Here is a 62,741-nt window from a genome sequence, read left to right on the forward strand (position 1 = left end):
GAGGAAAGAAGTGAGCCAAGGTGGGGCTGCTGTCAGCTTCCTGGAGAGTCAGAGAAAAGCGGGTCTTAGGGGCAGGGGCAGGGGGTGAGCCTTGCTCCGCTGGTTGCAAGTGGGGACCCTTAGAGTTTGGGAGATGCCCGCCTGTGAGGGCAGAAGAGGGGAAGGGAGAGTGTAGGCATGCTCTGGGAGGGAGAGCACGCCTCCATCCGATCCTGATAGTCTCTCACATTCTTGTGTTTCCTGCCACTGCAGTGTCTTTCTCAGCTGGAGAGGCACGGGCAGTAGCCCCAATAAAACTTGGGCAGGCCTTTGGCCACATCGTTCCACCTAATCATCATTGCTTTCAAGTTTTATTTTTTTATTTTATTTTTTTAATTTTTTATATATATTTTATTGATTTTTTACAGAGAGGAAGGGAGAGAGACAGAGAGTCAGAAACATCGATGAGAGAGAAACATCGATCAGCCGCCTCCCGCACATCTCCCACTGGGGATGTGCCCGCAACCCAGGCACATGCCCCCGACTGGAATCGAACCTGGGACCCCTCAGTCCTCAGGCCGACGCTCTAACCACTGAGCCAGACCAGTCTCGGCTCAAGTTTTTAAAAAAAATTTGAAATAATTTCAGACTTTCCCTCGCGCCCTTCTCTCAGCTTCCCCTCCGGTTAACACCTTTCATAACAATGGAATTCCTGAAACCAGAAGCGAATACTGGCTGAGTGCTGTTGGCAAACCTGTGGATTATGTGCACATTGCCCTGGTTTCTCAGCGAATCCTCTCTTTCTGTCCCAGGATCACACGGGGGATCCCATTTTGCGTTTAGTGTGCCTTGTCTTCCTCGTCTTCTTCCACTGGTGACAGTCTTTTCTTGTCCCCATGACCTTGACAATTTTTAACAGTCACAGTCAGGTATGTTATGGAATGTCCCTCAATGTGAGCATGTCTGTGTTATCATTTTGGGGAGGATGACACAGAAATGATTTGCTTTCTCAGCCCATCATCTGGGGCACCTGTTAGTAACACTGGCCATTTGGTTAATATGGCGTTTGCCTGATGTCTGCAGGTAAAGTTACTATTTTCCCTCCTTTTAATTGACAAGTGTTTAGGGAGATGCTTTAAGGCTGTGCAAGTACCCTGCTTTTCCTTAAACATTCACCTGCTTGCAGCCAGGACTAGCTGCATAATTTGTGGGGCTCATAGCAAAACGGAAATGCAGGGCCCCTTTTCCAAAAATTGAGAATGACAAGGTAGTGAAGCAGAGTGTTAAGCTAAGCACTGGACTTCAATTAAATCCTATTTCCCTCATTACTCCTACATTTATTAATTGGAACTCTTCCGTAAGGAAGAGCTATCCCTCCCCCCCCCCCCCCATGTATTTATGAAGTCATCTGTTCAATAGGAATTCGTGGATATTTACTTCGCTCTTTGGATTGTAAGTCAATACTGTTGTTTGTTTTGCTGCTCACACGGTTTCAGCTGTGACCACCCTCACCCCCGCCACTCTCTCGGGTACATTCTAGACTCAGCAGCTTTGCTTGTGTAGCCCAGTGATGACCGCGCTCCAGGCTTGTGCAGACACAGGCTTGGCCAGCGCTCCAGGCTCCGTGGCGTCTAGAAATCCGAAGAGCTCCCCAGGACCCCCGCCCCCCACCCCTTTCCTGGTGACGGTGCCCTTGTGGCGTCTTTGACTTTAGCTCCTGTCCCCACGGGTGCGTCCCTGTGCCATTCATCCAGACGGTGGAGCTAGTCCTTCAGGTTTCTATAAGGAACCTGCTCACACAAGCCTGGGGGGCGGCGGGGGGACAGGGAACTTTTCTGAAGACCAGGAGCACACGTGGGGATGTGAGGATGCAGAGCAGGGGCCCGGAAGCTGGGGGCACAGAGGCCGCCCACTGTCTGAGGGCCCTGTGTCGGGGCACCACCAGTGCCCTTGGCTCGCGTGGCGCTTTCACGGTGTCGCCTCCGTTCCTCCCTGGTTCCCCACCTCCCTCTCAGGAGCGGACTCCTGGCTCACGCAAGAGAATCCAGCCCTGTCTTCGGGTCCCACCTCACGCAAAGGCGCTTATTTGGGAGGCTGCGAAAGCATGGCTGGAGGATGAACTTTTCTTTTCTTTTTTCTGTTTTTTTTTTTTTTTTTTTTTTTTTTTTTTTTTTTTTTTGCTTTGTAACTGCTGCTATTTGTTCTTCTGGGTTTTCCCGTGCTTTCCGGAAAGTCTGCTTTCTAAGGCTCTCTGTGTGGGAATCAGGGCACGTCCCATGTGGGAGCAGTGGAGGAATAGGCTGAGACACTGTGACCTGAGTGAGAAAGGACTGCGAAAGGGTCGTTCTTAAAAATTTTAATTAAACAGGGGGATGGGAGCATGAGTGTGCGGGGCGGGGTGGGGGGGGGGGGAAGGGAGGTTGGGGGTCAACGGGGGGGATGAGGACACATTTGTAATACCTTAACTAATAATAATAATAAAAAAATTTGCAACCAAAAAAAATTTTTTTTAATTAAAATAATTTTTTTTTTCTGGAAAAGGCAATATAAACAAAAGGGGGAAAAACAATCTGTGAAAAGGAGACTATAGTGACAAACAAGCCTCTCCCCACCAAAAGTCCCATAGTTCACTTTCCTAAAAGCCACTGTCGCCAGCTGCTCACCAATTCTTTTAAACCACTTTATACACATGTAAGCTTACGTTATACGTGTTATGTGTGTGTATATGTGTTCTCTGCCTTTTCCAGACAAATGGTAGCATATTCTACACGCGGCTTTTCTTTGGCTTTTTCTGAACAGCCAGGTGAGTTCTGCTCTGTTTCTTTGCCCATGACCGTGAGGATGGAGATGGCAGCTGTGCCTTCAGCCTGGGTTCCAGAACAGAAGATGTTCGGAATAAAGGCACAGGTGATCCACATCTTCTGAGTAACCGGGTGAGAGATAAAACTTGCTTGTTGTAAGCCCTAAAATTCCAGGCTGTTTGTTACAGCAGCCTCCCCTGATAGAAGCTGACTTGCTCAGGCACAAAGTCCCAGATGGCTCTGAGGCATCAGTGCCTATGAACCGTGGCCTCTGGCTCCACCACTAACTGATAAAAAAAGTTCTGATTATTATTTCAGGAATCAAGACATGCCCCAGGCACTACGACATCCCATACTTGAGAGTGGCAGTGCCAATTGCTCTGAATATTTGGGAAGCCATTTGGCCATGCGTAACAAGAGAACGAATCATTTTTACTTCTGAAAACCGAGCCCAAGGGAATGACCAGAGAAGCACAGGAAGGTTGTTGTGGAGTTATTTGAAAAATTGGAAACCATGTCAATGCCCCCTCACTGGGAACAGTGTATGCACATAATTCTAGAGCAGCGGTTCTCAACCTGTGGGTCGCGACCCCTTTGGGAGTCGAACGACCCTTTCACAGGGGTCGCCTAAGACCATCCTGCATATCAGATATTTACATTACGATTCATAACAGTAGCAACATTACAGTTATGAAGTAGAAATGAAAATAATTTTATGGTTGGGTCACAACATGAGGAACTGTATTTAAAGGGCCAGAAGGTTGAGAACCACTGTTCATACCTATGTAGCGGAAGAGTCAAGTAGCTGAATATCTAATGCGACGGGGAAAATGTCAGTGTTTTAGAAGTGAGTGAAATGAACAGGATCCCGAACTATATCTGTATGACAATCCTAATTGAAATAAGAAAATTGGGGTGTCTGTTGATCCTTTGCATCTTTCACTTACATTACGTGACTAAGCATTTCCTCCCGGTGTCAAACCTGAAAATATGTATAAAGCAGGACTGAGAAGAAAGAAGCAAAAATAGCGGTTATCTCTGGGTAGCACTTTTTTTCCTGCATTTCCACACGTTCTATGGTGAATATGTGCTACTTTTATAACCAGAAGTAAATAACTGCTGCTTCAAAATAAGAATTATTTCGGTCACTTCTAGGGCTGTGCCTTTGCGCGGTGGCTGTCCAGGGACCTTAACTGGGCTCCTTGTCTAAGAATAAGCCTGTGTGTTTAATTAGGTCACTCCCCTGCCGGCCTAGAATCTCTGCACAGGGCTTAGCTTGTGCTGCCAGGGAGGTGAGGCCAGGCGAGGCGAGGCCTGGGAGGGGCCCCAGCCTGCAGGTGCTGTGCCCCTGCCTGCATTTAGCTGAGGAATGTGCGCTGTGCCCCTGAGGGCGCCACCACCCTCATGCCTCACAGCTTCCATGACCAGGCCTAGCTGCCCCCCCACCTGCCCTGAGGGGCACTGCGTGTGTGTGTGTGTGTGTGTGTGTGTGTGTGTGTGTGTGTGGTGGGGATGGAGAGGAGGGCCAGGGAGAGGAAAGGCCCAGGGAGTGAGCGAGGTTTCTAGAGCAAGTCTTTCCTCTCCTTGTCCGGGAGAGACCAGGGTGATAGAATAGTAATAACATCTACAGCCCAGGGCTGAGGTGAAGCTCCAGCGAGAAAGAGAACGGAGGGCACCGTCTGCGCTCAAAAATCGCCGATGTTTCCATGAGGGACGAGATTCCCAGGCCTGAGAGGGGGCCCGGCCTGGCGTGCGCCCACCCGATCCAGCATCGTCATGATCTGTCAAATGTCTTTTTAAAACGGGGGTCCTGAAACGTGGTCCTACGTGAGAATCCCCCGGGGAGCAGATGATGCCCGTTCCCGGGGGCCCCTCGGGACAGCTGCTCATGAATCTCGGGAGGGAGGGCCCGGCCCACCCGCCCACCCGCCGGGCTGTCGCTCGCAGGTCATGGCCCTCCTGGGCTTGAATGGCCCTCCCTCCCGGTCCTTGCCTGGCTGGTGCTCACCTGTCCAAGGTCGTATCCCTCCCCAGCTGATTCAAACATGCCAACTGGCGCTCCACCCTGCCCTCAGAGGGCCCCACACGGGCGATTCGGGCACGTCAGGAATGCGGAATCCTGGCCCCACCCGCACCTGCTGAATCAGAAGCTACGTTTTAACCAGCCAGGGAGCGGGGCGGCGGGGTGTGTGTGTGTGTGTGTGTGTGTGTGTGTGTGTGTGTGTGTCACGTGCACACTGAGGTCAGAGCAGGGACGGGGCGCTTGCGAGCTCCTTGGTGGGTCTAGGAGGTGCGGATCACGAGCAGGTGAAAGGTCCTGCCCCTGGAACTCAGGCTCCTGAAGGGGGTTTGGAGGCCGCACAGCTGTGGCCTCTGAGCAGCGTCTCCCTGGGCTCAGGCCCGATGTGACGTTCGTCCACCCATGTGTCCCCGGAGCGCGCCCTGGGGAGGCCACACTCCTCTGGGTGAGGAGCCGCTGGCTGCCGTCCTGCGGGGTGTCATGGCTCCTGCGTTTGACCGGGGTTTTCTCTGAGTGGGACGGAGGCTAGCACAGCCCTGTCCCTACAAAGGCCTGTTTTTGGTGAAACACGACTCTCCTGTTGTCCTACTTCTAAATTCTGCTCCCAAAGTCCCAGGTCTGTGATGGAACGTTCTAGTAGGAGCTGGACTTCCTATGGGGCTCCTCACTCAAGCGCGGGGAGTGACCTCTTCCTGCCCTGCACACCTTCCCTGCACCCCCACAGCTGCCGGGGCTCTGGGTTAAGTCAGATGTGTCCGCATGGCTGTTACATTCACTCCCAGTCAGGGCACATGCCTGGGTCGCAGGATCCATCCCCAGTAGGGGGGTGCAGGAGGCAGCCCATCCATGTTCTGTTCTCACATCGAAGTTTCTCTCCTCCCTCTCCTTCTCTAAAAAATCAATACGAATATATATTAAAAAACCCCGAACAATTAAAAAATTGAACTTGAGTCTGGTACAGAGTCTCAAGCTCTGTCTCACCTTCTCATTCAAACTCATGCCAACAACTCAGGACTCCCCTCTGCCCTGGCCTGAGGCCCGTTTTTCTCCGACGTCTCTCCGCCTCTTCTGTCTCACTGTCTGTCCTGAGTCACACCTGTCTTCCTGCTCTGCTCCTGGTGGTCCAGGCCTCCCTGCGGACAGCCGGCCTCCGTCCCCCATGCTCCCGCCGTCCCCCTATCACTGGTCAGTCAGTAAACGATGTGCTTTATGTCCTGCATGTTCTTGCAAGCTCATCCTTTGCCAGAGTCACTACACCAGCCTCCGGACTGGCCTCGGCGGCCCAGCCACCCCTCCAGCGTGTCCTCCTTCCCCCGGGGCCCAGGAGACTGGCCTCCTGTATGCACGGGACAGGCCATTCTCACAGCCTTCACCTGTGACTATCACCTCCCCTCACCGCCAGCCACATGCCCGAGACTCCCTCACGCTCACAGGCTGCCCCTCAGCCTGCCTGCTTCTGACTCACCCATAAGACTTCCTCCTCCAGGAAGTCCCCCCTGATTCCCTGGGTTCTCGAGGGCTTGGGTTTCTCTTCTCACCGTCTCCTCGGGCTGCGACTGACTTGACTTAAGGGCAGGTAATATGTCTCCCTCATTGAGCCCAGCATAGGCGTGGCATGAGGTGATGCCCACCGAATGCATGGTGTCTGACGAGGCTGATTTATGTATGTGCGGGAGGCGCCTGCAATCGGCGCCGTTTCTGACGCCCCTGCGGCCTCCTGCTGCTCAGGACTGTGCTCTGGCCTGTCCTCAGCGGCCCAGACCCCGGTGAGCAGCAGCCCGTTCCTTGCTCAGGGTTGCAGCAAGGGAATCTGTGGTCTCTGTTGGGAGAGGTACCTGCTCCCCGCGACCAGGCCTGGGACTGGCCCCATGGCTTCCTTTCTGCCAAGACCTGCCTCGGGGCTCCTCAGCTCCTGCCGGTGTCCACCTGGATGTCCTGTCCATGTGCCTGGACACAGCCCTCAAGGGCAGGCAGGCTGCTCCAGGCTGCTTGCCCCGCCCCCCCCCCCCCCCCCCCCCCCCCGCATCCTCAGAGTCTTTCCAGACCTGTGCCCGCTGGGGCTACACAGCTGCGGATTGGGGAGTCCTGGCTTTCCAGTTTAGGGATAAATGACGTCTCACCCTCAGGGGCCAAATTACCTGAAAGAGGATCCCCCCAAAGCCTGTGTGTTGCTCAGTGGGGGGAGCCTTGGCCCCTGGCGCCCCTGCCCCCAGCCTGGTTCCTGCGGGATGGTCAGGCCAAGCTGTGTGGGCGGCAGGAGCTCCCCGGTGCTCCAGTCTGGGCTCAGGGGTCAGGCCCGGTCCCAGCACTCCCACTCCCACTCCCACTCCCACCCACCTGCACACACACACACACACACACATACAAACACAAACACACACACACACGCATGCACACACCTCTAACTGCACTCACAGCCTCTCACACTCACACACACACCACAAGCTCCAGGAACTTGCATTCTTTTGATGGGAGGAGTGACACGTTCTTGGAAAGTTCCTGCCTCTCACCCCTAACCTATCCCTTCTCTGCCCCGACCATGGAGGGGCTGGCCGCTGCCCCGGGTCTCAGGCCAGGCCCTCCCAGTGAGTGGAGTCCAGCCTCTGGCCTCGGTCCCTGCCCATCCACACCCAGGACATGCCGTTGGCCATGTGGCCACATGAGAGGCAGGTGACCTCTGGGCCAGGACCAGGCTGGGCTCTGAGGGCCACTGCCCTGAGCCGGCTCCCAGCCTCTGCTGCCCCCTGTGGCCATTTCCTTCTTGTCCTTAGCACTGAGCTCATTGCTGCTGCACGGAATACCTTCACCTCTAAAATCCTACATCCAGACTCCGCTCTGTTAAAAGCCTTCGTGGTGCATTGCTCCCCCCTCCCCCCCAACCCCCTGTGCCAGCTGCCCGTGCGTGTGAGGAAGCCCGGTTTCTGGTGGCCTCAGAGGGTCTCTCCAAGCCCAGGGGCTGCACTGCCCCTCCGGCCCTGGCCCCATGGCTGGAGTTGTAAGGCCGCTGTGGACCAGCTGTGGGCACCTGGAACAGTGCCTCCTGCGGGTGGAGGGAGCATGAGGAGTGACGGGAACAAAACCTCACGTGCTCTCTGAACTGACACAGTCGAGGTGTAGAGTCAGGAGGAGACCTGCTCCTTTGCCACCGCAGCCCCGGGGACGACGCCAGGGGGAGCTGAGCGGGGCTTAGGAGCAGGTGGGAGGAGAGGCAGCTCCAGGCCCGGCCCCTGGGGCCTGGGGACACACACCCTCTATGGGAAACTTATAAATAACTTCAAGTTTATGAGAACTTGTGAAAATAAGACATCGTACAAAGGACATGTGTTCTTACACCCTTGGCCAGATTTACGTCTTGTTAATTAACACTTCGCTCCATGTGTTTACCATGTATCCCGGCCAGTGACACACGCGGCTCACCTCGCACAGGCATAGGCCTTGCCTGGAGGTAAGTTGCACACAGCATGACCTTTACCCTAAATACTTGAGTCTTTCCAAGAACAGGGCTGTTCTGACATCACCGCAGCACCAGTCAACTGCATCGGTTTACACGGAGACAGCACTCGAACCCACCACCCCCAGTCCAGTCTTATGACCTACTAACGTCCTTGGCATCACATCCTCCTCCCTGAGATAGTGCCCAAATGCAGATCTGGGTTCTGCTGGCCGCCTCTTCAGCCTCCCCTTTAATCTGAACACATCCTCAGTCTTAAAAAAATATATAGATATAGATAGATATAGATATATAGATATATAGATATATAGATATATAGATATATAGGTATATAGATATATAGATATATAGATATATAGATATATAGATATATAGATATATAGATATATAGATATATAGATATATAGATATATAGATATATAGATATATAGATATATAGATATATAGATATATATCAGAGAAGAAGGGAGAAAGAGAGAGAGATAGAAACATCAATAATGAGACAGAATCATTGATTAGCTGCCACCTGCATACCTCTACTGGGGATCGAGCCCGCCACCGGGGCATGTGCCCTTGATTGGAATCAAACCTGGGACCCTTCAGTCTGCAGGCCAACGCTCTATCCACTGAGCCAAACTGGCTAGGGAAGGTCCTCAGTCTTTCTCTGTCTTTTATGACACTGAGGAGTCCAGGGACCTTGAGCAGAGGCAGTTTCACCCAGTGGTTGAGAGTACAGATTTGGCGCCAGGCCTCTGGGCTCAGACCCCTCTGCCACCTACTGGCTTTGTAACAGTGGGTGGCATGCTTAATTCTCTGGTGCCTCAGCTTTGTATCTGGAAATTCAGAATAACAGCAGGCCCACCTCTTGGGGTTGTGAGGAGGCACACAGGGTAAGCAGTGCAAGGATGCACCTACTGTTACTATGACAGCACACCTCTTCCTGAAGGGGCTCCGGAATGCAGCACACCCCCAAGTGTGCCAGTGGCACAGGGTGAAGGGCTGAGAGGGCCTGTGACAGCCTGAGGACCTCCTGGCTAGACCTGCAGGCAGCCAAGGGGCTCGTGCCTGGACAAGCGGCCACGTCCTCGGGTGGCAGCAGAGACCGCCAGCACACAGCAACGTGAGGAGGGGCCGCCTTCCCGCCTTCCTAGCGGTGCCAGTGCAGGTCACACCAGGACCCGCCGAGGAGTGATGGGCAGCTACCAGCCACCCAGTGCCAGTTTGACTGGGCATACACCCTGCACTGTTCAGTCAGCTTTAGGAGACGGTAGGAGCGTACCTGGAGAAGTCACCTGAGAAACACTGAAGTGACTGGGTGACTTCCCAGACCCCCAATTCAGCTACAGGGACAGTAAGTTACATTTCTGCACACCTGCCGTGCCAACTCCCAGGGGGAGGGGTAAGGAACTTCCCATAACCAGGTAGTCCTCCTCCTTCTGTTTCTGATTCAGAGGAAACATACAACATGGGAAAGGGTACTTTTAAAAGGTGTCCCTGAGATGAGCAGAAAGCACAGGATCGCGGACGAAAGGGACTGTGGGAATCTTCCTGACTGCTGAAGTTTGATTCTCCTCCTACACCCTCAATAAAGGTTGCCATTTAATCCATCTCTCTGTTCATCCAATTATCCATCCCACCATCCACCCCACCATCCATCCCACCATCCATCCCACCATCCATCCATCCATCCATCCATCCATCCATCCATCCAATCATCCATCCATCCATCCATCCATCCATCCATCCATCCATCCATCCATCCAATCATCCATCCATCCATCCATCCATCCATCCATCCATCCATCCATCCATCCAATCATCCATCCATCCATCCATCCATCCATCCATCCATCCATCCATCCCACCTTCCATCCATCCATCCATCCATCCATCCATCCATCCATCCATCCATCCATCCCACCTTCCATCCATCCATCCATCCATCCATCCATCCATCCATCCATCCATCCAATCATCCATCCATCCATCCAATCATCCATCCATCCATCCATCCATCCAATCATCCATCCATCCATCCATCCATCCATCCATCCATCCATCCATCCATCCCACCTTCCATCCATCCATCCATCCATCCATCCATCCATCCATCCATCCATCCATCCATCCAATCATCCATCCATCCATCCATCCATCCATCCATCCATCCATCCATCCAATCATCCATTCATCCATCCATCCATCCATCCATCCATCCATCCATCCATCCATCCATCCCACCATCCATCCATCCATCCATCCATCCATCCATCCATCCATCCATCCAATCATCCATTCATCCATCCATCCATCCATCCATCCACCCACCCACCTACCCACGCATCCACCCATCCATGGATCCCTCTGCCCATTGATCCATCCGGTGAGGGAACACAGCTCCTGCAGCCTCAAACTCTTGCTTCGCCATCCTAATAGTTGCTCATGCGGCATTGTCAAGGAAAGAACTATTTCATTGAGTCACCCTTTTCTCAGATAATTCTTATTCCTTTAAGAATGCCTAACTTCATTGAGTTTAGCCATGTGGGAAAACGAGTTTTGTAAAGTGCATTGTAAACTTGTCTTTCTTTCCTAAGGGGATACGCCAAGTCACAGAAGTCTTCCTGGATGATTCAGGTCAAAGCCCAGAATGGAAGCCATAAAGCCTAGTTGCAAAGTCAGCATTGTGAGCCCTCAGGGCTGTACTTTTGTGCTTTTTTTCCGTTCCTGTGGTTCTAGGCACCTGTTGCATTTTATAGCTCTTCACACCCTCCCATGACTCTAGGGTTGCTGATCAGCCTTCCTCCCCTCAGCTTGCCCCAGCTGTGACACTGGCTATCTGGCATGGGAGCCTCTTCAGTCCTTCCAAAGCCTCTTGCAGGGTGTGACTGACACAGTGGACAACGTCTGCCCGTTGGTGAGGCGCCCGGGACTCCAGGACTCCTGTGCATCGCCCTCACTCTCCGGGGCCAGCCCCCCGGGCTACAGCCCCTCAGTTTCCACTGCTTCCCGCCAGCACTGTGGTCTGGGCTCCCCCATCTTGGACACGTGCACACATGCACACATACGCACACACGTGCACATGCACAGCTGTGTCCCTCCTGCCGGCTGTCTCAAGGAGAAGACCCTGGAGGACCTGGAAAAATACGTGGAGGAGGATGAGTGGCCAAAGACCCAGGGTCACGACCAGGCCTGTCCCTGGGTCCCCTCCTCCTTTCCCTGGCCTCTTCCCTCAGGGTTTGGACAGAGCCTGCACCTGGCCTTGCTCTCCACTTCCTGCCTGTCCTGGGGCCCCGCTGGAGGCTGAGACCTGAGGGGCTCCCGGGCAGCTCTGGGAGGCACCGACCCTGGAAGTTGCTCTGTGTCTCCTCCAGGAACAGATCCCTGTCCTGTTGGGCAGGAAGGCGGCTGGGAGTGCTCCTGGCCACCAGCGGCAGCTACAACCACACCGACGTGAGTGCATGAGCGGCGGGGCCCTGGGGAAACTGAGACCCTGTAGGAAACAGTGAGCGGGAGGGGAGGAGCCAAGACCTGCTGCCCCCACCGTCTGGTTGGCATTTTGGGGTCCAATTCTTGGCCTCTTCAGGTCTCAGTGGAATGGGTGATTTTCTCATTGTTTTGCCCCTGTGGTCTCCAGTGGCTCAGGGCAGAGGCTGGCGGTGGCCCCGGCCAGCCCAGCCAGGTGCTCTGGCCTTCGCTCTGTCCCTGCCAGGGCCCCAGGGCTGACCTGTTTGGCGCTGGCGAGGTGAGTGCCTTGTGCCTGGCTGAGGTGGCTGCGCCTCCTCAGGTCTGGGAGGGCCAGGATGCTGAGGGCCTCTCTCAGGCCCAGCCTCCCGCCCCTATCCCCTCAAAGAAGATCCAAGTATGGAGAGGGGTTGCGTCAGGATGGGCGGTAGCAGCGCTCGGCTGAGGACCTGTGGGGCGGCGCAGGTCTTCCTGACTGGGTGTCTGCATGTGCCCCCTGCCCGCCCGGCAGGCCGAGGCCCCAGCCAGGCCCTGAGGCCCTACTTTGACCTGCTTGTGGTGGACACACAGAAGCACTGCTTCCTCGTGGAAGGAGCGGTGCAGAGACGGGTCCACATGGGAACGACAGGAGCTGAGGCCCCTTCCACGTGATCCGTGGGCCAGGCTGCGGGGAGGAGCCCACCCTCAGGCTTGGCCTGGGGCAGGAAAGCAGGGGGCTCTCTCAGGGCCCCCTGCCGCCCTTCCTCCCACGCCATGGTCACCCTTGCTGTCCCAGCCCAGCCCTCCCAGACCAGGGCGCCCTCTGTCCCCTCTGGGGGCACATCCACTGGGAGCCCATGTCCCCAGCTGCTACCGGGACAGGGAAGGGCTGTGAGGAAGCCTGTCCTCCATGATGGGCAGGCTCGTCTAATGCCATGTGTGCAAGCTGCTTGGGTGCGGAGGAAGGACAGCTGTACATCAGGGACCACATCTTTGAGAACATCCTCAAGTTTAAGAAGCGGCTGGGCTGGTGGACTTGCCTGGTGGTTCCTGAGCTGTCCCAGGAGCTGGGCATCTGGGCTGGAGAGAAGGGTGGGCCTTGGGGTTGGGAACAGGCAGGGGCGCTGGCCACCAGCCCAGACGTTGCCGCATTGTCATCTTCCCCTTTCCTGTGCAGCCTTAGCTGTGACCGTGATAACACTGTCCTCTGGTTTACGAGAGCAAATCTACTTTATACAGGAGGGAATAGAGACCCAGAGAGGTTAAGCATCCTGCCCAAAGCCACACAGCCAGAAGGGGCAGAACTGAGACTCAGAAATGACTTCAGAGCCGGTGATGTTTCTGTGGCCTGGGGCTTCCTTCCTCACCTGACCCCACCTCCCTAGCTGGTCTGAAGATGGGTAGCGAGTGGAAGGCACACTCCCCACTGGGAATGACCTGAAGTGGCCTGGGGGTCAGGAGCTGCTGTGAGCCCAGACAGCTGGGCTTTGAGTCACTGTGTGTGACCTGACCGCCCTTGTCCACAGGACTTATGCTGTCCCGGGCAGTGTCACTGATGTGAGAACATGATGCACACAGTAGGTGCCTGGACCCCTGGTGACCTCTCCACTCTTACCACATGGCTCAGCTGGGCCCCGGGCAGACGAAGAGCGCCAGGGCTGTCACTCATTCCTCTGTCCCACATCCATTTTCAGAGCGGATGGAGGAGCTGAAGAGGCTGGACCTGGCAGAGCTGTACCAGGGGGAGCCTGTGGGCCCCCAGGGAGCAGAGAGGATGAGGGTGGTGGTCCAGTGCAGGCCTGGCAGCAAGGTCCTGCCAAGATTGTCAAGGGGCCGAGATCTGTTTCATGCACAGCTTCCCTAGTGAACTGGACCTTGGAACCCCTCTGATCCCCTTAGGGCCACCCACACTGTGCCCTCTGAGCCCTTCCTCCAAGCCACCTAGCACAGGCTCAGGGCACCTACATCTCACACACGTGCACAGGTCCAGCCCAGTGTCCCCACTGGGTGCCCCTCACCCCCTGCGGGGCCAGGGAAGTTTGCCGGGAGCCTGGAGGTCTGCCTCCTCCCCTCCTCCTGGGTCACATGGCCACTTGTGCACCAGCCACAAGGATGGGTGCATCATGGGCTGCAAGTCATCACCTCCACCAAGAGGGAGATTCGGGTGCCCAGGGAGGAGGGGACAGCCCAGTGGGCGGAGGTGGGGGCATGGGCCTCACAGATTCCTGTCCCAGGTCCCTGAGCCCAGTCACCTGACACTCCCAGCCTCTGGGCGTTTCCTTGTCCTTGTCAGGCAGCGTCCTCTGCTGGCCCAGCTTCCCAGCGACAGCGGTGTGCTCTGCTGTGGGGTGATTCGTGGAGCGCAGCCCTGTCCTCCAGTTCCACCACTGCGGCTCCTCGGGAACCACCTGTCTGCTGGGTGGATCCTTCTGTGAGCGACAGGCAGCTCTGACCAGTCTGGTCAGGCAGTCAAGGGGCCTGAGGTGATGGGTCCTGGGAAAAGGAGGCAGGAAACCACCCCTGGTGGCTTCCTGACCAGCCACCAAGGGATCCAGGGCACAGGCAGTTCTCCCAGCCGAGTCTCACTGTTCCCATCTTCAAGGTGCGGAGTCTGAGGTCGGGGCCTGGGCATGAAGCCCGATCCCCGGGGGCTCCCGCCTGCTTTCCCTGCTTCTCTCAGCTGCCCACACGGCTGAGGAAGGTGTGTCTGAGTCTCTCCTGCTTCCTGCACTGGGCTCGGTGCTTTATTCTGCTTGGTGCTCAGCACGACCCTGCAAAGTGGTCCCCCGGCCCTCCCTCACCACTGGCGCAGAGGGAGCGCAGAGGGCCTGCGGCACTCACTGTGACTGCTGGAGACTAGTGCCAGGAGTGGGCCCGTGCCCTGTGCCCCATCACACTGCCACATGCTGGGGACGGAGTGGTCACTGAGCAGCTTCGTCCGTCTCTGGGCTTTCAGATGAGCAGGGCCGGAGAACTCCCGAGGGCAAAGCCCAGGGTCAGCATAGTTATCTGTTCTGCCGGACACGGCTGCTGCAGTAAAGACCAGGCAGTGAAGAAAGGCACCGATGCCTGGCCGGTGTGGCTCAGTGGTTGAGCATCGACCTATGAACCAGGAGGTCATGCACAGTTCGATTCCCAGCCAGGGCACAAGCCTGGGTGCAGGAGACAGCCGATCAATGATTCTCTCTCATCATTGATGTTTCTATCTCTCTCTCTCCCTCTCCCTTTCTCTCTGAAATCAATAAAAATATTTTAGAAAAAAGAAAGGCACCCGAGGGAGTGGGTGAAACATGTAAAGAAACTGGCTCTTATGACACTCTGCCTCCATCTGCCTCCTTCCCTGGACCACCCCCTCCCCGCTGGTTCCGTCTGCTGCCTGCTGGGCTGGGAGCTGCAGCTGTGGGAAGGGCTGGGGTGGGACCTCAGAAGGCCTGACTGATGGACCTTCTCCATCTTCATCTGTCCCTGCAGATGTCCCACGAGGTGGTCACAGAGCAAGAACTGGCCCATGTGGACCCCACCTCCTGCCTCCTTTCCTGCCCCCAGAGGGTGAGTGGCTGGGAGCAGCAGGTGGCTTCTTGCAGAGCAGAGCTGGGAGGAGCCACCTGGCTGTGGCTGAGCTCTCCCACTTGGGGCTACAGTGGGCTAGAATGGGCGTTCCCAGGGGAGGACTGTCAGCCCTAGGGAGCATTTTGGAGAATTGTGGGAGCTTTTTTATCTTCAAGTGGAGTCATTCCTAGGTAGGTATTTACATAGAAACATATTATTTTATTATAAACTAGAGGCCCGGTGCATGAAATTCGTGCACCGGGGGGGGGGGGTTGTCCCTCAGCCCAGCCTGCACCCTCTCCAATCTGGGACCCCTCGGGGTATGCCTGACTGCCAGTTTAGGGTTCTGGCCTAAATCGGCAGTTGGATATCCCTTTCAAATTCGGACTGCTGGCTCCCAACTGCTCACCTGCCTGACTGCCTGATTGCCCCTAACCACTTCTGCCTGCCAGCCTGATCACCCCTAACCACTCCCTTGCCAGCCTGATTGACGCCTAACTGCTTCCCTGCAGGCCCGATTGCCCCCAACTGCCCTGGTTGCCCCTAACTGCCCTCCCCTACAGGCTTGGTCTCCCCAACAGGCTTGGTCCCCCCAACTTCCCTCCCCTACAGGCTTGGTCCCCCCCCACAACTGCCCTCCTCTGCAGGCCTGGTCCCCCCCCAACTGCCCTCCCCTGCAAGCCTGGTCCCCCCCAACTGTCCTCCCCTGCAAGCCTGGTCCCCCCCAACTGTCCTCCCCTGCAAGCCTGGTCCCCCCCAACTGTCCTCCCCTGCAAGCCTGGTCCCCCCCAACTGTCCTCCCCTGCAGGCCTGGCCCCCCCCCCCAACTGCTCTCCCCTGCAGGCTTGGTCCCCCCCAACTGCCCTCCCCTACAGGCCTGGTCTCTCCAACTTCCCTCCTCTTCAGGCCTGGTCCCCCCAACTGCCCTCCCTTGTAGGGCCATCTTGTGTGAGGGCCTGATGGTCAATTTGCATATTACCTCTTTATTATATAGGATTGCTTTTCTTTTTATTTCTTCTATGTTAAAGTGAGGCTATTATATTTATTTTTTAAATTATAGAGACAATAATTATATTATCTATGACTTTCAATTTAGTATAGAAATTCATAGATTCATGCATCCACCTCCTCCACAATTTCAATGTAGGAAATTAAAATACTCTTAATTGGGCATTGGGCCCGATAGGGCCCAGAACCAAGGCTCTAATCCCAGAGCAGAACCCAGTTCTGCTCAGCTGGGCCCAGCTGACTGTTGGTGCCTGGCCCCCCTCCAGCCTCCTTTTGGCTGATCATCTGACAAACCCACCCCTGCTCTGGGAGAGGTGGCAGAACCACGAGAGAGGGGCTCCTGCTTTCACCCCCTCATCCCTTGTGCTGCCTGAGCCCCTAAGCTGAGATCCCCGCTGTCATGACTGCAGGCTGGCTCAGTGGCTACCCTGGCATTCCTGGGGCTGCTTAAAGTGTCCCCCTCATAGGTTCCCTTTAGCTGGTGGTTCCAGATGGCTTGTGGAGCTACTTCCCCATCCCAACCAGCAGAGGGCCACACACACTAGAGTGGCAGCTGTGGCTTCTCTGGGGATGTGTGGCTTGGCCTCTCTGCCCTCATCTCCATCCCAGCCCAGAGAAGGGCATTGGGCACCTTTCCTGGCCCTGGCTGGAGTCACTGGGTGAGCTTGGGAGGAAAGGTTCCAGGACCACTTTTCTTGGCTCCTGAGGACCAGCAGAGCTGCACCAAGGTGCCCGAATGCTGGACCTGGGCCGGCACCGGGGCTGTCTTCCACTTGAGGTATTTTTCAGGTAACAGGACAAGTGTGGACAGGAGAAGCACCGTGTTGACCTCTCCTAAATGGGATATCACAAGAAGCCAGGTTTTTGAGTCCTGGGTTGGCACAATCTTTGCATCCTGGTATTTCGGCAGGAGATATAGCAAGGGGGTGCCAGGGCCTCATCACAGTGGAAAGGGTGCTGTGTGTTTGGGTTCCAGGGATGCCATGAGGTGCTTCGGGTCACTTGGAGGGCAGATAGACGGGTCTTGGAGGGGTGGCAATGGCAACAGTAGAGGAAAGAGATCGCACAAGAAGTGGTGGCCCAATGCAGCAGGGGACAATTTCTTTTAAAAAACAGTATTTCTAAATTTAAGTCATGAAACCATAAATATCCTAGAAGAAACCATAGGCAGCAAAAATCTCAGACATCTCTCGTAGCAGTATGTTTAAGGATACATCTCCTAGGGCCATGGTTGGCAAACTGAGGCTCGCGAGCCACATGCGGCTCTTTGGCCCCTTGAGTGTGGCTCTTCCACAAAATACCACGTGCAGGTGCGCACGTACAGTGCAATTGAAACTTTGTGGCCCATGCGCAGAAGTCGGTATTTTGTGGAAGAGCCACACTCAAGGGGCCAAAGAGCCGCCTGTGGCTCACGAGCCATGGTTTGCCGAGCTGCAGTTTGCCGAGCTGCAGTTTGCCGACCACTGTGGACCTAGGGCAAAGGAAACTAAGGAGAAAAAAAACAAATGAGTCTATATAAAAATAAAAAGCTTCTGCACAGCAAAAGGAACCATCAACAAAACGAAAAGGGAGCCCACTGTATGGGAGAACATACTTGGCAATGATACATCTGATAAAGGGTTAACATCCAAATATATAAAGAACTCATTCAACTTAACAGAAGGAAGATAAATAATCCAATTAAAATATGGGCAAAGGACCTAAATAGACACTTCTCCAAAGTGGACATACAGATGGCCAAGAGACATGTGAAAAAATGCTCAAAGTCACTGATCATCAGAGATGCAAATTAAAATGACAATGAGGTACCACCTCACACCTGTTAGAATGGCTATCATCAATAAATCAACAAATGACATGTGCTGGTGAGGTTGCTGGTGGGAATGCAGACTGGTGCAGCCATTATGGAAAACAGTATGGAATTTCCTCAAAAAATTAAATATGGAACTGCCACTTGACCCAGTGATCCCACTTCTAGGAATATATCCTAAGAAACCTGCAACACCAATCAGAAAGAATATATGTTTATATAAGTACAATTTACAATAGCTAAGATCTGGAAACAGCCCAAGTGCCCATCAAGAGATGAGTGAATAAAAAAGCTGTAGCACATGGAATACTATGCAGCAGTAAAAAATAATCTCTTACCCTTTAAGACAACATGGAGGGACCTGGAGAGTATCATGGTAAGTGAAATAAGTGAGGCAGAAAAAGACAAGTATCACATGATCTCACTCATATGTGGAATCTAAAGAACAAAATAAACTGATGAACGGAGTGGATCCAGAGACAAGGAAGCACGGAACAGATGCACAATCTCAGAGGGAAGGCGGGGGAAGGTGAGTGGGTGGGAGGTTATCAATCAAGAACCTTGTGCATATATGCATGACCCATGGACAGAGACGAGGCCATGCATATATGAGGCAGTGAGGGCCTGGGGCCGGGGGAGAGGGGCAGGCTAGAGGGGGTCAACGGGGGAGTAAAGGGGGGCATATGTAATACTTTCAACAGTAAAGAATTATTAAAAAAACAAAACAAAAAAAGTATTTTTGTGCACATAATAATACATGATTGGCTGTAGAGGACCTCATTCCAGGTCATTAGGAAGACAGTAAATGTGATAGCCCAGATGTCCTTGAACTTGATGCATTAATACATATGAGAAGTTATACTTGTGCTTTAAAAATGTGATCGTGCCCTAGTTGGTTTGGCTCAGTAGATAGAACATTGGCCTTCGGACTGAAGGGTCCTGGGTTTGATTCCGGTCAAGAGCACATGCCTGGGTTGGGGGCTCAATCCTCAGTAGGAGGCAACTGATCAATGATTCTCTCATCATTGATGTTGCTATCTGTCCCTCTCCCTATCTCTCTGAAATTAAAAAAAAAAGTGATTGTACTCTAGCTGGTTTCTCAGTGGTTAGAGCATTGGCCCTCTGACTGAATGATTGCAGGTTTGTTTCCAGTCAAGGGCACACACCTTGGTTGCAGGCTCCATCCCTGGCCTGGTCTGGGCGAATGCAGGAGGCAACCAATTGATGTGTCTCTCTCACATCGATGTTTCTCTTTCTCTCTCCTCCTCTCTCCACTCACTCTAAAAAATCAATGGGAAAAATATCCTCAGGTGAGGATTAACAACCAAAAAGAACATTAAAACACACACACAAAAACCCATGATCATTACTTTGGTAGGAACTGCTCTGTGTGGTACTCAGCCCTGGCCTGTCCTTGTTCTGATGTCACTGTCCCCTGTTGGTGGTGCCAGCCGGGATATATGGAGACTTAGAATGAGAGTCTCTGCATTGGAAACGGCAGATGAACTTTTGGCACAGCTCACTGGTGGCATTTTCTGTGGATAAACAAGGGACACACCTGGAACATCTGAAGACAAATAAGGGGCAACAGGCCATGTGCTCCGAGCGCTCAGTCATTTTTCACATCTGCATTTCAGGTTTGGAGCCCAAGGCCTTTCCTTCATCCTGGGTTGACTTTGGGCCAGCCCAGGCAAGGACCAGGTATTCCTGGTCCTTTAAACACTAGATTCTTATCATGGGTAGAGGGTAGCATTTCGTCAGGAAAGACCCTACGTCCCGCTTTTTGGAAAGGTGCTGTAATATGTTCAGTATCTGAATCTACAAAAATCAACTCTTAGAATTTCCTCCTGGGGTAGGGAATGCACAAAGGGCCCGAGGACAAAGAACCTGGAAAAATAACTCCCATTTTCAGATTTTGTGATCCCTAGGAACCCCCGTGGGCATTTGGTGGTGTCACAGGTAAAAGTGAGTGTGTCTAAAGGGAGGAAAGGGCTGGCTGTACACATTCCTGATTGTGGTTGTGGTAACAATCTACTTCTTAATCTATCCGCATTGCAGTCATTATAGCTGTTTCATGAACCTTGTTATTATACATCTGACCTAGAGATGGATCTGCTTCTCTCACAATGAATAAGCCTGGTTCCTGGGTGTGGCTGATGGTCAGACCCTGATCAAGGTCAGCTCTCCAGGGTAATCAATGTCCCCTAGGCCTCTGGAGTAGCTTATTGGTGGTTCCCCAGACAAACCACTAATTCTCACGCCATCATCACTGTTTCTTTTGTAATAAATAAGATAAAATGAAGCAGGAATAAACAAAATTTAATGTTCTTTTTTGGTTAATACTTAAATATTAAGAAAGCTGTTGAACCGGGTTCTCTACATTATATTTACAGTGATTCAGATTTTACCTTCCCAAGAGCAGTTGCTCAGAAGGAAGAAAAGGCAGCCCGTAGAGTCTCTGAGGCTCACTCCGCCTTTTCAGGCGGGGGTTCCCTGGCAGAGCAAAGAACTGAAGTGCAAAAGCAAGCATCCTTCCCCACCTGCTCCCATTTTTGCCTTTACTTAAAGCATTTTGAATAACAAATGCAAAAATTAGGTCTGGATATAAAAAACTCGACGACCATCCCAATCCAGGATTGTTTCACTAGGAGATTTGGCAGAGAAAGGACGTACCCCTCGTCACAAGGACACGGTGACAGAGGCAAAGGTCATATGTAAACCATTTATGATTGCTGAGCAAAGGCATGGTGAGTATAAATTCATCTGTAAAATGAGGGGAACTGACCAGGTGGCCTGTCATGTCCCACATGACCTGAGCTCAGACCGTCCACTCTGGGAGGACTAAGGTGGACGCAGGAAGGAAGGCCTGTCTTACTGTGGCACCAGCCTTCCATGTCCTTACCATACTTGTGGGATAAATTCATGTTCAATAGTGTGAAATTTCTGGATGCTGTGAAATTGGCAAACGACAACCTTAAACAAACAAGCCAAGGTTATCCTGTGTGAGATAGACAATTTGAGAGCGAGTCTTGCAAGCTACTTTCCAAGTCCTGGTTTGCGTCCACGACAGTTTCTCCCAGGTCAGCTGGACGAGGGCATTTCTTGTCTCATGGAGGCTCAAGAAGTTATGATTCAAGGGTTTGAAACCCTAATGTTACAGGCAAAGCCTCATTTTTACGGAATACAAAACACTCTGTTTCTTCCACTTCTAAGAGCTCGCTGAGAGAAGCCACCACTAAATCATGGTCCTGCAGCATCTCCGGGTAGCGGGACACGGCTCGCTCGATCCTCGCTGAGCGCCGTACGGGAGTGACCAGCTTCATGTCCTGCACTTCCGGCATCCCACTTATTCTGAGAGACAAGAGAGGTATTCACAACTTTATCGCTTCTTTTAAAATTCCACTTTGTCTTTATTTTTTTCTTATTCTATTAATAAGACACAATAGATATTTCAATGTAGGTTGATAGTTCTGTCTAGAGCAGCTCTCGTCCTAACATGGCCCTTTTCTGATTGTCAGAATGAACTGGGTGGACTCCATCTGCTCTCAGATCATGAACAGAGACTGATGTTACATTAATGTTTCAAAAAATGACACTGATAACCTGACACAATTCCTTAAATTACTATGGATTCTGCCTTAAACTTACACTTGTTAAAAAGCCAACTGGTACTCTGAGCAGTCTGTAACCAGTACACACCCAGCCACCCTCCCTGCTTTTATGGGGCTGCTCGCTGCCCGTCCCCGCACAGCTGCAGAGGCTGCCCCTGTTGGCACTTTGTGCCCCCCACCCCCACCCCCCGAATCCGTGCCAGGCTGGCAGGAAAGGAAGGTGGGGTCTACAAGTGCAAGGCCAGTGAGGGTGAAGAGGAAGGAGAAATCCACCCCAAACCCTCGTGACTCCAGCAGCACCTCCCTCGCTGTAGGCCAGTTCTCTCGGTCCATTCCAACCCTCCCCTCACCCTCAGCTCCTTCCCTCAATGCCAAGAATGAATTACACCACCTCATCTATCTATGAGGCAGAAGATGTGCAAACACTGACAGTACTTGGATCTGTGGAGTAGAACTGGGCCTGTGAGCACGAAGCCTGCTTCAGAGAGTGCTTACCTGGGGATGGGGGCGACCTGTAATTTGATACCAGGGTGCCTATCCTGTTCTGCCACGGTTATTTGGGGTGTTGCTGGAACCTGTTCTCTCTCTTTTGGAGAAAGACAAGACTTTCTTCCAGATTCCATGTCCCTGGCCAGCTCTTCTATGGGTGGTATAGTAGTTTCAGCAACCAAAGATTCAGAGGTAATTCCTGTGTACACAAGGTCAAGAAGGAAAGCAAGATTTAGCAATTTAGTACTTAGCTAAAATCAATACAATGAAATCATTGTAACCTATATGATGACTTCCTTATGGACCCAGATACGAAAAAAGAGAAACTGCTCTGAAGTGGGACTTACAGCCAGTTTTGCTGCTAAACTCTGCATCAGTGCCCAGCTACCTCAGGCTGTCTCTTGATCCCTCTTCTGCCCCCGACTCGAGGATGGGTAACTCTGAACAGAGCCCCACCCCAGTCTCTTATTCACTCTCCAGAGAGCTCTCCCAGGGACTAATCACTGGCCTTTTACCCTACCCTATACCACGCCTTGGGTCAGTTTTCTTGACTCACTAGGGTTAACTCGCCTCCTTACTCAGGATGACCATATGGCTCTTGCCTTGGGAAGTGGGTGAAACATGTCTGTGTTAACTCAATTTGCACGATAGCCCAACCTTAACAACCAAAATGAAAAGAAGGGAATTAGACTGAGATAGGCAGAAATTGTGACTGGAGGCTGAGACCCTAAGAAAGGTCAATAAGGGTGAACAAGTAATAAGACATGAAGTCCTGTCTCCTCTTTTCATCTCTTGGAAGAATACTGTCATATATTATAAACAAACATTTGAATTTTAGCCTCATTTCCAGTAAGAGTGCCACTGAATATATCTACTCTGTAGCCTCATTCTCCAAAGTGATGCGTTAGTAGCTGTAATTTCACGTGACTTGTTCCCCAAAGTTAAATCTATTCTTAAGGAAAAAGATTTGTCACCTTCTAATTTCATAAAAATAATCCATTTTATCTCCTGAAGGATACTGGTTGAGAGGGCCAGACCACAGAAACCAAGGGCGAGAGGCATTTCAGAGGACTTCTTTTTCTCCTAGGTGACCCTCAATGACTTGTACTTGTAGGGCTAAAGGGAGTGAATTTAAATACAAAACACAGTACCGTCTCTGGCTCTGTTTTGGTCTTGTAAAATATTAAGAACAACTTCCCGCAACTCTTGTATTGGCTGGAAGGAAGGATGAAAAGACATGAGCAATATTAAAACATTCATGAAAAAATGATCTAAGAAACTCTGTGTAACATCAAATAAACTTCTTTTTATAATAAAAATATTTCTTTTATTTCTTGTCTAAATATAAATAACATTTAAAAAATTTCAGACTTATAGCTTCATGGGAAAAATAAACAAAGAAAATGTTGGTTAAATAGTGGCATGCTTGACTTTAATGGAGAGATGGGTTGATGGAAAGTTGTCTATAAGAAAATTTATCTAAAACAAATTAATTTTTTTATTGACTTATATGATCCCATTGAAGATGTGTTCCCATACACAGATTCTGGCCCAAAGATATAAAGATAGCCATACAAAAAATGTGGCATACATTCTTAGAATTGTCTTAGTTAATTTTGGTTTTTATTATAAAAGTCATATACCTCATTACAAAAAAATGTTAACAATAGGTCAAACCTGAAAAAGGAAATCACCCACAGTCTCATCACCCAATTACAACCTTTAGTTATCAGCACTTTGGACAATTTTCTCTCAGCCTTTCTATTCTTTCATCTTTTACTTGGCAATATAACCTAAAAGCACTACAAAAAGGTAGTTTTTTAAAAAATTAGCTGAGAGAGCCTTCCTTTTCCAAAGTAGGCAAGCCACACCCTAAGGCAGAACATCACAAATGAACTGCACATTCTCACAGGAGGCTGGTCTTCTGACCTGGACTCTGTATCAAATAAATAACAGGTATGACCTGATACTGAGCATAAAAGCAAAGCTATCCATACATTTTTATAAAATCTAAAATGTTTTAGGCTTAAAAATATGTAAATAAATGTACAGATTACATTGCAAAGAGCCTGAATTACACAAAACATTCATCAGGTGTCTTTCATGTTTTTACAGGCTTCTAGTTAAAGATGATGAATTGGCAATGTATTTATTTTTAAACCCCCTTGAAACTGATAAGAGGAAAGGGATTAAAAGGAGGCAATAACCATAAAAAATAGGAAAGGAGAAACAGCAACAAGATTTTGGAAGCTGGAATGTAGAAGGAAGAAATGACCAACTGGATCAACTTGAAAGAGCCGACTTTGAAGCTGGCCGTTTGGCCAAGAAACAAACTGACCCAGCCCCAGGGCCTCGGAAAGGCACAGGAACGGGTGGGCAGGATCAGGAAGGCTATTGAACATCTGTCTCCCAGTCTACTCTGCACTCTGAGTTCCATGCAGCCTGTGACTGTGCCCCACTCCTCACAGAACACAGCGGGGGCCTTCTCCAGGTCCACGGGGAACATCCTACAAGACTGAAAGTGGGGTGCCTACTGAGAGGAAGGGATAAAGGAAAGTTTCCTGCTGAAGCTTGAGACTCCCACTCTTCTCCCCACTGTTCCTGGCTCCCAGAAGGAAACTGGAAAAGTCTTCTCTAGAGAAGATGATTTGTCTAAGAGGAAGGACCCAAAACTACTGATAATGAGGGTCTTCAGCCAACTGATTGAGCTAGATCACCTATGGTAAAAACCCACCCCTGTGCCCAGGCCTTTCAATAAGCCTTTTCAAACCCACCTCTTATATGCCAACAGCCCAGTTTCACTAGCATCTGAGTAGAGCTTTTAATGAGCAATAGAAAACAAAACAAAATGAATGAGAGAGAGAGAGAGAGAGAGAGAGAGAGAGAGAGAGAGAGGAGAGGAGAGAAAGCACTGGAGAAGAAACAGACAATGCAGGAAGAAGTAAACTTGACATGGTTTCTAGGAACGGAGGTGTAAGGACATAAAGGGAATCTGACGGTGAAGGTGAGAGGAGCTGCCACTGTAGTCCATGAGGACTGGGGTGAAGCTACCTGCCGAGACTGGGACAGATCAGAAGAGTCTGGGAGAAAGGGCTCAAAGAAAAAGAAATAAATAGTGTCTGATGTTTTGAAAGTATAAAGAAATTTAGACAATTAGAGAGAAGTGTGGGAATTAATTAAACAATAAACACTCAGAAAACCAAACAATTTTAGGAAAAGTAGAAAGTAGTGCTTGAAAGGCAAAGTAATCATAGTATATAGTACATGGCTCAATGTACTCATATAATTCTAACATGTTCATAACATGTGAATATGGAATAGTGACCACAATTTCCATAACTCTAATGGAAGGAAGCATGAAGGATAACACAGGTATGCCAGGGTCATAGAAATATGTGTGTGTTGGGGGTCTGCGCAGGTGTGTATGAAAGAGGTTAAATCCTATTCCTCTGTATTTGGAAGTCCACAATCATGTCTAAAACTAAAAAATCAGGCAATAGCAATGTAAGCATGTTATCTGATATTATACAGGTAAATATAATCAGTTTGTTCTGGGAAGTTGGAAATGGGAGGCGAGGGGAGCAGAGGCCTTATTTAAAGAACCTTATCAAACTATTTGACTGTTTAAACTATATGCATGTACAACTCTGATTTTGAATAATCATGAAAAAGGTATGTAGAATATATGATGACACAGAAAGCAACATGCAAGTGAAAAGCTATCAAACTATTTGATATTTTTATTAAAAATTATACAGAGATAGTAGTTTTACAATTAAAAGGAATTTCATACAATAGCTCTGAGTTATTGATTTATAGATATTGATGTGTTGGGATTAGTATACGTGTAGGTTCTTTATGGTAAGGTATGACTTTATACGTATTGAAAATTAATGTAATTTTATAACCCGCTATGCTACTATCCATAAGTGCATATTTATATAAGTACTACATGAGACAAAGAAAAGTGACCATTAGTTTATACAGCATAAATATTTTTAAAAAATATATTTTTATTGACTAAAGAGAGGAAGGGAGAGGGGAGATAGAAACATCAATGATGGGAATCATTGATCCCTCCTCCACCTGGGCATAGAACCATGATCATTTGGTTTATAGGTTGACACTCAAACACTGAGCCTTGTCATATTTTAATAAAATGTTCATAAAGGACATATTGAACTTCGCATTCTATGTATAACTTTATGAAGTGAATTAGAAGTTACATTACATATATAATCTATACTAAGAATAGCCTAGGTGGTCGTCACACCCTCACGCATCACGCCCTAACATCGTCACAAGATGGCTGTGTGCACAGCAGAGGCAGGGCCCGGTGGAGGAGGTGGGTCGCAGCAGGGGAGGGCAGTTGTGGACGATCAGGTTGGCAGGGAGGGCAGTTGGGAGTGATCAGGCCGGCAGGAAAAGGCAGTTGGGGGCGATCAGGCTGGCAGAGGAGCAGTTAGGCATCAATCAGGCAAGCAGGAGAGCCGTTAGGGGGCGATCAGGCTGGCAGGCAGGAATGATTAAGGGCAATCAGGCAGGCAGGCAGGCGAGCGGTTAGGAGCCAGCGGTCCCGTATTGCGAGAGGGATGTCCGATTGCCGGTTTAGGCCCGATCCCGGTGAGATTGGGGATTGGGCCTAAACCGGCAGTCAGACATCCCCTGAGGGGTCCCAGATTGGAGAGGGTGCAGGCTGGGCTGAGGGACACTCCCCTTCATGCATGAATTTCATGCACTGAGCCTCTAGTCTACATATTTAAAAAGCCGGCGTAACGCTGAAACAATCTGAGTGACTGGTCGCTATGATGCCCATGATGGCCAGGGAACCAGCCCGATCAGGGAGTGGGGTCAGTTGGCTAACCTCCTGCGGCCCCTCCCCTTGGCCAGCCCACCCCTGATCGAACTCTCCCACCCAGATCAAGGGCAGGGCCGGCTGCCCAAACACACCCCCTGCCCCCTGGCCAGCCTCACCCCCAGCCCGCCCCACCATGATAGTCCTGCAGCCCCTCCCCCCAGCCTGCCCCGCCCCTGATCACAACCCTCACCCAAATAGGGGGCGGGGCCAGCTGGCCAATCTCCTGCAGCCCCTCCCCGTGGCCAACCCTGCCCCCTATGGGTCCTCACCACCCTGTTTGACCTGCAGCCCCTCTCGCTGATCGCCCTCCCTACCCCAATAGGGGGCGGGACCAGCCGGCCAATCTCCTGCAGCCCTTCCCCTGCCCAGCCCCACTCCAGGTCCGCCCCCCCCAGCCCGATCAGGGGCAGGGCTGGTGGACCTACCACCCATGGCCTCTTCCCCAGGCTGCAGGCCCCTGATGAGCACCCCCCACCCATTTGGGGGTGGGGCCGCCTGGCCCACTGCCCACAGCCCCTCCCCATGGCTGGCCCTGCCCCCAATCAGCCCCCCAACCCCAATAGGAGGTGGGGCCCACTGGCCAATCAACTGCAGCCCCTCCCCCCAGCCAGCCTTGCCCTGATTGGGCCCCGATCGGGGAGGGCTGGCTGGCCAACCTCCCGCCATCTTCTCTTCCTGGCAGGCCCAGCCCTGATTGGGGCTGGGCTGGCTGGACCCCATCTGTGCACGAATTTGTGCAATATAAACTGCCATATTGCAAATGATAGAACTCATACTAGTATGAGAGAATTTTCAGGAAATCACCCACTCAAGACAGATACTCACTGTTGCCCCATTTCTAATGGCCTCTTCGTATAGTCCAATAACATCAAAGGTGCCTTTACTTGCCAAGAACTTTGCTTTGCAGATCCAGAATTTAGCAAATTTTTCAGCCTCAGGAATACTAGACAATATGGTAAATACCTCATTAGAAAGTACACCCTAGGAAAAAAAATACCCAGAGGAAATTATTACCATCTCACTGTTACTCATGTGTCCTATTATTAACATAGCAGTTATGCAGAAATCAGTCTGATCAATAATTATTTTTAACTTTAAAAACATTTCAATTTTACCAAGGTACAGTTTACACGTAATGAAATACACTCATTTAAATAGTACATTTCAATGAGTTTTGACATTGATTATTAAATTTTAAGAGTTACATGAGACCAAACAGGAAAATGTTTATCATAGCTGAAGTAAGGAATATGTTCTACATTTTTATGTGGTGTAAAACCAAACCAAACCAAACCAAAACAAACCGACAATCAACATCCACAACAATGTGAACACTGAATAGTGACCATAATTTCCATATGACTCTAACGGAGGCATAAAGGATGATGGCATAGGTGTGCCAGGGTTATAGGGGTGTGTATGTGTGTGTTTTGGGGGATCTGTACAGGTGTATATGAAAGAGGGTTAAGTTGCACAAAAAGGAACTTTAAAGTGGCCTCACTGGTTTGGTGCCTCCCTGGCTTGTACCCAGAGCAGGGCACGGAAATGGGCCAGGAGGAACATGCGCCCGGTACCAGTGTACTCAGCCAGGCAGCACCTCCTACTCCTTGTGAGATAGGGGAGGGGAGGTGGGAGACACAGAGGTCAGCTCGTAGTCAAGAATTACCAACACTACATGAGGAGGCATAAAATTCTGGAGAATATGTCTATTATGCAGTAATTTCAATATTGCGCAAGAGAACTTCTAGAAGAAAGAACAGAGAGAACAAAGCTGAACACACACTCAAAGCAGTTGTAGACGAAAATCTCCAAGAACTGACCAAGGAAAAAAGTGTTCAGACTGAAAGGTCCTTACTTAGAAAACTATACCTAGAAAACAAACGGTAAAAAGAAAACCCTAAGCACCTCTAGAGAGGAAAACCAGGATTATCTACAGAGGAGCGTGGATTAGATTGACACAAACTTTAATAAATCAACAACCCCAGATGCAAGAAACAAAATAAAACAGTAACTTCAAATTTTCCAGGGAAAACAATTTGAATTTAGAATTTTCCCCAGCCAAACTATGATTTCAGCATGTGAGTGAAACAATGACATCTTCACAAGCATAAGGACTCAGAAAGCTCACCATTCAAAAATCATGAAGTAACTAGTGAATAAATGTGAGCATTCAAGTAGAAGACTTGAAACAAAAGAAACTATAAAAAATATGACCTGTAACTTGCACACCATGTTTGAACCTACATCTACCACTATCTTTTGTGATTTTAACTTACATGCCTTCTTTATGGAAAAAGGTAAATTAAATCAAACACAGAAATGAGGGGGAAAAAAAGAATTCATATAAATTGAATTATAAAATAAAATGACAGATGTAAATTTAAGCAGATGAGTAATTACAATAAATGTGTGTGGGCTAAATGTGCTTTTTAAAAGCAGAGAATTCCAGATTAATTAAAAAAATTCAACTGTAAGTATTCACATGAGATATACTTCTAGAAATACAGGGATGGGAAAAGATTTACCCTATAACATCTAACATAAACGAAAAGCAGGTGTGGCAAGATTAACATAAGACAGAAGGGAAATGAAAGCAAGTCATGAGTCTTTATGTACCTAACAAGAGAACTGGAAAATACGGCGAAGGGAGACTAGACTTCGGGTGGCGACACACAATGGAGTGCACAGATGTCCTGTTATAAAGTTGTACACCTGAAGTTTATATAATGTTATTAACCAATGTTACCCCAATAAATCTAATTTAAAAATTAGGCAGTAAAAGTTTAACAGAAATACGAAGAGAAATCATCAATCAAAGTACCAGTGAGAGACTTTGGCATATTTCTTTTGGAAAGCAACAAATGAACTAACAAATACAAATAACTGTGCTATTAATATTTTCTAAGTTTGTTCTAATGAATACCCATGTAGAATTTTCCATTCTACAGAGAATACATTTTCTTTTCAAACACTTTTGGAACACTTACCAAGACTGATCAGACATTAAGGCCAGAAAGAAAATGTCAACAAATTCTATGCAGTATATTAAAAATTAAAATAGCCAAGAAAAAAATGGACACATCTAGAAGTTAAAGGATACTTTCGAAGATAACTCTGGAGTTAAAGACCTGTTAAAAATGGAAGCCTCAAACTTTTTAGAAATGAGCAACAAGAACACAAGGTTACTACTACAAGATGGTGTCTTAGCTCCAAATCCTTCCTTTCTCCTCTGCTTTGTGACCCTGGGGCTAGAATTCTGTAAATACCTTCTGCTGACAATAGCTCCTTGCTGGGCTCTGCCTATAAGGGGCCTGAGGGAAACTGCAGGGCGGGAGAGGAGAGGGGACCCCTTCTTCCTCTTTTTATTTTCATTTTAATTCTTTATTGTTTAAAGTATTACATGAGTCTCCTTTTCCCCCCTATTGACCTGTCCCCCGCAGCCCCCACCCCCAAGCACAAGCCCTCACTCCTGTCTGTGTCCATTGGTTTTGCATGCATACAAGTCCTTTGGATGATCTCTAACCCTCTTCCCGCTCCTTCTCCCCTCCCCCTCCCCCTCCCTCTCCTTCCCTCATAGGTTGTACAGTCTGTTCGATGCTTCTATATCTCTGGTTGTATTTTTGTTTGCCTTCATCACACAACAATGGTCCTTTACCCTGGCAGCAGCAACTGGTTCTACCTCCCCTTTTCCTGGTATTCACAAACCCTGCCCACACCAATGGGGAAGCAGCCTTTTCTCAAGGTCTGAGCCCAGCCTTGCAGGACCTCGTCCAGCTCGGTGGCACCAACCTCTGCTGGGCAGCTAGAGTCCCAGTCCCACCAGGGTTTGTCTCTCCTAGCTTTTAGGTCTGTACCCCCAACATGATGTTCTCCTGGACCCAGCGATATGGCTGCAGCACCCATATCCCTCTGATGATCCCTTCACCATTTTGGTGCACACATGCTCACAAAGTGCTGTCATGCCCAACAGCCAGCACCGGCACCGGGTAGTATGTGTCAGTCACAAGTGCCTGGGGCTTTTTGTCCCCCAGGGGCAGCCATTTTTCAGTGCAGTGCCCCTGATCAGGACTGACTCTGAGATGCACGGCTCACACTGTCCCTAGAGCTTCCTGTGGGACTGTGCCAGTCACCCTCCGTGGACTTGGCTTGGCCTCCTTCCCTTTCTGGTCCCACATCCCACTCCCTTTTATTCTCCTGGTAGCCTCTTCCTAATAAATTACTTTCACACAAATTCTTAGTGTTTGCTTCTCAGGAACTCACGTAAGACACTGTGAAACCAATCCTAACACCACGCTCTATCTATTACAATACCTGGTGTGGTTTCCGTTTTTCTGACTCGACTCTGACTGATGAAGGACATTACCTATCAAACCTGAAGGACATGACCAAAGCTAAATTCAGAGACAAATGTAGCATTAAATGGTCTGAGCTTTCAATTAAAAGACTAGAAAAAGAACAATAAACATAAAAATAGATGTAGATATTGATATGAGAAAAATAATCAATACAACTCAAAAGGTGGCCTTTTAAAAAGATTAATAGAGAACTCTTTTAACAAGTTTGATTTAAATAAAAGGCACGAAATTAGTAAAATTGGCCCAAGAAATACAAGCCCTAAGTAGACTAACGACCACAGACAAAACTGAAAACAAAACAAAACAAAAAAACCCCCAAAAAACCCACACAAAACTATCCCCCACAGCAAGTAACTAAATTTCTGTTTAGACAGGTTACCTCCCCAACACTTTAAGAAAATGTCTCTGGGTCAAAGTTTTGGGGATTACCCTCCTCACGCACCCCTTCGATGAGCTGCAGACACTCGGTCAGAGTGCTGTTAATTTTATTGGACAGTTCAAGCTGTGCGTTCCTTTCTTCCTCTTCTTTTTCCATGCTCTTCCAGAACGAAACATTCATTTCCTCTATTATTTTTCTTTTTGTTTTAAGTTCCATTGGAGGCCGCTTATACATTTTCCCCTTAGATTTCTGCCATTCTTCCAGCTGTTTCCTGTGATGCAATTAGAGGGGAGGAATGGTTTCAGGTTTTTGGGTACATGGTCAAGCTTCAAAGTATATGCTATGCATGGATTTGGGTACTATCCCTGGATGCCTTCAAGTACAAAGTCAGGAGACTGGAATTAAAAGCAAGTTACAAATGGGTAATGGCAGCAGTGGGTAATTGCCCCTCCTCGGAAGGCGGCGGCATTACTAGGATTAGAGGTGGCTAGCATCTCAGTCTTCAAATCCCTTGATGTCAAGATTATACATGATTTTTCTCTGAAAACTTTCATTTTACTTGTGCGCTCTGAGATTTGACTTTCATCTCTGAGCTCACTAACTCAGCACTCCATTTCTCTTACCACAAGCTTGATATTTGACACTGATCAGACTCAACATACCTGCACTATGGCCTCAACAGGGTGTTGGCCACTCCAAGTGACCCACATCGCCCAGTTCCTTAGTCTGCTCCTGACCACACATGGCCCCCTTTACTCTAAAAAAGACTGATAATTTCAGGACTCTTTTTCAAAAGATGGCGACAAGTCCTAATCCTTGCTCTCCCACACTTTTCACAATCTCCACTCCTGCTTCTGAGCAGCCCATAGACTGCTGCTGGGGGAGGAGCCAAGACAGGTGGGCCGTGTGTGGATGTAGACTTGCTAGCTTCTGTAAATGACAACTAGTTCATGACTCACAAATGTACATTTCAGTCCAGATCTCTCCCTACAGCACCAGCCTTTGTAAAACCCACATCCTGGCTGGTATCTTTTGTTTGATGTCTGGCAGGCATTTCAAATGTAATATTGTCCAAAACAATGCTCGATTTTCATCTCTAGATCTGTCCCTGCATCTGTAACAGTGTCCCTATCCACCCAGTTGGGAGGGCCGAAAACTAGGAGTTGTCTTTGAACAGTACTTTCCTTTCCCACACCCCCACACCATCTGTGGGCGGTACTGCTCCCACCTCCACCAGCACCCTCCTAGACCACTTCACTGCCACTTTCCGCCTGAAATGCTGCAGCTGCCTCCTAACTCATCTCCTTCCTTGATTCCATTTTAACCCTTAACAAATTTATCCTGTGAACACATATCTAGATTGATCTTTAAAATGTAAGTCAGACTGAGTCATCACCAGGAATAAAATTCAAAATTTTTCCTATGGCGAATGGCAGTGTAACTTGAGTTCTGCCAGCCTCTCCAAGATTATGGCGCACCACTCTCCCTCCCATCCCTACCCTCTAGAACAGTGGTTCCCGACGTGGGGCACATGCCCCACAAGGGGGCAATTTGATTTTTTAAGGGGGGTGCAATTTGAGAGTGAGTTGTTAACAGTAAATTGTTTGCATTTCTTATGGTTCTAGGGGCCTCATATATAGTATATAAATATATATTGTGACATATTCATGCATTTCAGTTCTCTACTATATGTTTTGAAACTTTATTTGCTATTTTTCATATCACTTCATATTATTATATTTTTTAACAATTTCTTAGTGATTTCTTCCTCATTACTTCAAATTCCTTTCGTTCTTTTATTTTTCTCTTTCATGGATGCCATGTTCTTTGGAAGCTTGTTTAGACCAAGTTAATGGCCTTTTAGGCTTCCTCCATGTGAATAAGAGCTCACTTTTTGAATAATAACAATTATATGTCACAGTGAGGGGCACCAGGTTTTAGAGATGCTTAGGTGAGGCATGGACAAAAAAAGGTTGGGAACCACTGCTCTAGAAGCTCTGGTGTCCTTTTAGTCTTTTGACCCAAGCTCATCCCTGCCTCAGGGGTCTGGCATAATCAGCCTTCAGTCCTTCCTGACTAGGAAATTATCTGTAATTATCCTGTCATATTTAACCAACTAGAGGCCTAGTGCACAAAATTTGTGCACTCGGGGGTTCCCTCAGCCCAGCCTGCGTCCTCTTGCATTCTGGGAGCCCTCGGGGAATATCTGACTGCCGGCGTAGGCCCACTCCCCTGGCCGGCAGACGGACATCCTTAGCGCTGCTGCAGAGGTGGGAAAGGCTCCCGCCACTGCTGCTGTGCTCACCAGCTGCGAGTCCAGCTCAGCGCTTCTGGCTGAGGGGCGCTCTCCCTGTGGGAGCACACTGACCACCAGGGGGCAGCTCCTGCATCGAGCATCTGCCCCCTGGTGGTCAGTGTGCATCATAGCAACTGGTCATTCTGCTGTTCAGTCAATTTGCATATTAGCCTTTTATTATATAGGATGTGTTCACTTCCTGTCTTCTACATTAGACTGCAAGCTCTAGGAAGGCAAAAATCCTGACTGTCCTACCACAGTACCTAAAACACACAAGTGTTCAATAACATGCAGTAAAATCACCTTTTTAAGAGTTCAGTTCTGTGTTTTAACAAATGCAGTCATGTAACTGTAACTATGAAAGCTTTACTGACTTTCCAAAACTTTGCCTGCTCAGACTCATAGTTTTCCATTCCTTCTTCCTTGATAGCTTTTCTGGACTTAACCCCTGGTCTGCCTGACAGAAGACTAGCATTTCCCCACCTCCTCCCGGCCCTCTTCCCTTGCTACTTAACCTAAAGGGACTTCCTGAGTGAGGCATGTATACCTGCAACCACAGTTCTTTACTCAACCATCCTGCTTCAAGCACACAGAAAGTTAGAGAATATTTACTATATTTGCTTCAAATATTCTTTTTTCAGAGTTGAAGCTAAGCATAACCCAGGAGCCACTATGTATGGCCTATTACTGACCAAGTACTCCTGATGGTCAATTTGCCCAATCATCTTACATTGCAATTTTGGAATTAAAGCAACATACCTTCGATCCTCTGCTGTGATCTTCTTCTTAACATCCGGGTTAGTCTGGGTCCCATTTGGGACTCCTCTTCCATTTATGGCTGTGCCACCAGCTTGAGTTTTGGGAGCTGCCTTGTTTAGAAAGGGATTCTGGGGAAGAGCCCCTTTCAACTTGGAGTCCAGGGTCCGTGCTTTCTGTTGACAGCTGCTGCTGCGTTTCTTCCCCGTGGCTGTGCTTGCTCTTATGCTTGGGGTATTGCGAGTGACTGAAGGGGAGCTGCCAACAGCCAGGGTAGGCCTTTGGCTCACAGCCTTGGATCTCTGCTGCACACATGACGGCTGAGGTCTAGGACAAGGTTGAGTGGGTTTCTGGTCTTGCTTAAGGCAGTCAGGTCCTCCTTGAAGCAGCCTGGGGCATGTCCTGGGTCTGGTATGTACTGCTTTTTGTTCAGTAGCAGCATGTGGCTGTAACTTGGCTGCACCCGGTCTTTCATATTTACCCCTATTAATATTTATATCCTTCAGGTCCTTGGTCCCTGGTTTCTTTGCTGCTTGAGTCCTACTAAGGGTCTGAACAGAGTGAGAGGGAGCTGTCTTTGGGGTTTTTACTCCTAGTTTTGCAAGAGCTGTTCCTCTAGGGAGCTGTTGTGACTTTCCTGGTGGAATCCTGGTTTGTGCTTCTCCAACAAATTGTTTATTAGCTCTGTCTTTCAGAATAGTACAATTCAATGAACTTTTACCCAAGGCTTGTTTAGGGGCCAAACTGCTCTTGGTTTGATTATAAGAGCTAGTCTTTGGCTCACTTTTGGTCCATAATTGAGGATGTGGTGTCTTCTCAGAGTCCAGTACAGTTTGGGACAAGTTCTCCTTGTTCACCTCTTTAAGAAAGTTGTGTGAGGACTCACCCTCACCACGGTCACTGTCCACAGAGTCTGTAAGTGCAGTATTTCCTCGATCTGTCACCTGCTGCTTTGCAGCTTTCAGTTCCTGTAGATGAAGTGACCCCACAGTTTTCCTCGACAGCTTTCCAGAGAATGATCCAGCTTCGTGCTGTTGCTGACGGCTGCTGGAAGGCTGACAGTTTGGGAGAGAAGAAACACATCCTGAAGTCAGCCTTTTGCCCAGAAGTTTTGGTGGCTCCAACTTTGGCTTCCGGGAACCTGGTATAATGGCAGGTCTGGGCTGATGTTTAATGCTGATGGGTCTTGTAGCTTTGACAGGCAAAGCAACATGGTTGGCAACATCCTTTTTGGGTCTAATAGTCTAAAAAGACAAAGAAAAATATCAAAAAAGAAAATTTATAACAATAACTAACTTTAAAAAAAATTAGTTATTTTATTTAGAATTTCACTAAGGAAGTTGAAACCTGCAAAAATAAAGGCTCACTAATAGAAGATTTTAATAACCCTACCTAATAAAGAGGGAATATGCTAATTGACCCTCACGCCATCACAAAGATGGTGGCGCCCACAGCCAATAAGGAGGGAATATGCTAATTGATTGCCACGCCCTCAAAGATAGCGGGCACCCACAGCCAATAAGGAGGGGATATGCTAATTGACTGACACGCCCTCAAAGATGGCGGCGCCCAGTCCCCTCACCCCTGCCAGAGTGGCAGGTGCAGCAAGGCTGGGCCCGCCCTTAGGCGGGCCTGGATGCTCCATGTGCCTGCCTCCAGAGACCCCCAGTACCCTCAACCCCCCAGCTGCCCAGGGCACAGGCAAGCCTTGGATGGCAGCTGCCCAGACGCCCAGGGCTGCCTGAGGCTCAGGTAACCAGGACCGGCTGAGGCTTGTGCTGCTGGCAGCGGCAGCAGCAGAGGTATAATGGGGCGTCGCCTTTCCCTGATTGCCGGGTTGCCTCCGCCCCTGAGGGCTCCCGGACTGTGAGAGGGGGCAGGCCGGGCTGAGAACCGCCCCCCACCCCCCCTGCCCCCACCCTCACCTCCAGTGCATGAATTTTCATGCACAGGGCCTCTAGTGAGTTCCTATAAAAACGTATCAGCATCTTTTAGCTTGATAGAATTAAGCAGAGATGCAGTGAACATACAAAACTTGCTGTTTTTAAAAACATGCCTCAAACAAACAAGTACTTGCTCAATGCCCATTAGGTCCCAGTGAAGTGTTCATTTGAGGGACCCTGGAAAGGTATACACACAGTATACTTACGTTATGGTACCACCCAAGTTCTTCCTAGTCCTTTGTACGGCCACACTAATATTTTAAAGACAACACTGCCTTTGTAAAGGCCACAATGTCACTCAAGAACCTTTGTCTCATCACTTGCAAGGACAGATAGTAGATGCAGGGAGGCCTGAGAAACTTTGAACAGCTCTCCATAAGCATCTAACATCACAGAAGTTAGTCATATTTGTGAACTCAGGATGGATTTTTTTTTTATTTTTTTATTTTTTTAATATATTTTATTGATTTTTCACAGAGAGGAAGGGAGAGAGATAGAGAGTCAGAAACATCGATGAGAGAGAAACATCGATCAGCCGCCTCCCGCACATCTCCCAGTGGGGATGTGCCCGCAACCCAGGTACATGCCCTTGACCGGAATCGAACCTGGGACCCTTCAGTCCGCAGGCCGACGCTCTATCCACTGAGCCAAACCGGTTTCGGCATCAGGATGGATTTTAAGGTTAGATTCTATGTTATTAATAAGTAAATGTTTTAGTCATGTGACTTAATTTTGGATAAGAAAGGTAGGACTAGATTACAGAGAACTTTGAAAAATAGGGAGGGAAGTTAGAATTGAGATGGTAAAGAACAGGAGCATCAGTTCTTAGCAATTACACAGGAAGGTTAATTTGGCAGACATTTGTAAAGTACAGGTTTCCAGGGGAAAATATGCTAGAGCTACCACTCTCTCTGTTTCATTCGATAATATTGTCAAGAGTTCCTGTGTAGCCGAAACCGGTGTGGCTCAGTGGATAGAGCGTCAGCCTGCGGACAGAGAGGTCCCAGGTTCGATTCCGGTCAAGGGCATGTATGTACCTGGGTTGCGGGCACATCCCCAGTGGGAGATGTGCAGGAGGCAGCTGATCGATGTTTCTAGCTCTCTATCTCTCTCCCTTCCTCTCTGTAAAAAACCAATAAAAATATTAAAAAAAAAAGAAAAAAAAAGAAAGAGTTCCTGTGTAAACTTTGTGCGTATGTAAAGAAGTCTGAAACCAGAGCCACTTGGCATTAAGGGCGAGGCACTGTCCACTCATAGCATTGTATGGGTATGTGTGGTGTTGCTGAGGTGGGGGCAGAAATAGATGGTACACCCACATGTCTATAGCTGGGTTACTCCTTGAGACGCAACATTCCTAGCCACCTTTGATCTTTCCATTATCAGTAACTGCTGAGGCATGGAGGTTGGTATCAAAGTGTGCTGTTCTTTTTTTGTACATTAAAAAAAACTTAGTTGTTCTTTTTGTACATTAAAAAAACCTGAGATATAATTTTCATCCCTGTAAAATTTAAAGTGTACAATTCAGTGTGTTTTAGGTATTCAGAAGGCTGTACAACCATCGCCACTAATTCCAGAACATTTTCAACACTCCATAAAGAAATCCATACTTGCTAGAAGTTACTCCCTATTTCCCTCTCTCCTCAGACCCTGGCAACCACTAATCTCCTTTGTTTCTATAGAGTTGCCTATACTGGACATTTCAGATAAATGGAATCACACAGTATGATGTGAAGTGGCCTTTTGGGTCTGGCTTCTTTCACTTAGCATTATGTTTTCAAGATTCACCCATGTTGTAGCATGTATCAGTATTTTATTTTTTAATTAATAAACTTTAATTTTCAGAGCAGTTTTAGATTCAAATCCAAATTGACTGAAAAGTACAGAGAGTATTATAGACTCCTTATACCCATACATGCACTACATAACTTTTTATGGTTTTATTCTGTTAAACCTGAAGTATGTTGGGGTCCTTTTCCATTATATCCACAATCTAGATGAATAGAACTGATGAGGGAGCACATTCTTGTTAAACAGCATTCCAAAGTGGTTGAAACCAATAGCTCTCAGCTCCGTCATTTAACAGCTGTCCTGTGACTCAGTTCCCTCATCTGTAAAATGGGGCTACTAAGAGTACCTATCTCATACGGCTATAGGACCTACAAGTGAGACACATAGTAGGTGTTCAAAAATGTTAGCTATGAAGAGACCAAAGTGCACTTAAAGACTTTTTTTTGTTAACAAACTGAATTACAATATGTTGTACTTTTCAAAACGCAATTCTGTCTTGTCCCTTATACACTGTTCCCATACTTATGAGAAATATTTGTGTAAAACATTTTCTTTAGGTTGCTAACATCTTTATTATTTTTTATTACTAATCACTCAAAATGGATTTTTTTAAAAAGACTAATTTCTACTTACAGATTTAGAAGATGGAGGATTTGGGCAATTATTCTTGGCTTTAAGATAAGGCCTATAAAAGAAAAAATAAGATTAATTCTTAGTACAGAAGGATCAACAAGGCTTGGAAAATAGAGTGATTAAAAATGAAATTTTAAATCAGTAAAATGTCTGTATATGGTAAAAGAATTAAAAATTATATTCAATGAAGTCTCCTTATCCTCCCTTCCTTAATCCCATTATTCAACTCCTCAGAAAACACAATTGCTCTTACTCACTACCTGTGATCCCTTCAGAGATGTCCTTCCTACATATACACATAATATTCCAACAATTTTAAGGCACTGTGCCAGGTACTGGAGATATAATGCCTAACGAGTTTAAAAAACTTGTTTTAACTATCTCCAAATAGTGAGTTACCAGGGGAAAAAGCGATACAATTAAAGAAAGAAACAGGCACATATGAAATCTAGCTAGCGAGACAGAAAATGCGAAAAAGGATAGGAAAGTAGAGGAGAATTTAGGACTTAATCTCCATGGATCAAAAGCAATTGCCAAGCTAACAGGGATTTCAATCATGACTTGATTTTGTTTCTCCCATCGTGAATATAAGCCCTGGGAGGGCCGGACTGCTCTGTTTTGTTTAGTACCATGTCTTCAGAACCAAGAGAGATACATTACACAGGTATTAAATAAATATCTGTTGAATAAATGCAGTAAGTTTATTTAAACAAAGAAATAAAGTTGGATAAAGACCCAAAGTAAAAATAAAATAAAATGTGAAAGCTAAGTTTGCAAAAATTTGTTTTGTAAAAAAAAAAAAAAAAATGGTTTAGCAACCCAAGTGAATAAAAAATTGATCAATGCTCAGAAGAGCTAAGATGTTGACAAAAGATAAAAGTAAATTGGTCATATCATGTCCATTTCAAGAGTAAGTGCTGCCAGCTGATGTGGCTCAGTGATTAAGCATCAACTTATGAACCAGGAGGTCATTCCTGGTCAGAGCACATGCCCGGGTTGTGGGCTCGATCCCCAGTGTGGAGTGTGCAGGAGGCAGCCCATCAATGATTCTCTCTCATCATTGATGTTTCTCTCTCTCCCCCTCTCCCTTCCTCTCTGAAAGCAATAAAAATATATTAAAAACAAAAGAGTAAGTGCTAAGGCAGCGATTTTCAATCAGTGTGTCACAGCCAACACAATAGCTGTCTGGTGTGAATGAATCAAAATTACACCTTTTTTTGGTCAGATCAGCAAAAATATATTTTTCTTGGTGCAGCAGAATTTTGGGAATTAGTCTCTGTATGCCATGAGATGAAAATGGTTAAAGTCGCTGAGCTAAGAGAATGACCAAAGAGCAGGGTGTTCATGTGCAGCTATGGAGGACGGGACCAGGATCATTCAGCTCCTTGACCAAACACTGCCTTCACAAGAATTGCTTTCCCAGGAAAGAGCAGGGATGGAGGGAGCTCCCAGCAAGGGAGGTGATGTTGTAGATCCTCCCGCCTTCCTTTGGAGACTCTCACAGTAATAACGCCCAAGTCTGCGCCAATGTACCGGACACTGCCCAGAGGTTTCTGTCATGCTCGCACCGAAAGGCCCTCTTTGGGTTATCGTAGGGTGCCCATGTAGTCAGAGCAGAGCACAAGCACAGGGCTTTGCACGGCTGCTGGCAGCCAGGGAACGTGAGTCCCCTCACTGTGGGAGTCCCCTCACTGTGGGAGTCCCCTCACTGTGGGAGTCCCCTCACTGTGGGAGTCCCCTCACTGTGGGAGTCCCCTCACTGTGGGAGACACACTCACTGTGGGAGACACACTCACTGTGGGAGACACACTCACTGTGGGAGTCCCCTCACTGTGGGAGTCCCCTCACTGTGGGAGTCCCCTCACTGTGGGAGACACACTCACTGTGGGAGTCCCCTCACTGTGGGAGACACACTCACTTGCTGTTCGGGCACCGCAGTTTTCCCTTGGCTGCCAGGTACTCCTGGAGCTGTCTCTGCCGCTCTTCTGCAAAACAGGCAAGCAAACAACAGGACTTCAGCGCGGGAGTTTAACCAGTTCCTTTTATATTCTTCTCCCTCTTTTTGGTTGTTAATCCTCACCCAAGGATATTTTTTCCTTTGTTTTTCAGAGTGGAAGGGAAGGAGGGAGGGAGGGGGAAAGAGGGGGGGGGGCGGCCAAGAAAGAGAGAAAGTGAGAAATATCCATGTGTGAGAGAGACATCAAATGGTTGCCTCCCACACACCCCCCCAACCAGGAATCAAACCCGCAACCCAGGCACATGCCCTTGGCTGGGAACTGAACCGGAGACCTAAGGTGCCCTGGCAGATGCTCTAACCACAGAGTCACACGGGCCATAGACCACGCCTCCAAGTGAATACCAACGTTAACCATATCATTTATACGTCGGGCCCTACAGTCTGAAATTTAAAGACGGTAAACGATATGCCCAGCTGCCCAGCTCATGAGTGGCAAAGCCAGGGTCCGAGCCAGTGTCATCCACCCCAGAGCCGTGCTCACGGGCACTGTCCTAGGCTACCACACAGGCCTGGCGGGACGACATTCCCCTACTGGCCCACTGAGCTGCGAGCCAGGCCTGCTCTTACTGTACTTTTCCCAACAGGGATGATGATTTTTGCCTACAAACCCTTCCTGGTTTCCTTTGGGACTAAGGACAAAACAGGCCAGGTTAGGGGGTTCATGGCAAACATGCCTATGGTGATTTTCTAAGCAAGGCATCTGCGAGGGGTGAAAGTCAACGTTTCTGTTTTTAAATTTCCATGTAGTAGTGGAGATAAAAAACAACAATAATTACAACACAAGGCAAAACCTGGGTGCCACGAGAGAGGGTTAAAAGAAAGAATCAAGGGAGCTCAGAGGCAGGGGCTGAGGGAAATAGGTGGTTGGGAAAGGCTAATATTCCATAATGGCAAACAAAACAAAACACAACACAACACAACACGTGGCCCTCTGGCTCGGAGGCGGCCGTGCAGAGCAGGGGCGGTGGGGCCTGACAGGCCGGCGGGCCCAGGTCTGGGAGTCCAGCAGGTGAGCAAACCCGCTGCCGCTGAGCCACAACACGGGGACGGAGGCGCCCAACTCGGACGCCGGGTCGTTTCGCAAAGCGCCCCGGACGCGTCAGGCCGGCAGCTGTCATCGCCGACACCGGCCGACACCGGGCCAACGCCGGCCCTCCCGGGAGGTGGGGCCCGGGCCCGCGCCCTCGAGGCGCTGCGGCCGCACGAGTGCAGGCTCGGGCCGGCGGGGGCCACTCTGGGCCGGGGGTGGGGGTCGGGGGCGCCTGGCTCCTCTGGGACGCGCCACCCCGGCCAACCAGCCAGGGGTCGGGGACGTCCCCGCTTTGCTGCTGCAGGACCTGCTGGGATAGTGCCTGCGGGGTCTCCGGACACCCCGCGCGCGGACGTCCCCCAGGTCCCCAAACGCCAGGTGGGGACATCGAGGCAGGCGAGGGGGCTGGCAGCCTCCGCGGTACCGCCGCCGCCCCGAGCACTCACCCGCAGCGGCGGAGACCCCCGATCGCACCATAATGGTCCCTCCGCGACAGTTGCTCTTCAAGGGCCGCGCCCGCAGTCGAGGACCCGCTCGGCGCCCGCGCCCGCTCTCATTGGCTCCCCAGGGTTTGAAACCCGCCAATAGGAAGCGGGGGAGGGCGGGACAAAAGGAAATAGTAGCTTTGCAAGGCGCTCGGCACAGTGCTTTTTGATTGGAGGAGCGGGTGATGATGAGAGAGCTTCTGGCCTCTGCAGCGCAGGCGAACTTCCCTGAACTTCCCTCCTCCTGCCAGACCCCGAAGAATAGGATAAACCCCAAAATAGATGCAGAAAAAGCATCTGACAAAATTCAATGGCTATTCACGATAAAAACTCCCAACAAACCGAGTATAGAAGGAATGTACCTCAATATAATAAGCTCTAAACTGACAAGCCTACAGCTAACATCTACTCAATGCTGAAAAGTTAAAAGCTTTTCCTCTAAGGTCAGCAACAAGTCAAAGATGTCTGTTCTCATCGTTTTTATTCAGCATAGTCCTGGAAGTCCTCCAGAGCATTTAGGCATAAGAAAAAGGAAACCAAATAGTAAAGGGGAAAGTAAGATAGTCTCTATTTGCAGATGACATGATATATATAGGAAACTAGAGATACCAAAAACAAACAAAAATACAAAACCCAAGAAACTATTAGTTTCAGTAAATTCGCAGGATAGAAAACCAATATAACAAATCTGTTGCATTTCTATAAACCATCAGAAAGAGAAATTAAGAAAACAACTCCATTTACAATTCCATAAAAAAAGAATAAAATAGTTCGGAATGAATTTAACCAAGGAAGTGAAACATCTGTGCATAGAAACCTATAAATAAATGGAAAGATAATCTGTGTTCATAGATTGGAAGAATTAGTATTATTAAAATGTCCATACTACCCTAAGCAATCCACAGATTCAATGCAACCCCTATCAAAATTCCAATGCCATTTTTCACGGAAATAGAACAATCAATCCTAAAATTTGTATGTAATCACAAAAGACTCCAAATTTCCAAAGAACCCTTGATAAAGAGCAAAGCTGGAGCCATTATACTTCCTGATTTCAGACTATATTACAAAATGATTGCAATCAAAACACTGTGGTATTGGTATAAAAGACACATAGATCAATGTAACAAGACAGAAAATGCAGATACTAGTAAACCCATGCATATATGGCTAATTAATTTTTGACACAGGAGTCAAGACTATACAATGGAGAAAGGATAGTCTCTTCAATCAGTGGCGTTGGGAATACTGAACAGCCCCATGCCAAAGAATGAAACTGTATCCCATCTCAAACCATACATAAAAATCAACTCAAATGGATTCAAGACTTAAATTTAAGACTGGAAGCTGTAAAACTCCTCGAAGAAAACAGAGGGTAAGCTCCTTGACATTGGTCTTGGCAATGATTTTTTTTTTGGATTTAACACTAAGACAGCTTCAACAAGCAAATATAAACAAGCGAGACCGCATCAAAAGAAAAAGTTTCTTCACAGTTAAAGAAATCATTAACAAAATAAAAAGGCAATCAGTGGAATGGGAGAAAATCTTTTCAAGCCATCTATTCGATAAAGGGCTGATAGCCAAAATATATAGAGAACTCACACATTTCAATAGCAAAACAACAAACAAAAAAGAAAACAATCCAATTAAAAAAATGGGCAGAGAAGCTGAATAGACATTTTTCAAAAAAAGCCATTCATATGACCAACAGGTACACGAAAAGGTACTCAACATCACTAACCATCAGGGAAATGCAAATCAAAACCACAATGAGATATCACCTCATACCTGTTAGAATGGCCGTCAGAAAAAAGACAAGAGAAAACAAGTGTTGATGACGATTTGGAGAAAAGGGAACCCTTCTATACTATTAGCGGAAATGTAAATTGGTATAGCTACTATAGAACACAGTATGGAGGCTCCTAAAAAAGTTAATAATAGAACTACTATATAGCTTAGGATTTACATTTCCAGGTATTACATCCAAAGGAAATGAAAACAGGATGTTGAAGAGATACCTGCATGGTGATGTTTATTGCAGCATTATTTACAATAGTCAAGCTATGGAAACAACTGAAGCATTCATCAGTGGATAAATGGATAAGTAAATTAAAAATATATAATAGCCCTAACCGGTTTGGAGCAGTGGCTAGAGCGTCGGCCTGTGGACCCAAGGGTCCCAGGTTCGATTCTGGCCGAGGGCATGTACCTTGGTTGAGGGCACATGTCCAGTAGGGAGTGTGCAGGAGGCAGCTGATCGATGTTTCTCTCTCATCGATGTTTCTAGCTCTCTATCCCTCTCCCTTCCTCTCTGTAAAAAATCAATAAAATATATTAAAAATATATAATAAAATACGTATATACATGGAATATTATTCAGACATGAGAAAGAAAGAAATCTTGATGTTTGCTACAATATGGATGGACCTTTAGGACATTATGCTAAGTGAAATAAGTCAGACAGAGAAAGATAAATACTGCATGGTGTCACTTATATGTGAAATCTAAATAAAAGTCAAACTCATAAAAGTCTTTGTATAAATTGGTATTTTTTTATGCAATCATGCATTCCTTTAAAAATTCAGAAAAATATATAACCAAGAACTCTTATAAATCATTCAATCACTCAGAGGCAAGATTGTTAACATTTTGATGTATACCTTTCTATAATCATTTAAATGTAAATTGTAAATATTTTAAATAAAGACAGGGTTACACTGTAAAATCTTTGTAATCCATTCTTTATACTCAACAATATAGTGTGAACAAAATAAAAATATGCTCATGAAATTACAAATGCTATAAAACTGAGGAGAGGAAAGTCAGTGTTTATAAAAAATCAGAATTTGGAACAATCTAAAAAGATCTGGGATCAAATTAACAAGATTAAGTTTAACAGAGAATACATTAAAGTTTGAACTTAGGTTGAGAATTGGTCTAGGTCTTAACTGCCTACAAATGTTATATGTCACCACACATAAAAATCACCTCAAATGGATTAAATACTTAAATTTAAGACTTTCAAAAAGATAATGTTGCTTCCTAAACAAAACCATGGTGTCTAAATAGGAAGGACAAAATCCTATTCTGGTTTCTACTGGTCTGACCAAATCTTGAATACTGTATTTAATTCTAGCCTACAAATTGTATAAAAGATATTGACAACATTGGTCAAGACTCAAGAGGACAATTTTGACAAGTGATTTTAGTCATAAAATCAGCATACAATCAAGGAATAGATATAGATACACAAGCATATTTATATATACTACAATAATTATTACTATCCCAACTATTTTCATCACCCCCAAAAGTTTGAGTGTAGGTATTTTTAAATGTCTGGAGATGACTTAGTGGGAAGAGGGCTAGGGAAATGTCCTTTGGCTTTTTGTTTCTATACCTTGGACTTAAAGGTGAAGATTTGTCTTTTCTCTCATCAACTTGAAAATTGACTTATATAAACAATCCAATCAAAAAATGGGCAAAGGACCTAAATAGACACCTTTCAAAAGAGGACATTCAGAAAGCCAAGAGACATATGAAAACATGCTCAAAGTCACCAATCATCCGAGAAATGCAAATCAAAACAACAATGAGGTACCATCTCACACCTGTCAGAATGGCTATCATCAACAAATCAACAAAAACGACAAGTGCTGGCAAGGATGTGAAGAAAAGGGAACACTCTTGCACTGCTGGTGGGAATGCAGACTGGTGCAGCCACTATGAAAGACAGTATGGAATTTCCTCAAAAAGTTAAAAATGGAACTCCCATTTGACCCAGTGATCCCACTTCTAGGAATATATCCCAAGAAACCAGAAACACCAATCAGAAAGGATATATGCATTCCTATGTTCATAGCAGCACAATTTACCATAGTGAAGATCTGGAAACAGCCTAAGTGCCCATCAGCAGATGAATGGATTAGAAAACTGTGGTACATCTACACGATGGAATACTATGCTGCTGTAAAAAAAGGGAATTCTTACCATTTGCAACAGCATGGATGGAACTGGAGAGCATTATGCCAAGTGAAATAAGCCAGTCAATAAAAGAAAAATACTACATGATCTCACTCATTTATGGATAATAAAGACCATTATAAACTGATGAACAAAAATAGATACAGAGGCAGAGAAGCATCGAACAGACTGTCAACTATAGCAGGAAGGCTGGGGAGGGTTGGGGGGCGGGAACAGGGGGTAAGAGATCAACTGAAGGACTTGCATGCATGCATATAAGCATAACCAATGGACATAAGACTCGGGGGTAGGGGTGGCCAGGGGAATGTCAAGGGCGGGGGGAAAGGAGACATATGTACTACTCTTTGTAATACTTTAAGCAATAAAACAAAATTGAAAAAAAGAAAATTGACTTAAGAAGACCATCATAAAATAAATAGGGTCTAACAAATTTAGTGCCAAGACTGTTGAACCCCATCATGGTGACCTTCTTATTTAGGCAGGGGAGATGGCAATAGCATGAACAAACAACAGTGTTCACCATACGCTTCTCTTTTCTTCTTTCTCTGATGTCACTTTTAAGATTTTATCTACTGTGCACCTTCTGTCTTCCAAATCTATATCTAGTTCTAACTTCTCCCGGGTTCCAGACATATTATCATTTGTCCATTCCACATGTACATTTGGGCATACTGCCAGTAGCTCAAATTGCATGCCTAAAATCGTACTCATCATACTGCATCCTGGTAGTGAGCAGAACTCCATATTTCTACCAAAAGTACTGATTGATACAGTCACTCACCTACTTCCCAGTAATAGGAAACTGAGAGTCATCTAGAACTACTCCTTTCCCATTATTTCCCACATCTAATTCCAAGTTCCCTTGATTTTAACTTTTTTTCAACTCAATATATATTTTATATCCATGCTTTCTAAATGCATTGGTTAGTTATTAATGTGGCTCTGTATGTGTGTTTGTGTGGATAGATGAACACATGTGTTATAAATTTGTAATGTGAACTTTAAATAAACCTGAGAATATCATTCTTAATGCCAGTTATGCTGCTCGCTAGCTAATAAAGGGGGGAGAAAAAAAACAAACTCATGGTTTGGTTTGTAATGTAGCACTATAGTTATTTATGTGAACTTCTATCTTTTGTTCCTAATGACCATCTATATATATGAAATCCTAAATGACCATTATGATGAAACGACTGGAAAGACTGGAACAACCAGTCAACCAGTCACTATGATGCGCACTGACCACCAGGGGGAAGACACTCAAGGCAGGAGCTGCCCCCTGGTGGTCAGTGTGCTCCCACAGGGGAAGTGCTGCTCAGTCAGAAGCCGCGCTCACATCTGGCGAGTGCAGCTGCGGCGGGATCCTCTCCTGGAACCAGGCAGCACTACAGAGCAGTCGGACATACCCCAAAGGGTCCCAGATTGCGAGAGGGTGCCGGCTGGGCTGAGGGACATTCCTCCCTTCCAGTGCATGAATTTTATGCACCGGGCCTCTAGTGCAGTAAAATAATGAGTAAGACAATAATTACATGTCAGATTTACTTTTTTGTAATTTTTGTTCAATTGTGGTTGATAATGTATCAGTCCTTGTTGTTGATAGTAATGTGACACTGTGGTTTTAGCCCAACTTTTAGAACCTAGAAGTAACATTACTTATGTTCCAGAAAGTTTAGATAACAGTTGTCCCATGGTTGCCAAAGTTAAGTTCATTCCATTTTAGCTATCAGGAATTGATAGAAGGTGAAATATAATGGCACATGAATGACAAAGCAAGTTTAAAGGTAGAGGAGTGAAAGATTTTGGCCAATTATCAGCTCAAACAAAGAAAATAATTAAAACACAAATTTATTATCATAATTGCAAGGATCCCAGAATACAGAGCCTCATGGCAATGGAAAGAGCACAACTTGGACCAAAGTGCATTAGTGTAACTACATCAAACTCACTTAGCCTGGAGAACACTGTCTGTTGTTGAGGATACCTGGCCCCCCACACAAATCAAAAAGACTTGGCATAAATATAATAATATAATATAATTATCTTAAATAACATTTATAAATATTTATGTATCCTATCTAATAATAGACAAACATGGTAATTGACCATACCTTCACTACGCCTCCCATTAGCTAATCAGCGCAATATGCAAATTAACCACCAACAAAGATGGCGGCTAATTTGCATACTGCAGGCAGATCCCACTGCGCTGCCCCTCCTGGCGGCAAAGTGATCCTGAGCCTCCAGCCTGCCCCAGCGTAGGATCCAGGCCTGCCGAGTGCGGCCTGGGGCACAGGGGGTGGGAGGCGGCGCTGGCTGGGCGGGTGGCAACACGATCCCCCCTGCCCCAGTACAGGATCCAGGCCTGCAGTGTGCAGGGCGGGGCGGGCGGCGCAACTTCTGACTCTGAGAAGTGGCCTGGGGGCTGGGAGGCAGCTCCTCTGACCACAGTGCTGGAGTCCAGCTGCTCCACCAGGAGATGAGCAGAGAAAGGCCAGAGCCTCCCTCAAGGTGACCCGAAACCCCCACCCACACCAGGCAGGCCGCTGGGCCTGTGCGCAGAGGACAAACCTCCAAGCCCAGCCAGTGGCCCTGCCGCAGCCATGGCACTCCTGGGTGCAAGCCCCAGCGGGACGCAGGATGGCGGCGGGGCACCATGAGTCCTGGGCTCCTCACCTGCCTTCCGAGGCCTCCTCCTGCTTCAGGACCTCGCCCTCCGCGGCCTCCTCCTTCCTAGCACCCAGAGCAGTGGACCCACCGAGGGCGCTTCCCACTGGCCGGCAGGGACTCCTGGGTGAAGGGTCGCCTTGGGGAGGAGTCCCGACACCTCCATGCCCCGCTCCTGGAGCGCTGCCCAGGCCCTGAGCCGGGCATGCCTGGAGGGCGTGGACGTGGGCGGGCACACGTGTGCCTGGTGCAGTGGGACTTGCTGGGGAGCCGACTGCCTTCCCAGGCGGGCCTCAGGCCCAGCGCCCAACGCAGAAGGGCCGCAGTGTGGCCACCAGGCCCTGAAAGCCACACAAAGACAACCTGCTGCTGGAGGGCAGGCATGCGGTGCTCCGGGAAGATGCCGGAGGTAGGGAAGGAAGGTCATGGAAGGGAACAATTGCAAGCGGAGATCCCGAAGGTTCTGAAAGCAGAGGACCAGCTCCTTGCAGACCTGAACTCCGTGTGGGCCTCTTTATAGGCTCTGTGGAAGCGGTGTGAGACACAGGAGGAGGTGATGGACCGGGGCTGCGCCCAAGGAAGACTCAGAGGAAGCAACGTGTGGACAGGGCCAGGCGGAGCAGCCAGGCCTGTGCGAAGCCCGCTGGAGCGCAGCCAGACCCCAAGGCGACCACCCAGCCAGGCCCCAGGGAGAAGCGAGCAGATGCCACTCCACTCGCTGGAGAAGACCATTGAGCAGAAAACTAAAGAAACCGATTTTACATCATTTCCCAGGTGGAGAACAGTTGGCATGTAAGCCCCTGACCAGTGCCCAGTCTCTCCTCTGTCTGTCTATCTCACTCTTAGGTACCATGTTCTTTGTTCTCTTTTTTCCCCTCTTTTTTTTAAAAAATATATTTCTTTATTGATTTCAGAGAGAAAGGGAGAAGGGGAGAGAGAGAGAGAAACATCAATGATGAGAATCATTGATTGGCTGCCTCCAGCAGGTCTCCTACTGGGGATTGAGCCCACAACCCAGGCATGTGCCCTTGGCCAGAATTGAACCTGGGACCCTTCAGTCCACAGGCCAATACTCTATCCACTGAGCCAAACCAGCTAGGGCTCTTTGTTCTCTCTTAACTGCAACTCATTTTTAAACTAGATTGCTTTTAAAAGAAGATTAAATAAAGTTTCCCTTAAGCTATTTAGGCAGTGCTGGGGTTGCTGGGGCTGCTGGAGGCCGGATTAGAGACACAAAAACGCAGGGGAGCCTGGCACCCAGCAGCCCCAAGCCCCGCTGAGGTGGTGTTGGGGCTGCTGGGGGCTTGATTGGAGACACAAACCAGCAGACCCGGCACCCAGCAACCCCAAGGCCCACTACCTTGGTGCTGGGGCTGCTGGGGGCAGGATCAGAGACACAAACCCTGCGAGCCCTGCATAGGACGGGTGCTCCCCTCCAGGCGAAGTGCTTTCCCTCTGACCCTGCTCTCCCTGGGGTCTGGCGCAGAGGGCGTTCTCCTTGGGAACCCGTAAATTCACCTCTGGGGCGACTGCGCAGCAGCCATGCCTGGCGAGCCAAGGAGAGGGTGACCTACCCATGCGGATGTGTACGCTGGCGGAGGCCATGCAGCTGCCATAGTTGAAGTCGTCCTTGATGTAGGAGTGGGGGTAGTGGGGATCAGAGTCGGCCAGGTTGGCAATGGAACCCCAGCTCCCCACCAAATGACTAGAGCACACGGTCCTCAGTCACTTCCTGAGCAGCAGTCAGCCCCAACTGGATATCAAACCCGAAACCTAAGTAAGTGCCCTGGCAGAATGGAACCCAAACCTTTGCTGTAGCAGAGGAGCTCTGACCCACAGCAGGGGCCAGGGCAGCTGGCGAGTGCAGTGGTGGTGGCGGGACTAAGGAGCAGCAAGCAGGTGGGCAGTAAGGAGGGAGGGGTCCCGTATTGCGAGAGGGCACAGGCCAGGCTAAGGCACCCCCCCCCATCCCCAGTGCACGAATTTCATGCACCAGGCCTCTAGTATATAAATAATAACTTAACATTCCATCCTTTGCTTTATTCTTAAGGCTCAGCTTCAAGAAGCATTTTACTGAAATGATCTCATTGATTGTCATAAAATACTGTTGAGGCAGAAAGGACATTCCCTCCATTTTGAAGATGATCAAAATGAAGTCCCAGAAACTTTTGGTATTTGATTAAGTATCCATCAGCAACTTAATAGCAGAAGGCAAGCAGATGGAATGAAATCCTGGGTCTCTGGCTTCTCATTCCAAGTGCCATTGCGGGCCTTTCTTAGTTTTCTTGTGCCTTAGTTAACCTGTATGTAATACAGGGTGTTCCTTAAATAGTGTGTTCCTTAAATAACAAGCAATATCATATATTAGTGTTGGTTCACTAGACCTTATTCCCTCTCTTGCAAAGAGAGTAAACATTCATTTAGAATTACAAAGGCTTAGCACATGCTCAGCAAGTGACTAAGAGTAAAGGATTTGACTTCTTCATGTACACGGTACATATGGGCTGTCAGCATTTCACAAGTAAGTAGACTTCAGAGTTAAGAGTAGTTTTCCAGTATCTGCAAGTCAATGATAGAGGGATGCCCACTTGCCATGTGCACCTGGTATTCTTGCTTTGTGGCAATAAACAGCTTTGGATGGGCAACTGACTCGAAGTAGTCCTTATTGCCCTGAGTTTCCCAGAAGAAGAGGAGGTTGGTCTCATCTGTGATGGTTTTGGGTGTCTCAGGCAACTCCTAGGATAAGGAGGACAGAGTTGTTAGAGAATAAGATGCTAGAACAAGAATCAAAGTTCACTCCCTTTGGCATGTAGCCTTAGTGAGAAACATAGCACTTTAGGATTCTGACTCTGTAATATTATGTAGGTTCTTCATTCATTTGTTCATTCAGCAAGCATTTATTACATGCCTATTAGATGTATGGCCTCATCTATTCATAATAGTTGATCTCCTTAGTTAACTGGAGAGAAATCCAAATTAGTCATGGAGATTGCCAATGACACCAGTGTCTCCCTGTATCTTGGCAGGTGGGGTCAAACGTCATTCTTGTCCTGCCTCCAACACAAGCATAAGACATTTTGCATCAAATCTAAGCACTAGCAATTCTAAGACCTCTAAAAATTTTGACCTCTAAGCGTGTAAATCATACTTTTGGGAAAACAATGTATAATGTAAAAATGTTTATGTCTGTATTTGAATAAACAATTGAAGGTTGAAAAAATAACACACACACACACACACACACACACACACACACTCACCACTACACAGGTATATTAGCAGCTGAATCCTTTCTATAAAATTGTTGATGATTGTGATCTCTTTAAACTGTATCTTTCTTGTGGTTATGAATAGAATTTAACAATACTTTGATGAAAAATTAAAATTCAAATTCTAACTTGAGATAGTTCTCTACTCTTTTTAATCTAAAGCAGTGGTTCTCAACCTTCTTAATGCCATGACCCTTTAATACAGTTCCTCATGTTGTGGTGACCCCCAACCATAAAATTATTTTTGTTGCTACTTCATAACTGTAATTTTGCTACTGTTATGAATCGTAATGTAAATATCTGATATGCAGGATGTATTTTCATTGTTACAAATTGAACATAATTAAAGCATAGTGATTAATCACAAAAACAATATGTAATTATATATGTGTTTTCCGATGGTCTTAGGCGACCCGTGTGAAGGGGTTGTTCGACCCCCAGAGGGGTCGCAACCCACAGGTTGAGAACTGCTGATCTAAAGGAACTAAATATTCTTTTTGAGGTTTTCTTGGGGTTTTTAATGTCAATAAAGATTTTATTTCCCAAACCTATTCCTTTCCTAATTTTTCTCATCTCAATAAGTGGAGTTTCTCCTCTTGCTCTTTTTGATTCTGTCTTCAAAATGTAATGAGATTCTGTCTACAGCTTTCCACCTGTCTCAGCACTTCCCACCCCATGACTATTGTTATTGCCTCCTATTTGGGCTGTCTGCTTCCTCTGTTGCCTTCCTTCTGATCTATTCTCCATTTTAGAAAATATAAATGAATTCCCTTTAATGGCTTTTTATTGTACCTCAGATGAAATCCAAATGCAAGGCTCCACCAATACCAGCCTCTGCCTTTCTTCCCTCTTCCTCTTGGTGCCCAGCTCCTAGAGTGTCCTGATCTTTGAAGTTAGCCTTTAAGCTCTTAAAGATCTAGGGCCTGGGATCAGTCAGACCCCCCTGTTTACAATGCCCTTTTCCCCACCTTATATGATGGCATGCTCCCCCCCTCCCATCAGCAGCCCTCATCTTACAGGGAGCTCTATTCTTGGCTCTCTATCTAAAGAGAACTCCCACTTTTCTTTATCTCGGTACCTTGTCCATTTGCTTTACAGCATCTTGCACGTTGTGCTGGTTGCTTGGTTTGTTTATTGACTGTGTCCCCCAGGAGACTAAGTTCTACAAGGTTAGGGACTTTGGTGTACCACTGTCTACACCGCTGTTGGCACTAAGCTTGACAGACAGAAGGCTGTCAGCAAATAATGCTTACTGAATGACTTCATGAATGAAGCTACTGACACCACTTTCCTTTAACTTGATCCAGGTAGAGAAACACATGCACCACATAAATTCGTGTGTGTGTGTGTGTGTGTGTGTGTGTGTGTGTGTGTGTGTGTCGGGGGGGTTGGATTATACATTTACTGAGTAAGAGTCACCTACTTATTAGTGGAGAAAACTCTAAGACTAAAGTAGGCATCTGTGTATTTGTCGGGGAAGGTGGTAGTGGATGGGATGATGGATAATGTGGGCACCAATGAAGAGAGAGAGGCACTAGAGTCAGAAGGCCAGGGTTTGCCTGTTGGCTCCAGCTTTCTGCCTTGTGCCTGTTGGCACATGATTAATCCTCTCTGATCTCAGTTGACTTGTTTGAGTTTCTTGGAGGCAGGCCCATCATCTTTCTATGTTAATCAGCTTAACAATAACCCACAACCGTCGGACCAACTAGGCCCATCATCTTAATATCTAAATAATGTAAGCCAGATAGTAGATGTCAGTAAGGATCAAAGGTGGCTTAAATAAATGGATGTCCTGGGATGGGAGGTGAACAGGATCAGGCAGAGAAAAAAAAAAGAAGGAAGAAGGCAATTTATCTCTTATACACTCTTGCATCTTCATTTTACTCTCCCACAGATTCTGCCTAGAATTGCCTCTGGGGAGGGGTGAGAAGCAGGATGGGGTCAGATGAGCAGGTGGGGACTGTGGTAGGAAGAGAAGAGGACTGTGCACCCTGCTAGGAGTGTCTGCCTTTTGGAGTCATTGACAAATGTATGAGAAGGTAAGTAGAGACAGAGGACAACTGACCTTTAACAATACGGATTCGCCTTCATTTTGCGCACTCAGAAACAGTCGCGTGTCTGAGATTCTCAGAGTCACGGGACGCTTAAGGTCATCTGATTTATAAGCACCCATGTCAAATTTCACTGTGGAGAGAAAAACCAAAAAGAAAGTAAACCTATGGTATTTGTATAGAATCAAGTGTTTATGTAGATACTCTGTATGTGCCTGTGTGTGCCTGTGTGTGTGTATTAGGCCCCTGACTATGGTGTAAGTGCCAGAAATGGAATCTGGCACACTGTTGTGTCCTTTACAATGTCTGCCATATTTACTAGGCAGATTGATACTTGGTTAATATCCTTAGAATCTTCCAAGTTTAATGAATGCTTGGGGGCTGAGTATTTATTAAATCTCTTGTAATTACATTAGTGGGATAAGACACTGTAATGTGAGGTTATGAGTTCATAATGAACTAAGATGGAGGGGTTTAGGGAGGCTGATACCCATGTTGCCAGTGTTAATGACAAGCAGTTAAATTTTTCTTAAGAACAAAGCCTAATAAGAGTTGTAAAATTATATATGCCTAGGAACCCCGGAGTCCCACTTTTGGGATATGCTCTTCTAAAGAAATAACCTCATAGGAAAAAATGTACATAAACAAAGATATTTGCAACAGAATTACTTAGAGCAAACCCGATTCTCTCTCTCTCTCTCTCTCTCTCTCTCTCTCTCTCTCTATATATATATATATATATATATATATATATATATATATATATATACACACATATGGTCAATATATAGGAAAATTGGTGAAAATAGAACACAAATGATTTGTAACTGTCGTAGAGTGGGAAGCATGCTAGCTGAAGTCCAATCAGAGAGAGCCCTGCTGGTTACTGCAGAGGATCTTCTGTGGATCTTGGGAAATAATTTTGTATATGATGACATATCCTGAAGCTAACCATGTACACCATGGAAATGGTGTGATAAAACTTCTTAGACACTAAGTTTCATCCTTCAGAACATATTTGCATCTTATTGCATGTTTTGCCTCCAATTAGGTTATGTGATTGAGATAATGGTTCTTTCTAATTTGGTGTTATTTGTAAGTTTGCTTGGCAGGCTTTCTAATGAGGCGTGGTGGCTCCTCATTGGTTCTGGGTAAATCGGGCTGAGTCATTTAACATTGTTGAGACTCAGTTTCCTCATCTTTAAAAGGAGGATAAGACTGAGAGAACCAAAGGAGAGACTCCATCAGAAAGCTGCACACTGCCCTTGGTGCTCTCAGGACAGCACACCTACTTGGGAGGCTCCCAGGTTTGGTTGAGGCTCTTGTCTTTGCCAGGGGTTTTAACTGGGGTGATATGCATCCTTCTGTTCTAGAAAAATTGAGCAGAGCCAGGAGTCTAGAGAGGTGTATTCTTTGAAAGTAGAAAGCTTGAAAGAAATACAGAAATAAGAGGAGGGAGGATGACCGAGTTGTCTGTTTACCTGCTTGGTCCATATCATTTAACGCGGCAGCCATGAGGAAGCGACCCGATGTGTCTCGAATGATACTTTGATGAAGGTCGTCATTCAGGATGAAATGCCTTTTGATGACCCTCATGAAGGGGTACTTCACGTTGCCCTGGAAGCTGTACGGTACTGACTTGGGCTGGAGGATTTCTACAATCATTAGCACAAGCTGAGATTAGTGTCCGGGTGCAAACGCATGACATGTCTGCTCTAATACAAGCACAGAAATGAGGAAACAGAGAAGTAGAATCACCCAGCAGTAGCAGAGTGGACTCTAGGATCATTTCTTTTTAAACTTTGATGCCTCAATATTTTTTTAAAAAGAGATTATTGCTGCAATGTCCTCATTTTTGGTTGTTTTGGAGATTTCTAAGTAACCAGGAAAATTCTAGCATCCCCATCTATATTTTCAATCGAATGCACTCTGCGTAAAGAAATAAATACGTTAAGAATTTTGTATGTTACTGAGGGAGCAGGTCTAAATGTCTGTCCCCCTCTGAGCTGTGATGTAAATCAGAAGCTTCACAAATTTTCATGGCTCTCCATAATTCTACTTCTTGGAATCTCTTCTAAGGGTGTAAATGGTAATAGAAATGATGGATTATTGATATGGATGTTTGTTGTTGCGTTATTTATATTGGTGAAACATTGCACTCTAAAATGTCCTTGATATATTGCTACATGAAAAAAAACCCTACATATAAAATTGTGTACAGTGTGATCCTAACATGGTCATGTATATGTAAGTATATAGAAACGACTTATCGTAATACTGGCAGTGGTAAACTCTTAGTGGTAGTATGAGTAATTTTTATTTCTTTCTTACATTTTCTTCTACTTCTTTATTTTCTAGGTGAACATGTACTAGTGTTTAGCTGTTACCTTAAACATATTTGGTTTTTGTTTTGCATAGAGGGTTGTAGAATAGAGGCATGGGAGAAAAATCATGGTTTTTATGATTAGAACCAAATTTGGTTTAAGGCTTTCCCATTTACACATTGTGTGACTTTGGGTGGGTGACTAGCTCACTGAGCCTAGTTTCCTCATCTATAAAAGGAGAGTGTAGAGTTATTGCGAAGTGTAGAGATAATGCAGCCATTAATAAAGTGGTATTGTTGGTAGCATTAATAAAGGCAGTAGCAGCAGTAGTAATAGTAAGAATAACAACAACAGCAATAGCTGATATTTACTGGGTATTTTCTACGTGCCAGGCATTCTTCTAGTCAAGAAGCTTGCAAGTATTGATGCATTTAATCCTCACAATGAGTAGGGGCTCTGATGATCTCCATTTACAGCAGAGGAAACTGGAGCACAGAGGGGTTAAGTTATTTGGCCAAGGAGGCATAGTTAGCATGTGGAGGAACACAGCTTGTAAGCTGATACCCACTAACAGTGAATAAATGCTTTCTGCCAAAGGCTTGAAAGTCACATGACCTTTATAATATGGCCATGAAATGAGCATGTGAGCAAATATTTTAGACACAGGCCACTGCTGCTTCCAGCCTGCTGGAGAAGGATATCATTTAATCTTCCTTCCTTATAGTTTCCAGACTAGTGCCTGGTTGCCTTCATGTTACTCTGACTTTAGGTTTTATTTGCCCCCATACTCTATTGTCCCTACATTTGCTTAAAAATGGAAAACAAGGATATTATTGAACTTGATTCCCTACCTTCTTCTGGATCATTGGCAATGGTTTCTAGGTCATCATCGGTAATGAACTGATTGAAACTCAACCGTCTCTTCTTCAGAATCTTCCCATTGGCCGCCACCACTACCACACTCTCCTTGTAGGTAAGCTGGGATGTCTTAGAGGTCTCAGAGGTACTCAGAGACAGGAATTGGCCCATGCAGTTCTTGGGAAGTGGGTCGTAGCTTGCATCATAGAAGGATTTCTGTGAGAAAGGGAAGTAGAACCTGAGAGGCTGCCCACGGCCATAGAATGAGAGTCCTTTCAGCAGGAGTTTCATTCCACAGACTCAGCGAGAAGGAGCTGCACTTTGGCCTTGGCTAACCCATGTCTCATCAGGCTTCCCCTCTCCCTCCCGCCTCCCTTCCTCTCAGGATTTCCCTGAAAGGATGTGACCTCTTGGCCGGTTATTGTCATCCATCGCCCAACTGAAAAAATGAGATGTAATGAAACAGGTTTACAAATGTGACCTTTGTGAGTGGTGGCCCTCCATTTAGGTCTCTCTCAGGAAGTCAGACTTTCACTGGTAGGGCACAAAGAGTCTAGAAATAGTCCTCTGAGAACAGCTTTTAGAGCCTGTACCTAATACACACAGACGGTCTCCAAGCAAAATCACGCAGGTGGTGTGTGGCCTGTTTTCTCCACCTCAGCTTCATGGGCTGTTACATTGCAGGGCTCTCACTAATTTCTGGAGCTGGAGTCAGAGAGGATGACCCCAACATATCTCTTTAGGAGACAGATCCCAAAGGAGCTATCTCAGGATGGCATAACATTCTGACGAAACCTGGCCAAGAGTCTCCAGTTTTTGGGGTTCTAGATATAGTTCTGCTCTGCTCTGGTAAATTCTAGTGCCCATGAAGAAGGCCATCAACTCTCAGTGCACAGAGGCAGATACATGTCTCTGGGCCTCTTGTGAGGGTATGACAGAAGCATCTAGGATTTGAGACATTGTGGTTCTCTTCTGGTGGAGAAAACACTAGTGTCAGAATAGCAATCCCGTAAGAATCAGTCATTGGCTTACCTGAGTCAGAGAAAGTTGGTCAATTTCGGAACTGTATTCTTCATTTTCACTGTCAAACAAGATGATAAAAATGTAATTGTTTGTTATATCATTACAGTCACTGGGCAACGTATGTTAATGACTACATTATCTTTGGGTAACACACACACGCGCACGCGCGCGCACACACACACACACACAGCCACTACTGTCATCTTAGAAAATGAAAGACTTCTATAACAGACATCCATACAGTGATTCATCCCTCACTAATTTGCAATTACTGTAGTAATCATCAGGGCAGGCTTTGAACTTTACCTGGGTTTTATCCACAAAAACAGAGCTTGACTAACAAATTGAAGAGTTGTAATTAAATTTTCGAGAAAAATATTAAGCTCCTCAAGAGAAAAGAAATACTTTGGAAGCACCTCACTTTAATTTTAGCCAAATAGGTGTTACACGCTGCTTTAATGTATTCACTAAAGTGGATCTAGTCATTTATACTTGGCAACACATCCAAACAGCATCTGGATGGCCTAGTGTGTGTTAGTGCATATTAACAGGTAATGGGAGCACCATGCTAGCTGAAGGCTCTATAATTTTACCGTTTTACTCATTTATGTTTCTCCTATGTCTGGATGAGGTTGGACTGTGTGTAAGCACTCATGTGCTCAGACTGCTGTGGAGCCATTTCCGCTTCCAGATTGAGATCAAGAAGTTTTCTGAGAATGGTTTCCCTCTCTGACAGTCCATTAAAGCCTATCACTGTCAGACATGTGACCCTAGCTGAGACTGTGTCTGAGTAGATGTTGAAATTCACTAGGACTCAGCAGGCCTTAAAAATAATTTTTCTATCATAGCTGTCTCCCTGTCAATGTCATCTCAGCTTAACATGCTGGATGCTTAGTTGCCCTGGGTCTTTGCTGAAGCTGCCGTGACTTTGGAGCTAGGACACATCTCTTCAGTGTCTGCCAGTCCGGCCCCATGCTAGTCACTGTAACCCCTAGCTGAATTCTAACGTGCCTTGATCCCCTCATCGAATCACAAGAGAATCTATTTCCTACCTGTAGCAGCTCTTCAGGTCTTCAAAGAGGTCAGGGACCTGAGCCATCTTGACTTCTGAAAAAGAGAACACCAGGAGCTGTCAGCCCAGCCAGCTCCTGAGCCAGATGCCTTCATAGGGAACCACCTCCGCTGTGTGCTTCTTGAGAAACGTAATGCATGACTTAGCCCACACTCAGCATTTCCCCCATTCTTCTTTTGACTCCCTTAAATGATTTGCATTGCATCTGCCTCCTCTACTAGATTGTAAATTTCTTTTAGAATCTTAGTATTCCTTATGTGTCCAACTCAATGCATGCACATAGGCATTCAGTGAACTTTGGATAAGTTAAAAACACACATACACCACAAGAATGGGGCATTTATCTTACACAGATGCAAGAGAGAGACAGAGTTTGTGGGAGCAGCGTTCCCTAGAGGGAAGGCTTGCCCTTAAATGAAACCAGTTCCTCTGTCTTTCAGTTCTCCACTGGGAGACAGAATCATTTTCTAAAATCTGACTGTGATTCTAACTCACACTTCAAATCAGGAAAGGACAAGAAAGGAAGGAAAAAGCTTTAGCATCACAGAAGGCAGTTTGAGAGATGACAGTCAAGGATACAAAGAAAAAAATATTTTAAAAGCCAAAGATGTGATAAGGACCATACCTTAGCTACGCAGGCACCAGTGCAGTGACTCCCTCTCTGGCTGGAGACTTAGTCTGAGTCCCGTGCCTTTGCCTTTGTCTTCTGTGGAGTAGGCGTGGCCATGGGTACGTCACAGGGAATTCACACGGAAGAATTTTGCCTTGTATGCTTTTATGTTCGTTCACCCTCACAATGGCAGACTATAAACTTGATAATGCTGTTTGCAGAGATTTCCAGAGTTTATGACTTGCTTTGTGTATTTATTGCTCTACTCTAAACAAGTATAAACACATAGTCTTAGAAAAAAAAGGAAGAAAACATAGGATACTTAAGAAGTTTCTAAAAATCAATGATGGGAGGGGAAAGAGAACTCCTAAAATCAGAATTATAGGTGGCTAGAGTTGGAGGGGAGCTTCGAAGCTGTGGTTTGTGTTTTGGCTTCATTTGTTTATTGCTCCCTGTGGCTGAGTATGAATGGATGGGGTAGTTGACAGCCCCTGGCAGCTAAGGGGTGGTCCTTAAGGGAAGAAGACCCACTTTTTTCTGAAGGAGTTTGGTTGAATAGGCATAAATCACTCAGAGTATGGGGTGACAATCTGTTGCTTAGGGCAGGTCAGAGGAGACAAAAGTGACATTCAACCACCAAAGTCTTCATCCTCTTACTCCTCTGAATACCATCAGCCCATTTCCTACAGAAGTGACAGCTTCAGGAGAAGCTGGGCTCTGGCATGTTACAGCCTCCACCAGAGCCCAAAGAGTGGCCTGGTCTTTTCCAGGACAAACCCCAGGAGTGTGAGGACAGCTGCAGACTCAGGGAGGTGTGGGCAAATCCCCAGCCAGAGCCCAGCGGCGAGATTCAAGAATAGAGGTTGGGGAAAGGAAGGGACTCATGTCTGACACTTTCTCAGTATTCTGAGACTAGCCCAGTTCTGGTGGTGCAACACCATAGCCTTAGCAGATACATGTTTTAGGTTTCCTGGTTGGAATTGAAGACACATACAATTTTAAATAAAGGAAATGGATGGAAGAAGAAGGAAGAGGAAGAAAAACAAGGTAAAGAGAGAAAGGTGAGGCATGGCAACATGGTATAAAAACACACTCAAGCACAGAACTGGGAGGAAGTGGCTTGTGTGAGTTGGGGAAAGCATTCTTTCTGGTTCTGTGCACTATGGAGCTGGTTAGGTGATCGTGGTCTATCCTAGGTGCCAAATGTCTGGTTCTGATTCCTTTGCCCAGTCCAATTCCTAATGATGATAGCCTTGGTGTTTCAATAGCCATAAACAAGAGTTACAGAAAGCTGGCATCTTGAATGTAGGCAGTATAAGTGTAGGACCAGATTGGGGCAGAGGTTGGTTGTCTCAGTATGATCATTATAAAAATGGTGTTGGTAGCCAGTTATCTATGTCTGTGGTTCCCTTTTAAGCAAATCAGAAATGTTAACCCTAGTCACCCTTTTGCCTCCCGGAGATCTTGTGAGGACTATTACTAAGAAGCGATTGCAGAGCACATTGTGACTGTGGGCTGTTATGGAGATGCAGCAAAACAAAAATAATAACAATGCTAATGATGGCTCTGTCACTGGGAATCTGTATAGTCATCATTGTAACTAACGCCTTGGTTGACCAAAGGAAAAATAGTTCTCATGAAAATATTGGCTTAAAATCTTCAACCAGGAGGACATTTTTAGATGAAGACCTCCATTGAAACCGTGAAGATATTTAGTTTCTGGGAGGTATATGCAACACCTCTTTGGTAATCCAGGAAAATACCGTTGGTTCCATCATCAGTGGCCACGCTCATCCTGGCCAATGGCATTCTCTGTTGAAGAGAATTCCTCAATGTGGTTGCTGAATTTCTCAAGGAGAGTTTGAATATTTTTTTTCTGGACAGACAACTCAGGTTGGGGTCTCATCTAACTTTTTCCTTCATGTGACCTTGGAAACCAGTTTTCAAACGACAAGCTATGCGGTGAGGTCCCTGCGTGGTTTCGGGGAGCTACTGTTCTGTGAGTGTGAACAAAGGCTGACTTGTAAGGAAACCTCTGCACCAGGCCATCTCTTTCCAGGGGACAGAGAGAGCTCCACTGGAGCCATAGTATGTTTGGGGCTGTCCTGTGACAGGAACTTTGGGTAGCTTCATGCATCTACCTCCTGACTCTGAGGAGACCTCAAAAACCCTTCTTTAGTCATTGTC

The 62,741-nt window shown here is 47.0% G+C and overlaps 2 protein-coding genes across 2 annotated transcripts; both read right to left on the bottom strand.

The window, feature by feature from the left end:
* Positions 1-20,361: 20,361 nt before the first annotated feature.
* CKAP2L (cytoskeleton associated protein 2 like) lies at positions 20,362-42,771 on the bottom strand. The gene is made up of 9 exons (XM_059659188.1): positions 42,661-42,771; positions 41,086-41,152; positions 39,168-39,219; positions 34,807-36,047; positions 31,815-32,022; positions 27,843-27,998; positions 23,311-23,374; positions 22,166-22,358; positions 20,362-21,410 (listed from the first exon to the last, which is right to left on the bottom strand). The coding sequence occupies exons 1-9, from the start codon at positions 42,689-42,691 to the stop codon at positions 21,185-21,187; spliced, it is 2,238 nt and encodes a 745-aa protein (XP_059515171.1). The 5' UTR covers positions 42,692-42,771; the 3' UTR covers positions 20,362-21,184.
* Positions 42,772-51,681: 8,910 nt separating this feature from the next.
* IL1A (interleukin 1 alpha) lies at positions 51,682-60,669 on the bottom strand. The gene is made up of 7 exons (XM_059659190.1): positions 60,570-60,669; positions 59,925-59,979; positions 58,882-58,930; positions 57,843-58,065; positions 56,149-56,322; positions 54,682-54,800; positions 51,682-52,083 (listed from the first exon to the last, which is right to left on the bottom strand). The coding sequence occupies exons 2-7, from the start codon at positions 59,969-59,971 to the stop codon at positions 51,886-51,888; spliced, it is 810 nt and encodes a 269-aa protein (XP_059515173.1). The 5' UTR covers positions 59,972-59,979; positions 60,570-60,669; the 3' UTR covers positions 51,682-51,885.
* Positions 60,670-62,741: the final 2,072 nt, after the last annotated feature.

This window comes from Myotis daubentonii, chromosome 12 (genome assembly GCF_963259705.1).
Source record: "Myotis daubentonii chromosome 12, mMyoDau2.1, whole genome shotgun sequence".
Lineage (NCBI taxonomy): Eukaryota > Metazoa > Chordata > Mammalia > Chiroptera > Vespertilionidae > Myotis > Myotis daubentonii.

Excerpts from the sequence above, each read along its gene's own strand:
- CKAP2L (XM_059659188.1), bottom strand. The coding sequence starts at position 42,691 with ATGGTGCGATCGGGGGTCTCCGCCGCTGCGG. Across the intron at positions 39,220-41,085 it reads CTGCGGTGCCCGAACAGCAA|GCCTTATCTTAAAGCCAAGA; the intron begins GTGAGTGTGTCT and ends TTTCTTTTATAG. Across the intron at positions 22,359-23,310 it reads CCAAAACAGAGCCAGAGACG|GAATTACCTCTGAATCTTTG; the intron begins GTACTGTGTTTT and ends TTGTGTACACAG.
- IL1A (XM_059659190.1), bottom strand. The coding sequence starts at position 59,971 with ATGGCTCAGGTCCCTGACCTCTTTGAAGACCTGAAGAGCTGCTACAG. Across the intron at positions 54,801-56,148 it reads AAATGATATGGACCAAGCAG|TGAAATTTGACATGGGTGCT; the intron begins GTAAACAGACAA and ends TTCTCTCCACAG. Across the intron at positions 52,084-54,681 it reads GCGAATCCGTATTGTTAAAG|GAGTTGCCTGAGACACCCAA; the intron begins GTCAGTTGTCCT and ends TCCTTATCCTAG.